We start from the raw sequence: 68,854 nt of genomic DNA, 5'->3' as shown, positions 1-68,854 counted from the left end.
GGTCAGAGAGGAGGGGTATAGGAGGAGCCTAGTCAGATTGGGTGGGGTCAGACAGCAGAGGAGGGGTTTAGGAGGAGCCTAGTCAGATTGGGTGGGGTCAGACAGCAGAGGAGGGGCTTAGGAGGAGCCTGGGCAGAATGGGTGGAGTCAGAGAGGAGGGGCTTAGGAGGAGCCTGGGCAGAATGGGTGGGGTCAGACAGCAGAGGAGGGGTTTAGGAGGAGCCAAGTCAGATTGGGTGGGGTCAAATAGGAGGGGTATAGGAGGAGCCTGGGCAGAATGGGTGGGGTCAGAGGGGTATGGGAGGAGCCTGGGCAGAATGGGTGGGGTCAGAGGGGTATAGGAGGAGCCTGAGCAGAGGGGGTGGGGTCAGACAGCAGAGGAGGGGCTTAGGAGGAGCCTAGGGGCTTAGGAGGAGCCTAGTCAGATTGGGTGGGGTCAAATAGGAGGAGCCTGGGCAGAATGGGTGTGGTCAGACAGCAGAGGAGGGGCTTAGGGGGAGCCTAGTCAGATTGGGTGGGGTCAGAGAGGAGGGGTATAGGAGGAGCCTGGGCAGGTTGGGTGGGGTCAGACAGCAGAGGAGGGGCTTAGGAGAATCCTAGTCAGATTGGGTGAGGTCAGAGAGGAGGGGCTTAGGAGGAGCCTAGTCAGATTGGGTGGGGTCAAATAGGAGGAGCCTGGGCAGAATGGGTGGGGTCAGACAGCAGAGGAGGGGCTTAGGAGGAGCCTAGTCAGATTGGGTGGGGTCAAATAGAAGGGGTATAGGAGGAGCCTGGGCAGAATGGGTGGAGTCAGAGAGGAGGGGGTATAGGAGGAGCCTGGGCAGAATGGGTGGGGTCAGACAGCAGAGGAGGCGTTCAGGAGAAGCCTAGTCAGATTGGGTGGGGTCAGAGAGGAGGGGTATAGGAGGAGCCTGGGCAGGTTGGGTGGGGTCAGACAGCAGAGGAGGGGCTTAGGAGAATCCTAGTCAGATTGGGTGAGGTCAGAGAGGGGGGGCTTAGGAGGAGCCTAGTCAGATTGGGTGGGGTCAAATAGGAGGAGCCTGGGCAGAATGGGTGGGGTCAGACAGCAGAGGAGGGGCTTAGGAGGAGCCTAGTCAGATTGGGTGGGGTCAAATAGAAGGGGTATAGGAGGAGCCTGGGCAGAATGGGTGGGGTCAGAGAGGAGGGGGTATAGGAGGAGAGCTTGGGCAGAATGGGTGGGGTCAGACAGCAGAGGAGGGGTTTAGGAGGAGCCTAGTCAGAATGGGTGGGGTCAGACAGCAGAGGAGGGGCTTAGGAGGAGCCTGGGCAGAATGGGTGGAGTCAGAGAGGAGGGGCTTAGGAGGAGCCTGGGCAGAATGGGTGGGGTCAGACAGCAGAGGAGGGGTTTATGAGGAGCCAAGTCAGATTGGGTGGGGTCAAATAGGAGGGGTATAGGAGGAGCCTGGGCAGAATGGGTGGGGTCAGAGGGGTATGGGAGGAGCTTGGGCAGAATGGGTGGGGTCAGAGGGGTATAGGAGGAGCCTGAGCAGAGGGGGTGCGGTCAGACAGCAGAGGAGGGGCTTAGGAGGAGCCTAGTCAGATTGGGTGGGGTCAAATAGGAGGAGCCTGGGCAGAATGGGTGGGGTCAGACAGCAGAGGAGGGGCTTAGGAGGAGCCTAGTCAGATTGGCTGGGGTCAGAGAGGAGGGGTATAGGAGGAGCCTGGGCAGAATGGGTGGGGTCAGACAGCTGAGGAGGGGCTTAGGAGGAGCCTAGGGGCTTAGGAGGATCCTAGTCAGATTGGGTGGGGAGGAGCCTGGGCAGAATGGGTGGGGTCAGACAGCAGAGGAGGGGCTTAGGGGGAGCCTAGTCAGATTGGGTGGGGTCAGAGAGGAGGGGTATAGGAGGAGCCTGGGCAGAATGGGTGGGGTCAGACAGCAGAGGAGGGGCTTAGGAGAAGCCTAGTCAGATCGGGTGAGGTCAGAGAGGGGGTCAGACAGCAGAGGAGGGGCTTAGGAGAAGCCTAGTCAGATTGGGTGAGGTCAGAGAGGAGGGGCTTAGGAGGAGCCTAGTCAGATTGGGTGGGGTCAAATAGGAGGAGCCTGGGCAGAATGGGTGGGGTCAGACAGCAGAGGAGGGGCTTAGGAGGAGCCTAGTCAGATTGGGTGGGGTCAAATAGAAGGGGTATAGGAGGAGCCTGGGCAGAATGGGTGGGGTCAGAGAGGAGGGGGTATAGGAGGAGCCTGGGCAGAATGGGTGGGGTCAGACAGCAGAGGAGGGGCTTAGGAGGAGCCTAGTCAGATTGGGTGGGGTCAAATAGAAGGGGTATAGGAGGAGCCTGGGCAGAATGGGTGGGGTCAGAGAGGAGGGGGTATAGGAGGAGAGCTTGGGCAGAATGGGTGGGGTCAGACAGCAGAGGAGGGGTTTAGGAGGAGCCTAGTCAGAATGGGTGGGGTCAGACAGCAGAGGAGGGGCTTAGGAGGAGCCTGGGCAGAATGGGTGGAGTCAGAGAGGAGGGGCTTAGGAGGAGCCTGGGCAGAATGGGTGGGGTCAGACAGCAGAGGAGGGGTTTATGAGGAGCCAAGTCAGATTGGGTGGGGTCAAATAGGAGGGGTATAGGAGGAGCCTGGGCAGAATGGGTGGGGTCAGAGGGGTATGGGAGGAGCTTGGGCAGAATGGGTGGGGTCAGAGGGGTATAGGAGGAGCCTGAGCAGAGGGGGTGCGGTCAGACAGCAGAGGAGGGGCTTAGGAGGAGCCTAGTCAGATTGGGTGGGGTCAAATAGGAGGAGCCTGGGCAGAATGGGTGGGGTCAGACAGCAGAGGAGGGGCTTAGGAGGAGCCTAGTCAGATTGGCTGGGGTCAGAGAGGAGGGGTATAGGAGGAGCCTGGGCAGAATGGGTGGGGTCAGACAGCTGAGGAGGGGCTTAGGAGGAGCCTAGGGGCTTAGGAGGAGCCTAGTCAGATTGGGTGGGGAGGAGCCTGGGCAGAATGGGTGGGGTCAGACAGCAGAGGAGGGGCTTAGGGGGAGCCTAGTCAGATTGGGTGGGGTCAGAGAGGAGGGGTATAGGAGGAGCCTGGGCAGAATGGGTGGGGTCAGACAGCAGAGGAGGGGCTTAGGAGAAGCCTAGTCAGATCGGGTGAGGTCAGAGAGGGGGTCAGACAGCAGAGGTGGGGCTTAGGAGAAGCCTAGTCAGATTGGGTGAGGTCAGAGAGGAGGGGTATAGGAGGAGCCTGGGCAGAATGGGTGGGGTCAGACAGCTGAGGAGGGGCTTAGGAGGAGCCTAGTCAGATTGGCTGGGGTCAGAGAGGAGGGGTATAGGAGGAGCCTGGGCAGAATGGGTGGGGTCAGATAGCTGAGGAGGGGCTTAGGAGGAGCCTAGGGGCTTAGGAGGAGCCTAGTCAGATTGGGTGGGGTCAGAGAGGAGGGGTATAGGAGGAGCCTGGGCAGGTTGGGTGGGGTCAGACAGCAGAGGAGGGGCTTAGGAGGAGCCTAGTCAGATTGTGAGAGGTCAGAGAGGAGGGGTATAGGAGGAGCCTGGGCAGAGGGGGTATAGGAGGAGCCTAGTCAGATTGGGTGGAGTCAGAGAGGATGGGCTTAGGAGGAGCCTGGGCAGAATGGGTGGAGTCAGAGAGGAGGGGGTATAGGAGGAGCCTGGGCAGAATGGGTGGGGTCAGACAGCAGAGGAGGGGTTTAGGAGGAGCCAAGTCAGATTGGGTGGGGTCAAATAGGAGGGGTATAGGAGGAGCCTGGGCAGAATGGGTGGGGTCAGAGGGGTATGGGAGGAGCTTGGGCAGAATGGGTGGGGTCAGAGGGGTATAGGAGGAGCCTGAGCAGAGGGGGTGCGGTCAGACAGCAGAGGAGGGGCTTAGGAGGAGCCTAGTCAGATTGGGTGGGGTCAAATAGGAGGAGCCTGGGCAGAATGGGTGGGGTCAGACAGCAGAGGAGGGGCTTAGGAGGAGCCTAGTCAGATTGGCTGGGGTCAGAGAGGAGGGGTATAGGAGGAGCCTGGGCAGAATGGGTGGGGTCAGACAGCTGAGGAGGGGCTTAGGAGGAGCCTAGGGGCTTAGGAGGATCCTAGTCAGATTGGGTGGGGAGGAGCCTGGGCAGAATGGGTGGGGTCAGACAGCAGAGGAGGGGCTTAGGGGGAGCCTAGTCAGATTGGGTGGGGTCAGAGAGGAGGGGTATAGGAGGAGCCTGGGCAGAATGGGTGGGGTCAGACAGCAGAGGAGGGGCTTAGGAGAAGCCTAGTCAGATCGGGTGAGGTCAGAGAGGGGGTCAGACAGCAGAGGAGGGGCTTAGGAGAAGCCTAGTCAGATTGGGTGAGGTCAGAGAGGAGGGGCTTAGGAGGAGCCTAGTCAGATTGGGTGGGGTCAAATAGGAGGAGCCTGGGCAGAATGGGTGGGGTCAGACAGCAGAGGAGGGGCTTAGGAGGAGCCTAGTCAGATTGGGTGGGGTCAAATAGAAGGGGTATAGGAGGAGCCTGGGCAGAATGGGTGGTGTCAGAGAGGAGGGGGTATAGGAGGAGAGCTTGGGCAGAATGGGTGGGGTCAGACAGCAGAGGAGGGGTTTAGGAGGAGCCTAGTCAGAATGGGTGGGGTCAGACAGCAGAGGAGGGGCTTAGGAGGAGCCTGGGCAGAATGGGTGGAGTCAGAGAGGAGGGGCTTAGGAGGAGCCTTGGCAGAATGGGTGGGGTCAGACAGCAGAGGAGGGGTTTAGGAGGAGCCAAGTCAGATTGGGTGGGGTCAAATAGGAGGGGTATAGGAGGAGCCTGGGCAGAATGGGTGGGGTCAGAGGGGTATGGGAGGAGCTTGGGCAGAATGGGTGGGGTCAGAGGGGTATAGGAGGAGCCTGAGCAGAGGGGGTGCGGTCAGACAGCAGAGGAGGGGCTTAGGAGGAGCCTAGTCAGATTGGGTGGGGTCAAATAGGAGGACCCTGGGCAGAATGGGTGGGGTCAGACAGCAGAGGAGGGGCTTAGGAGGAGCCTAGTCAGATTGGCTTGGGTCAGAGAGGAGGGGTATAGGAGGAGCCTGGCAGAATGGGTGGGGTCAGACAGCTGAGGAGGGGCTTAGGAGGAGCCTAGGGGCTTAGGAGGAGCCTAGTCAGATTGGGTGGGGTCAGAGAGGAGGGGTATAGGAGGAGCCTGGGCAGGTTGGGTGGGGTCAGACAGCAGAGGAGGGGCTTAGGAGGAGCCTAGGGGCTTAGGAGGAGCCTAGTCAGATTGGTTGGGGTCAGAGAGGAGGGGTATAGGAGCAGCCTGGGCAGGTTGGGTGGGGTCAGACAGCAGAGGAGGGGCTTAGGAGGAGCGTAGCCAGATTGGGTGGGGTCAAATAGGAGGAGCCTGGGCAGAATGGGTGGGGTCAGACAGCAGAGGAGGGGCTTAGGGGGAGCCTAGTCAGATTGGGTGGGGTCAGAGAGGAGGGGTATAGGAGGAGCCTGGGCAGAATGGGTGGGGTCAGACAGCAGAGGAGGGGCTTAGGAGGAGCCTAGGGGCTTAGGAGGAGCCTAGTCAGATTGGGTGGGGTCAGAGAGGAGGGGTATAGGAGCAGCCTGGGCAGGTTGGGTGGGGTCAGACAGCAGAGGAGGGGCTTAGGAGGAGCGTAGTCAGATTGGGTGGGGTCAAATAGGAGGAGCCTGGGCAGGTTGGGTGGGGTCAGACAGCAGAGGAGGGGCTTAGGAGAAGCCTAGTCAGATTGGGTGAGGTCAGAGAGGAGGGGTATAGGAGGAGCCTGGGCAGAGGGGGTATAGGAGGAGCCTAGTCAGATTGGGTGAGGTCAGAGAGGAGGGGCTTAGGAGGAGCCTAGTCAGATTGGGTGGGGTCAAATAGGAGGAGCCTGTGCAGAATGGGTGGGGTCAGACAGCAGAGGAGGGGCTTAGGAGGAGCCTAGTCAGATTGGGTGGGGTCAAATAGAAGGGGTATAGGAGGAGCCTGGGCAGAATGGGTGGGGTCAGAGAGGAGGGGGTATAGGAGGAGCCTGGGCAGAATGGGTGGGGTCAGACAGCAGAGGAGGGGCTTAGGAGGAGCTTAGTCAGATTGGGTGGGGTCAAATAGAAGGGGTATAGGAGGAGCCTGGGCAGAATGGGTGGGGTCAGAGAGGAGGGGGTATAGGAGGAGAGCTTGGGCAGAATGGGTGGGGTCAGACAGCAGAGGAGGGGTTTAGGAGGAGCCTAGTCAGAATGGGTGGGGTCAGACAGCAGAGGAGGGGCTTAGGAGGAGCCTGGGCAGAATGGGTGGAGTCAGAGAGGAGGGGCTTAGGAGGAGCCTGGGCAGAATGGGTGGGGTCAGACAGCAGAGGAGGGGTTTATGAGGAGCCAAGTCAGATTGGGTGGGGTCAAATAGGAGGGGTATAGGAGGAGCCTGGGCAGAATGGGTGGGGTCAGAGGGGTATGGGAGGAGCTTGGGCAGAATGGGTGGGGTCAGAGGGGTATAGGAGGAGCCTGAGCAGAGGGGGTGCGGTCAGACAGCAGAGGAGGGGCTTAGGAGGAGCCTAGTCAGATTGGGTGGGGTCAAATAGGAGGAGCCTGGGCAGAATGGGTGGGGTCAGACAGCAGAGGAGGGGCTTAGGAGGAGCCTAGTCAGATTGGCTGGGGTCAGAGAGGAGGGGTATAGGAGGAGCCTGGGCAGAATGGGTGGGGTCAGACAGCTGAGGAGGGGCTTAGGAGGAGCCTAGGGGCTTAGGAGGAGCCTAGTCAGATTGGGTGGGGAGGAGCCTGGGCAGAATGGGTGGGGTCAGACAGCAGAGGAGGGGCTTAGGGGGAGCCTAGTCAGATTGGGTGGGGTCAGAGAGGAGGGGTATAGGAGGAGCCTGGGCAGAATGGGTGGGGTCAGACAGCAGAGGAGGGGCTTAGGAGAAGCCTAGTCAGATCGGGTGAGGTCAGAGAGGGGGTCAGACAGCAGAGGAGGGGCTTAGGAGAAGCCTAGTCAGATTGGGTGAGGTCAGAGAGGAGGGGTATAGGAGGAGCCTGGGCAGAATGGGTGGGGTCAGACAGCTGAGGAGGGGCTTAGGAGGAGCCTAGTCAGATTGGCTGGGGTCAGAGAGGAGGGGTATAGGAGGAGCCTGGGCAGAATGGGTGGGGTCAGACAGCTGAGGAGGGGCTTAGGAGGAGCCTAGGGGCTTAGGAGGAGCCTAGTCAGATTGGGTGGGGTCAGAGAGGAGGGGTATAGGAGGAGCCTGGGCAGGTTGGGTGGGGTCAGACAGCAGAGGAGGGGCTTAGGAGGAGCCTAGTCAGATTGTGAGAGGTCAGAGAGGAGGGGTATAGGAGGAGCCTGGGCAGAGGGGGTATAGGAGGAGCCTAGTCAGATTGGGTGGAGTCAGAGAGGATGGGCTTAGGAGGAGCCTGGGCAGAATGGGTGGAGTCAGAGAGGAGGGGGTATAGGAGGAGCCTGGGCAGAATGGGTGGGGTCAGACAGCAGAGGAGGGGTTTAGGAGGAGCCAAGTCAGATTGGGTGGGGTCAAATAGGAGGGGTATAGGAGGAGTCTGGGCAGAATGGGTGGGGTCAGAGAGGAAGGGTATAGGAGGAGCCTGGGCAGAATGGATGGGGTCAGAGATGAGGGCCTTAGGAGGAGCCTAGTCAGATTGGGTGGGGTCAAATAGGAGGGGTATAGGAGGAGTCTGGGCAGAATGGGTGGGGTCAGAGAGAAAGGGTATAGGAGGAGCCTGGGCAGAATGGGTGGGGTCAGACAGCAGAGGAGGGGCTTAGGAGAAGCCTAGTCAGATTGGGTGAGGCCAGAGAGGAGGGGCGTAGGAGGAGCTTAGTCAGATTGGGTGAGGTCAGAGAGGAGGGGTATAGGAGGAGCATGGGCAGAATGGGTGGGGTCAGAGAGGAGGGGCCTGGGCAGAATGGGTGGGGTCAGACAGCAGAGGAGGGGCTTAGGAGGAGCCTAGTCAGATTGGGTGGGGTCAAATAGGAGGGGTATAGGAGGAGCCTGGGCAGAATGGGTGGGGTCAGAGAGGAGGGGGTATAGAAGGAGCCTGAGCAGAGGGGGTGAGGTCAGAGAGGAGGGGTATAGGAGGAGCCTAGTCAGATTGGGTGGGGTCAGACAGCAGAGGAGGGGTTTAGGAGGAGCCTAGTCAGATTGGGTGGGGTCAGACAGCAGAGGAGGGGCTTAGGAGGAGCCTGGGCAGAATGGGTGGAGTCAGAGAGGAGGGGCTTAGGAGGAGCCTGGGCAGAATGGGTGGGGTCAGACAGCAGAGGAGGGGTTTAGGAGGAGCCAAGTCAGATTGGGTGGGGTCAAATAGGAGGGGTATAGGAGGAGCCTGGGCAGAATGGGTGGGGTCAGAGGGGTATGGGAGGAGCCTGGGCAGAATGGGTGGGGTCAGAGGGGTATAGGAGGAGCCTGAGCAGAGGGGGTGGGGTCAGACAGCAGAGGAGGGGCTTAGGAGGAGCCTAGGGGCTTAGGAGGAGCCTAGTCAGATTGGGTGGGGTCAAATAGGAGGAGCCTGGGCAGAATGGGTGTGGTCAGACAGCAGAGGAGGGGCTTAGGGGGAGCCTAGTCAGATTGGGTGGGGTCAGAGAGGAGGGGTATAGGAGGAGCCTGGGCAGAATGGGTGGGGTCAGACAGCAGAGGAGGGGCTTAGGAGGAGCCTAGGGGCTTAGGAGGAGCCTGGGCAGGTTGGGTGGGGTCAGACAGCAGAGGAGGGGCTTAGGAGAAGCCTAGTCAGATTGGGTGAGGCCAGAGAGGAGGGGTATAGGAGGAGCCTGGGCAGAGGGGGTATAGGAGGAGCCTAGTCAGATTGGGTGAGGTCAGAGAGGAGGGGCTTAGGAGGAGCCTAGTCAGATTGGGTGGGGTCAAATAGGAGGGGTATAGGAGGAGCCTGGGCAGAATGGGTGGGGTCAGAGAGGAAGGGTATAGGAGGAGCCTGGGCAGAATGGGTGGGGTCAGAGAGGAGGGGTATAGGAGGAGCCTGGGCAGAATGGGTGTGGTCAGAGAGGAGGGCCTTAGGAGGAGCCTAGTCAGATTGGGTGGGGTCAAATAGGAGTGGTATAGGAGGAGTCTGGGCAGAATGGGTAGGGTCAGAGAGGAAGGGTATAGGAGGAGCCTGGGCAGAATGGGTGGGGTCAGACAGCAGAGGAGGGGCTTAGGAGAAGCCTAGTCAGATTGGGTGAGGCCAGAGAGGAGGGGCGTAGGAGGAGCTTAGTCAGATTGGGTGAGGTCAGAGAGGAGGGGCTTAGGAGGAGCCTAGTCAGATTGGGTGGGGTCAAATAGGAGGAGCCTGGGCAGAATGGGTGGGGTCAGACAGCAGAGGAGGGGCTTAGGAGGAGCCTAGTCAGATTGGGTTGGGTCAAATAGGAGGGGTATAGGAGGAGCCTGGGCAGAATGGGTGGGGTCAGAGAGGAGGGGGTATAGGAGGAGCCTGAGCAGAGGGGGTGAGGTCAGAGAGATGAGGGGTATAGGAGGAGCCTAGTCAGATTGGGTGGGGTCAGACAGCAGAGGAGGGGTTTAGGAGGAGCCTAGTCAGATTGGGTGGGGTCAGACAGCAGAGGAGGGGCTTAGGAGGAGCCTGGGCAGAATGGGTGGAGCCAGAGAGGAGGGGCTTAGGAGGAGCCTGGGCAGAATGGGTGGGGTCAGACAGCAGAGGAGGGGTTTAGGAGGAGCCAAGTCAGATTGGGTGGGGTCAAATAGGAGGGGTTTATAGGATGAGCCTGGGCAGAATGGGTGGGGTCAGAGGGGTATGGGAGGAGCCTGGGCAGAATGGGTGGGGTCAGAGGGGTATAGGAGGAGCCTGAGCAGAGGGGGTGGGGTCAGACAGCAGAGGAGGGGCTTAGGAGGAGCCTAGGGGCTTAGGAGGAGCCTAGTCAGATTGGGTGGGGTCAAATAGGAGGAGCCTGGGCAGAATGGGTGTGGTCAGACAGCAGAGGAGGGGCTTAGGGGGAGCCTAGTCAGATTGGGTGGGGTCAGAGAGGAGGGGTATAGGAGGAGCCTGGGCAGAATCGGTGGGGTCAGACAGCAGAGGAGGGGCTTAAGAGGAGCCTAGGGGCTTAGGAGGAGCCTGGGCAGGTTGGGTGGGGTCAGGCAGCAGAGGAGGGGCTTAGGAGAAGCCTAGTCAGATTGGGTGAGGCCAGAGAGGAGGGGTATAGGAGGAGCCTGGGCAGAGGGGGTATAGGAGGAGCCTAGTCAGATTGGGTGAGGTCAGAGAGGAGGGGCTTAGGAGGAGCCTGAGCAGAGGGGGTGAGGTCAGAGAGGAGGGGTATAGGAGGAGCCTAGTCAGATTGGGTGGGGTCAGACAGCAGAGGAGGGGCTTAGGAGGAGTCTAGGGGCTTAGGAGGAGCCTAGTCAGATTGGGTGGGGTCAGACAGCGGAGGAGGGGCTTAGGAGGAGCCTAGTCAGATTGGGTGGGGTCAAATAGGAGGAGCCTGGGCAGAATGGGTGAATTCAGAGAGGAGGGGTATAGGAGGAGCCTGGGCAGAGGGGGTATAGGAGGAGCCTAGTCAGATTGGGTGGGGTCAAATAGGAGGAGCCTGGGCAGAATGGGTGTGGTCAGACAGCAGAGGAGGGGCTTAGGGGGAGCCTAGTCAGATTGGGTGGGGTCAAATAGGAGGGGTATAGGAGGAGCCTGGGCATAATGGGTGGGGTCAGAGAAGAAGGGTATAGGAGGAGCCTGGGCAGAATGGGTGGGGTCAGAGAGGAAGGCCTTAGGAGGAGCCTGGGCAGAACGGGTGGGGTCAAATAGGAGGAGCCTGGGCAGAATGGGTGAGGTCGGAGGGGTATGGGAGGAGCCTGGGCAGAGGGGGTATAGGAGGAGCCTAGTCAGATTGGGTGGGGTCAAATAGGAGGAGCCTGGGCAGAATGGGTGGGGTCAGACAGCAGAGGAGGGGCTTAGGAGGAGCCTAGTCAGATTGGGTGGGGTCAGAGAGGAGGGGTATAGGAGGAGCCTGGGCAGAATGGGTGGGGTCAGACAGCAGAGGAGGGGCTTAGGAGGAGCCTAGGGGCTTAGGAGGAGCCTAGTCAGATTGGGTGGGGTTAGAGAGGAGGGGTATAGGAGGAGCCTGGGGAGGTTGGGTGGGGTCAGACAGCAGAGGAGGGGTTTAGGAGGAGCCAAGTCAGATTGGGTGGGGTCAAATAGGAGGGGTATAGGAGGAGTCTGGGCAGAATGGGTGGGGTCAGAGAGGAAGGGTATAGGAGGAGCCTGGGCAGAATGGGTGGGGTCAGAGAGGAGGGCCTTAGGAGGAGCCTAGTCAGATTGGGTGGGGTCAAATAGGAGGGGTATAGGAGGAGTCTGGGCAGAATGGGTGGGGTCAGAGAGGAAGGGTATAGGAGGAGCCTGGGCAGAATGGGTGGGGTCAGACAGCAGAGGAGGGGCTTGGGAGAAGCCTAGTCAGATTGGGTGAGGCCAGAGAGGAGGGGCGTAGGAGGAGCTTAGTCAGATTGGGTGAGGTCAGAGAGGAGGGGCTTAGGACGAGCCTAGTCAGATTGGGTGGGGTCAAATAGGAGGAGCCTGGGCATAATGGGTGGGGTCAGACAGCAGAGGAGGGGCTTAGGAGGAGCCTAGTCAGATTGGGTGGGGTCAAATAGGAGGGGTATAGGAGAAGCCTGGGCAGAATGGGTGGGGTCAGAGAGGAGGGGGTATAGGAGGAGCCTGAGCAGAGGGGGTGAGGTTCCGTGACGGTTCCGTGACAATTTGAACCCGTGTTTTCAAGTTTGTCGGAAATACATAAAAATGGTATCAGTGAACCGCAAATGATCCATTTAGTATATCCTAGTGTTTTCGCCACGCTACAAGTAAGAGCACTCCTGTTATGAACACATTTCTGATCTACCCATGGCATCCATCTTAGATCGTGGCCGCCATTTTGTGGTTCCTTGCCCTCACATATGCAATAGCCTCTGATCATTTCATTCACTTCACTTTGATTAAGGACACGTAGCCTTAGCCGGAGATTCACCTCTTACATGACACGTGCACCTTAAACCAGATCACGCTGAAGCTGCATGACTCGACAAAGGTTGCCTCCTCTGCCCGAGGCCAGCCCACCTGAACTGGTTTTCCTGTCCATTGTACCTGATCATGATTAGGCGGCCGAAGCCGGTAGCCTTGCCCATTTACAACCTACAAACATCTCTTATCCCGCTTTTCTATCTTCTGCATCTGGCTCTGCTCCTTTCCTTCTGGGCTTTTATTAGGGGGAGGTAACGAACTTTATGATGAGGCGGTCCGGGTCTTGAATGCAATATTGACAAGGGATTGTGATGGACTGGTGGGAACCCCTCTTCGTGATGTTTGGTATCAGATATTATCGACAGTTCCTGTGTAACGCCAAATATTTATTGTTTAGAGACACAAAAGGTTTGGAATGTACCGACATGTGAAATATTTGCCTAGAGCACAATTTTTGGTATATAAGGAGCAACCCTCAATGTACAAATCGAACAGTCTCCTGAATTCTGCCCGTGTGTAGATTCTGTGACCTCTGTGTCCCTGCAGTAATAAACCTTTGGTCTTTGACGCCACCATCGAGAAGCCCGTGTTTCTGTTCATTTGTGCACCAAGGCAGGTGGGACTCCGGGGTCTTTGGGTGTTGTACCCTGACACCTCTGGACGGAACCAAAAAGTCCAGAACTCCAATTGGCGCCCAACGTGGGGCGACGTCATTCGGTACCGGTCCAAAAGCCTGAAGAGTTCGAGAAACTTCGTGTGAAGATTCCTGAGGGAGGCGCCCCACTTCATCGATCCCGGCATATCGCAAAAGTGGCCCTGAAGTTCTCTTCCACGAGGGTTCCCGTTCAGGACGGCTGCAGTGGGCCGTTGCCTTGACCGTCGCCCTGTCTTGGACCCGAAGTGGTGCAGTCCTTAGTACAGCGAAACGTGACGGGTTTCTCCTTGGTGACGTCTTCAGTGACTCAGTTAAGTATTTAGTGATAGCTAGCTGGTTACTTTTGTGAGGATTGTTAAAAATCCTTGATCGGTTCTTGGTTTGGTTTGGTTTTGTAAGATTATCTTTGGTTGTTCTAATTACGATAATCTATTTGGTTCAGTTTTGGGTATCGATACATCAGTTCGTTTTTGGTAGGCCTAAGTTCTTGGTTCAAGTGCACAATTTGTTCCGTGTTTGTTTGTTTTGTGTTCCGGACTGAAAATGGTAAGTCGGAAAATGTTGTCTTGTTTTAGTTGCAACAGTGACTCACAATTAGAGGATTCCTGTCTGGTTCCTCCGATTGGGACTCCCCTATATGACCTATATTGTAAGTATGGTGTGGGTCCTATAACTTATAATGAGATATGGGTCCGTTATTGTAAGAAGGATGGTGTCCTTAGTTGGCCACTGCATGGTAGTTTTGAACAAGAGATTCTCGACAATTTAGAAGCGAAATTGTTTAGGAAGAAAGCCCGGCCGGCAATGTTTGACTCTTTTCGTTATTGGCGGAAAGAATCCAAACAGAGAGAAATGAAAAGGTTGAAAAAAGAGCAAAAAGAACTAGAAGAGTTAACTCTAGAGCAAGCGACTAAACAGTTGCAGGCTGACGAGTGTGAGAAAGCCATAGATGTAGCCATTAGAGAGCGTAACTTAGCGATTGACAAGTGCTATCCTGCCTTGCCATCGAAAATGGCTAAGATATTGGAGGATACCGAAAACGACCCTCTGCTATCTTATCTGTTACGGTCGCCTCCACCGTACGCACAAGGTGCTGCGGCTCCACTTATACCGAATGTTCAATTGCCGGTTGCTGGACAACCTGGTGTCCTTGTTCCTCAGAATCAAGTTCCTATACCTCCTGTGGTGAATGTAAATGTTCCTACAGCTCCTCCTCTTCCCGCACTGCCCGCTCCTATACCTACCACTGTACCTATTGGTCCTCAAACTATTTTCCTCGATACTCCTACTGTTTCGTCATCTATTCCTACCTCTACTGCATTCTCTATGTCTGCGAGTGTACTAACTCCACTTTCTGTTCGTCGAAGAATCACTGATTCTGTTACTAATATGCTGTCGCCTATATATAAAACCTTGATTAAGACTCCTACTCCTGACTCTGTTCAGAGACGGAGTCAGCTTCCAAGTACTGAGGAACGGGGAGTTTTAGACTCCACGGCTCTCAGATGGATTACAAAAGTTAGAAGATATAGTACGAGAGATGTGTTAGAGACATTTATGCAATGGGGAGAGCCAACGCAGCGATACGTCTTCGACGAGATGTGCTCGTTGTTGCGTGAGGAAATAGAAGAAGACGATGTCGAATCAGATTTGGAAGATTTAATTAAAGTTCAAAAAGAGTTTGCTGCTGGAATGATAGTGGGCGATAATATAAAGGAAGCGATGGAACTCATTTTGAGTTTTAGGATTGATCCATCTCTTCGTTCCCCGAGAGATTTAGAGAAAGGTAGAATGAAGCCAAGTCGCCAATATCCTATGAGGGAAGTTCCTCCAATTTGGCGCGAAGCAGTACAACGTGATGATAATGCGGGTATTGCAGCTGCTCCAGCACAGTTCCAAAGAGTATGGATACATATTCCGTGGAAGCGAGCAGAAGTGTTAGCAGTGAAACAGGCCTTGCCAGATCCACGTAAGAATCCAGCCGGATATTACAAGGAATTAACACAGACAGTTGAGGCTTGTATAATGAACTTAGCCGACATTGATATGTTATTTGGCAATGTAGTTCCACAACCAGTGTGGGCTAAAATACGTAGAGAGGATCATCAGGCTGCTTTAGGTGGTGATTGGGCAGCTATCACTGCAGCAGATGCTCAACAAACAGGTGGTGCGAAACCCGAACCCCTAATTGCTAATCTTCCTGGCAGAATAATAGATTTAATGAAGACTCTGATGCCAGCATTGCGTGTTAATTGGGATAAATTATCCGCATGCAAGCAGAAGAAAGACGAAAGTGTCTCCGACTTCTTCACGAGGTTCGAAGAGACTTTTGTAGACCATAGTGGTCAGGATATGAGCACTGAAGGAGGACAGAGATTGTTTGTCGATAAATTTGTGCATAATTTGTTACCCGAATTATGCAATAAATTGAAAGACTCAGAAAGTGCGTGGGCTGTATCTACGACAGCGCAAATACTTGCGACTGCACAGTACTATGAAAATAGGGATAAAGAGGAAAAGGAGAAATCAGAGAAGAAAACGAAAGATTTAAAGACTAAAGTTCTTTTACAGCAGGCGTATCCGCCTCGCACGAATCAGACTAATATGCAACAGAATTCGTATCAAAAGACAGATTATAATCCGACCAGGCCTCAATACCAGTGGAATCAGTGTGCGTACTGTAAGAAAGAGGGTCACTATAAAAATGATTGTCAGATTTTAGCGCAAAATAATGCGGCAGCAGCTCAGAGAGGTCGTGGTGGTTTTGCACAGAATTCTAGAGGTCGGGGACGAGGTGCTATGCCTCCACAAACGAATGATCGTCCTTCTAATCACTTTGATCAACGAAATGTACAGTCAGCTCAACAGAATAGATCTCAGCAATATCTTGTTGAGGATTATTGTGAAGTTGAAGAGGGATTTCAACAAAATGGGTACTAGGACAGCCATGGACGGAGAGAGGGAGTAGTATCAGTTCCAGTGGATCAGAGTGGGCCTTATGTCGCAGTAGCAACATCAGGTGTAGTCGAACCGTTTCTGTTGGATACTGGTGCCGCAAAAAGTTCTATCATGCATGCGAAACTCCCTGGCGCACCTTTGTCTGGCTCAACAAATGTTTCCGTAGGTTTTTCAGGCGCCCCTGTGTACAACCCGATATCTGGTCCTTTGTCTATTTCTGTTGGACCGTGTCAATTGAAAGCACCCTTAATTTTGACGACAGGTTGTAATGAAAATCTGCTTGGTTTAGATTTGTTAAAACGACTATATGCGACATTGTACTGTTCTCCGGAAGGAGTACAGCTTACTTTGGGTAAAAGACTCACCTCTCCGATGTACTTGTCAATGGACGCACTCCCGCCGGAGCTACGTTCACTCCCTGATTCTCTTTGGGCGACTGGTCCCAATGATGTAGGTCTACTAGAGATTCCACCGTATGTAGTAACTTTGAAAGCGAATGTGAAATTTCCAAGAATTCCTCAATATAAAATATCGAATGAAGGTGAGCGTGCACTCTTATTGATTGTGCAAGATTTGATTACAAAAGGTGTGGTTGAAGAAACGCGAGGAAATGTTTGTAATAGTCCTGTATTGCCGATTTTGAAACGAACTGATCCTACAAAGCCTCCAGTCTATAGGTTTGTCATAGACCTTAGAGAAGTTAATAAGATTGTAATTCCGCAGTTTCCTGTAGTGCCAGACATTACTGCCTTGCTAACATTGATTCCCGCTACAGCCAATTGGTTCTCAGTCATCGACTTGAAGAATGCCTTTTTCAGCATTCCGATAGCCGAGGAAAGCAGAGATATTTTTGGCTTCTGTTTAGGAGGTCGCAGTTTCAGATTTAAACGCGCTCCACAAGGCTACTGTGAAAGTCCATCTATTTACAGTCAAGCTTTAAAAAGCCAGTTAGATTCTTTTGTCCTTCCTCCAGGTTCTGCCCTAGTACAGTACGTAGACGATCTTTTGGTGGCTGCCGATGACAAGGAAACTTGCAAGGCAGCTACAATTTCACTATTGCATCATTTGTCTAATTTGAATCATAAGGTGTCACCTTCCAAAATGCAATATTGCTGCCAAGAAGTAACCTACTTAGGTCATCTCTTGTCAAAGGAGGGAAGGAAGTTGACCCCAGAAAGAATAAAAGCAATTACGCAGATGAGTGTTCCACGCACACAGAGGGAAGTACGTGCCTTTCTAGGTATTACCTCTTACTGCAGGCAATGGATCCCAAATTTTTCACTTTTAGCAAAGCCATTGGTAGCTTTGACTGGGAAAAATGTTCCGAGTCCGGTGCCATGGTCTGATGAATGTCAAAAGAGTTTTGCTGAATTACGAAAAGCTTTGTGTTCAGCTCCTGTATTGGGCACACCTGATTACAGTAAGCCATTCACGCTCTACGTTCACGAAAGAGAAGGTTGCGCGTTGAGTGTCTTGACACAGAAGTTTGGTGATAAACAACGCCCTTGTGCGTATTTCTCATCAACATTAGATCCGGTAGCTAGAGCATTGCCTAGTTGTTTGAGGGCTACAGCGGCAGCTGCAGCTTCCATTCGACAATCTGCTGGTTTGGTGATGAACAATATGCTAGTGGTCATGGTTCCTCATGCAGTGGACACACTCATGAACCGAACGAAGACACAACACCTTACTAGTGCGAGATTATCTGGTTACGAGCTGACGTTATTAGCGAGTCATATTCAGATCAAAAGATGCAATGTATTGAACCCAGCAACATTGTTGCCGACTGATCAAGAGTCGAGTGATTCTGAGCCACATGACTGTTATTTCAAAACGGAGGAAGAGACAAAAGGTCGTATCGACTTGAGAGATACTCCTCTATCCGACCCAGATGGTACGCTGTATGTGGACGGGTCATGTTTTAAATTGGAGAATGGTGATGTGACTGCTGCCTACGCGGTAACGACTTTGAAGACGATTGTGGAGACTGCAAGAGTGAGTCAGAATTCTGCCCAAGCTGCAGAGTTAATAGCTCTTACGAGAGCGTGTGTTTTAGCTGAGGGAAAGAGAGTGAATGTGTTTACAGATAGTCAGTACGCATTTGGCGTGGCCCATAGTTTTGGCCGGTTGTGGAGAGAAAGGGGTTTCATTACGTCCCATGGGACTAAGATTCAACATGGTCAGCTAGTTAACGACTTGTTAGAATCTCTAACCTTACCGACTGAAGTTGCGATTGTGAAGTGCAGTGCTCATAAAGCAATCACGGATGATGTTGGTCGGGGAAATGCCTTTGCTGATGAAACCGCTAAACAGACAGCTAGAGACATGATGAGTAGAATGTATGTTGCTACGTCTGCAAGATGGATTGCTGAGTCTGGAATGTGTGAGGACACAATGGAAAGTGTGAAAGAGATTCAGAAAGAAGCGACTGAGGAAGAGAAACGCGTATGGAGAGAAAGTACGGGCAAATTGGACTCGAATGGATGTTGGATCGATTTGACAGAACAGCAGCGTTGGATGTTGCCTGATGCGTATGTGCTTGCAGTAGTGACGATGGCGCATGGAGTGGCGCACATAAGTTCTAAAGGGATATGTAAGATGTTAGCTCCGGTTTGGAAGAATGAGGGAATCAGTAAGTGTGCAGAGAGAGTGGTGAAAAATTGTATGGTGTGCTTGATGCATAATCCTGGCAAGGGAACTCCAACTCCAGCTGGTCATTTTGCTCCTCCTTCCTGTCCCTTTGAAGTAATACAGTTAGACTTCATTCACATGGAACGCTGCAACAATTTAAAATACGTCCTGGTGGTAGTTTGTGCTTTTTCCAGGTGGATAGAAGCATACCCACTAAAGGACAACACTGCTTTATCAACTGCCAAAATTCTTCTCAAAGAATTTTTCCCTAGGTATGGAATGCCACGGATTGTATGGTCAGATAACGGAAGTGAGTTTATAGGGAAAGTTATGCAGAGTGTGTGTGCTGGTCTAGGATTGAAACAAAAATTTCATAGTGCGAACCATCCCCAGTCTGCTGGTTTAGTCGAGGGTTACAATGGCACCCTCAAGCTTAAAATAGCCAAAATTCAAGCATCCACAGGTTTGGCTTGGCCAGACGCACTTCCTTTGGCCTTGTTATCAACGAGAGCAACAGTGCATTCTAGAATAGGGCTTTCTCCATATGAGATTGTATTTGGCCGCCCGGCAAATGTCTGGGGTGTGCCAAGGCCTAAACAATTCTGCTCCATTGAATATCCTATGTTGATAGACTACCTTTATGACTTGACTGCTAAATTAAGTCTTATTCATCAACAGGTTTTTGATGCTTTGCCAAAGCCTCCGGAGAGTCCAGGGCATCAACTGAAACCGGGTGACTTCATAGTGGTCCGGAACTTCGCGAGGACAAAGAATCTTCAGCCTCGCTACATCGGCCCCTTCCAAATCCTGCTGGCAACGAGGACAGCTGTACGTGTTGCTGGCCGGAAGAACTGGATCCACGCTTCTCACGTAAAGCGTGTTCCACTGCCGCTGCCCTACGACGACTGGGTGAAGAAGGGAATTGGTGCCTCCGAATCTGAAATAACTCCAAAATTTGTCACTTTCAGCGATGCCGATTTGATTTCTGACACTTTGAAACGTGACTCTCCTCTTGAAAAGACTACTTTGAACATTGAACATTTGTCTCCAGCATCAGAAGAAACTTTGCCATCTGCGAACGTAAACTCTGCAACAGCTGCTAGTGATACACTATTTTCCGATCAAACAGTACCAGCAAGGAAAAGATACAACCTTAGAAGCCATAAAACGAACTAATAAAGCAGGCAACTGCATATTGTGATTTTGATATTTATATACATTGGACTTTTTTGCTTTTCAGCCAGGAAGTTTGCTATTGTTTATTGTTTTTAATAAATTGCCTTGCCGTCTGGGTAGCCGTAGGGTCGTGGCTGTGTGCCTAGTTTGAATTTGCAGGGGTCTGACACAAGGTCGATCTTTCTGTTAGTACTGGGAACTCCCAGGGCTGACAGAGGCATTTTCATCTACGTACACATCATCAGTGGTCGCGAGCGGATTGTAGAAGATGGAACTTCCTGCGCTGCAACGAGAAAATGTGATTTACGTTCGCAGAAACAGACTAAATAGAATTCTTCATAGCAAATGTTTCTTGATGCAATGTGCCATTACATTTTTGATTGTTTTAGCAACATTGGTGGGTGGAATTGTCTTTAGCATAAATTTGATTTTTGTGCCAGTTTCTACAGTGCCTCCCCTTGATCCAGCTATTTCCACTGTTTCTTCTATACACTCTTTTCACTCGTTTCCGGAACATGAGCAAGCTCGACGCTCAGAATTCATTAATAATACTTTTGTACAGCTCTTGCACCAACACCAACTGGTAGTTAACACGACAGACTGTTGGGTGTGTGGCTTGATACCTCACACTATGGATAAAGGTATTCCCTATCTGGTTTTGCCTTTCAGCTACAATGGATCATTTCAGGCCCTTCAAACCATCTTTGCTTATGCCCTTGAAACCTATCCTCCACGTCCACCACGCTCCACTAAATATAACTCTGCCAACAAAGCTTTAGTCCAGGGAATTATTGACATGATCAAAGACGTCAATAATACTCCATCTTACCCTAGAGACGAATTGCGAGTATATTTAAGTTGGAATACTTCAGAGTATCGCCTTAGTTTAGGAGAAAGCAAGCGTAAAAGCTCAACTCCAATCTGGGTCGTACCTCACCGAGGTCAGGTCTGTTTGCAAGGTAATGGGAGAAATCCGAGAGCTCAGCTAGGGAGGAGTGAGTGCGTAGAGACTTATGTGTTTCCGGCTAACTCTTCCCCTGCCTTCCTTACTGCCAGGGGTACCTACTTCATCTGTCGAGACAGAGCTTATACATGGTTGCCTACTGACTTTTCAGGTTCATGTTATATTGCTCGATTGTTGCCTCCGACATACACTGCTTCACCGGATTACCACAGAATAAGAGTAGCTAGAGGTGTTTTCAGTAAGGAAGATACCGCTGGTCAGGAAGCTGGAGACTTCTTCAAAGGCTTCCTTCCGTTCTGGGGGCCTATGGCCAATAGTAGAAACATACGTCAGCTAACACGGGTAGTTGAATCTACTATTACCGAAACTGCTGGTGCCCTTAGCAATCTGACAGCTGAGCTTCAGGCGGATAGGCTCATGACATTGCAGAACCGTATGGTTCTAGATGTTATACTTGCAGATCGAGGTGGGGTATGCAGAATGATCCAATCGAGCTGCTGTGTCTTTATTCCTAATAATGCTCCAACAGTTTACGAGGCGATCTCTAAGTTGCACAAGATTTCGGACTCCATACATGTAGATGAGGGAAACTGGTCCTTTATGGAGTGGGTTTGGACTCTGATCTCAGCGTGGGGATGGAAGGTTCTGGTGGTCATTGGTGTCATCTTAATATTCCTATTCTCATGTTGTCTGATTATCCAGTGTGGTCCTGCTCTGTGTAGTCTTTGTGCTACAACCTGTTTTAGGAAACCACCTGCATTTGGAGAAAAGACACGAGAAAGGATGATGATACAACAACATGTCACCGACCTGATGAGCATAGAACTAGATTCAGACATAGATTGAGTAATTGCCTATGTAAGGGCAAAAGGAGGGTCTGAGGTTCCGTGACGGTTCCGTGACAATTTGAACCCGTGTTTTCAAGTTTGTCGGAAATACATAAAAATGGTATCAGTGAACCGCAAATGATCCATTTAGTATATCCTAGTGTTTTCGCCACGCTACAAGTAAGAGCACTCCTGTTATGAACACATTTCTGATCTACCCATGGCATCCATCTTAGATCGTGGCCGCCATTTTGTGGTTCCTTGCCCTCACATATGCAATAGCCTCTGATCATTTCATTCACTTCACTTTGATTAAGGACACGTAGCCTTAGCCGGAGATTCACCTCTTACATGACACGTGCACCTTAAACCAGATCACGCTGAAGCTGCATGACTCGACAAAGGTTGCCTCCTCTGCCCGAGGCCAGCCCACCTGAACTGGTTTTCCTGTCCATTGTACCTGATCATGATTAGGCGGCCGAAGCCGGTAGCCTTGCCCATTTACAACCTACAAACATCTCTTATCCCGCTTTTCTATCTTCTGCATCTGGCTCTGCTCCTTTCCTTCTGGGCTTTTATTAGGGGGAGGTAACGAACTTTATGATGAGGCGGTCCGGGTCTTGAATGCAATATTGACAAGGGATTGTGATGGACTGGTGGGAACCCCTCTTCGTGATGTTTGGTATCAGATATTATCGACAGTTCCTGTGTAACGCCAAATATTTATTGTTTAGAGACACAAAAGGTTTGGAATGTACCGACATGTGAAATATTTGCCTAGAGCACAATTTTTGGTATATAAGGAGCAACCCTCAATGTACAAATCGAACAGTCTCCTGAATTCTGCCCGTGTGTAGATTCTGTGACCTCTGTGTCCCTGCAGTAATAAACCTTTGGTCTTTGACGCCACCATCGAGAAGCCCGTGTTTCTGTTCATTTGTGCACCAAGGCAGGTGGGACTCCGGGGTCTTTGGGTGTTGTACCCTGACACCTCTGGACGGAACCAAAAAGTCCAGAACTCCAATGGTGAGGTCAGAGAGGAGGGGTATAGGAGGAGCCTAGTCAGATTGGGTGGGGTCAGACAGCAGAGGAGGGGTTTAGGAGGAGCCTAGTCAGATTGGGTGGGGTCAGACAGCAGAGGAGGTGCTTAGGAGGAGCCTGGGCAGAATGGGTGGAGTCAGAGAGGAGGGGCTTAGGAGGAGCCTGGGCAGAATGGGTGGGGTCAGACAGCAGAGGAGGGGTTTAGGAGGAGCCAAGTCAGATTGGGTGGGGTCAAATAGGAGGGGTATAGGAGGAGCCTGGGCAGAATGGGTGGGGTCAGAGGGGTATGGGAGGAGCCTGGGCAGAATGGGTGGGGTCAGAGGGGTATAGGAGGAGCCTGAGCAGAGGGGGTGGGGGTCAGACAGCAGAGGAGGGGCTTAGGAGCAGCCTAGGGGCTTAGGAGGAGCCTAGTCAGATTGGGTGGGGTCAAATAGGAGGAGCCTGGGCAGAATGGGTGTGATCAGACAGCAGAGGAGGGGCTTAGGGGGAGCCTAGTCAGATTGGGTGGGGTCAGAGAGGAGGGGTATAGGAGGAGCCTGGGCAAAATGGGTGGGGTCAGACAGCAGAGGAGGGGCTTAGGAGAAGCCTAGTCAGATTGGGTGAGGCCAGAGAGGAGGGGTATAGGAGGAGCCTGGGCAGAGGGGGTATAGGAGGAGACTAGTAAGATTGGGTGAGGTCAGAGAGGAGGGGCTTAGGAGGAGCCTAGTCAGATTGGGTGGGGTCAAATAGGAGGGGTATAGGAGGAGCCTGGGCAGAATGGGTGGGGTCAGAGAGGAAGGGTATAGGAGGAGCCTGGGCAGAATGGGTGGGGTCAGAGAGGAGGGGTATAGGAGGAGCCTGGGCAGAGGGGGTATAGGAGGAGCCTAGTCAGATTGGGTGGAGTCAGAGAGGAGGGGCTTAGGAGGAGACTGGGCAGAATGGGTGGAGTCAGAGAGGAGGGGGTATAGGAGGAGCCTGGGCAGAATGGGTGGGGTCAGACAGCAGAGGAGGCGTTCAGGAGAAGCCTAGTCAGATTGGGTGGGGTCAGAGAGGAGGGGTATAGGAGGAGCCTGGGCAGGTTGGGTGGGGTCAGACAGCAGAGGAGGGGTTTAGGAGAATCCTAGTCAGATTGGGTGAGGTCAGAGAGGAGGGGCTTAGGAGGAGCCTAGTCAGATTGGGTGGGGTCAAATAGGAGGAGCCTGGGCAGAATGGGTGGGGTCAGACAGCAGAGGAGGGGCTTAGGAGGAGCCTAGTCAGATTGGGTGGGGTCAAATAGAAGGGGTATAGGAGGAGCCTGGGCAGAATGGGTGGGGTCGGAGAGGAGGGGGTATAGGAGGAGAGCTTGGGCAGAATGGGTGGGGTCAGACAGCAGAGGAGGGGTTTAGGAGGAGCCTAGTCAGAATGGGTGGGGTCAGACAGCAGAGGAGGGGCTTAGGAGGAGCCTGGGCAGAATGGGTGGAGTCAGAGAGGAGGGGCTTAGGAGGAGCCTGGGCAGAATGGGTGGGGTCAGACAGCAGAGGAGGGGTTTATGAGGAGCCAAGTCAGATTGGGTGGGGTAAAATAGGAGGGGTATAGGAGGAGCCTGGGCAGAATGGGTGGGGTCAGAGGGGTATGGGAGGAGCTTGGGCAGAATGGGTGGGGTCAGAGGGGTATAGGAGGAGCCTGAGCAGAGGGGGTGCGGTCAGACAGCAGAGGAGGGGCTTAGGAGGAGCCTAGTCAGATTGGGTGGGGTCAAATAGGAGGAGCCTGGGCAGAATGGGTGGGGTCAGACAGCAGAGGAGGGGCTTAGGAGGAGCCTAGTCAGATTGGCTGGGGTCAGAGAGGAGGGGTATAGGAGGAGCCTGGGCAGAATGGGTGGGGTCAGACAGCTGAGGAGGGGCTTAGGAGGAGCCTAGGGGCTTAGGAGGAGCCTAGTCAGATTGGGTGGGGAGGAGCCTGGGCAGAATGGGTGGGGTCAGACAGCAGAGGAGGGGCTTAGGGGGAGCCTAGTCAGATTGGGTGGGGTCAGAGAGGAGGGGTATAGGAGGAGCCTGGGCAGAATGGGTGGGGTCAGACAGCAGAGGAGGGGCTTAGGAGAAGCCTAGTCAGATCGGGTGAGGTCAGAGAGGGGGTCAGACAGCAGAGGAGGGGCTTAGGAGAAGCCTAGTCAGATTGGGTGAGGTCAGAGAGGAGGGGCTTAGGAGGAGCCTAGTCAGATTGGGTGGGGTCAAATAGGAGGAGCCTGGGCAGAATGGGTGGGGTCAGACAGCAGAGGAGGGGCTTAGGAGGAGCCTAGTCAGATTGGGTGGGGTCAAATAGAAGGGGTATAGGAGGAGCCTGGGCAGAATGGGTGGTGTCAGAGAGGAGGGGGTATAGGAGGAGAGCTTGGGCAGAATGGGTGGGGTCAGACAGCAGAGGAGGGGTTTAGGAGGAGCCTAGTCAGAATGGGTGGGGTCAGACAGCAGAGGAGGGGCTTAGGAGGATCCTGGGCAGAATGGGTGGAGTCAGAGAGGAGGGGCTTAGGAGGAGCCTTGGCAGAATGGGTGGGGTCAGACAGCAGAGGAGGGGTTTAGGAGGAGCCAAGTCAGATTGGGTGGGGTCAAATAGGAGGGGTATAGGAGGAGCCTGGGCAGAATGGGTGGGGTCAGAGGGGTATGGGAGGAGCTTGGGCAGAATGGGTGGGGTCAGAGGGGTATAGGAGGAGCCTGAGCAGAGGGGGTGCGGTCAGACAGCAGAGGAGGGGCTTAGGAGGAGCCTAGTCAGATTGGGTGGGGTCAAATAGGAGGACCCTGGGCAGAATGGGTGGGGTCAGACAGCAGAGGAGGGGCTTAGAAGGAGCCTAGTCAGATTGGCTTGGGTCAGAGAGGAGGGATATAGGAGGAGCCTGGCAGAATGGGTGGGGTCAGACAGCTGAGGAGGGGCTTAGGAGGAGCCTAGGGGCTTAGGAGGAGCCTAGTCAGATTGGGTGGGGTCAGAGAGGAGGGGTATAGGAGGAGCCTGGGCAGGTTGGGTGGGGTCAGACAGCAGAGGAGGGGCTTAGGAGGAGCCTAGGGGCTTAGGAGGAGCCTAGTCAGATTGGTTGGGGTCAGAGAGGAGGGGTATAGGAGCAGCCTGGGCAGGTTGGGTGGGGTCAGACAGCAGAGGAGGGGCTTAGGAGGAGCGTAGCCAGATTGGGTGGGGTCAAATAGGAGGAGCCTGGGCAGAATGGGTGGGGTCAGACAGCAGAGGAGGGGCTTAGGGGGAGCCTAGTCAGATTGGGTGGGGTCAGAGAGGAGGGGTATAGGAGGAGCCTGGGCAGAATGGGTGGGGTCAGACAGCAGAGGAGGGGCTTAGGAGGAGCCTAGGGGCTTAGGAGGAGCCTAGTCAGATTGGGTGGGGTCAGAGAGGAGGGGTATAGGAGCAGCCTGGGCAGGTTGGGTGGGGTCAGACAGCAGAGGAGGGGCTTAGGAGGAGCGTAGTCAGATTGGGTGGGGTCAAATAGGAGGAGCCTGGGCAGGTTGGGTGGGGTCAGACAGCAGAGGAGGGGCTTAGGAGAAGCCTAGTCAGATTGGGTGAGGTCAGAGAGGAGGGGTATAGGAGGAGCCTGGGCAGAGGGGGTATAGGAGGAGCCTAGTCAGATTGGGTGAGGTCAGAGAGGAGGGGCTTAGGAGGAGCCTAGTCAGATTGGGTGGGGTCAAATAGGAGGAGCCTGTGCAGAATGGGTGGGGTCAGACAGCAGAGGAGGGGCTTAGGAGGAGCCTAGTCAGATTGGGTGGGGTCAAATAGAAGGGGTATAGGAGGAGCCTGGGCAGAATGGGTGGGGTCAGAGAGGAGGGGGTATAGGAGGAGAGCTTGGGCAGAATGGGTGGGGTCAGACAGCAGATGAGGGGTTTAGGAGGAGCCTAGTCAGAATGGGTGGGGTCAGACAGCAGAGGAGGGGCTTAGGAGGAGCCTGGGCAGAATGGGTGGAGTCAGAGAGGAGGGGCTTAGGAGGAGCCTGGGCAGAATGGGTGGGGTCAGACAGAAGAGGAGGGGTTTAGGAGGAGCCAAGTCAGATTGGGTGGGGTCAAATAGGAGGGGTATAGGAGGAGCCTGGGCAGAATGGGTGGGGTCAGAGGGGTATGGGAGGAGCCTGGGCAGAGTGGGTGGGGTCAGAGGGGTATAGGAGGAGCCTGAGCAGAGGGGGTGCGGTCAGACAGCAGAGGAGGGGCTTAGGAGGAGTCTAGGGGCTTAGGAGGAGCCTAGTCAGATTGGGTGGGGTCAGAGAGGAGGGGTATAGGAGGAGCCTGGGCAGAGGGGGTATAGGAGGAGCCTAGTCAGATTCGGTGGGCTCAAATAGGAGGAGCCTGGGCAGAATGGGTGGGGTCAGACAGCGGAGGAGGGGCTTAGGAGGAGCCTAGTCAGATTGGGTGGGGTCAAATAGGAGGAGCCTGGGCAGAATGGGTGAGGTCAGAGAGGAGGGGTATAGGAGGAGCCTGGGCAGAGGGGGTATAGGAGGAGCCTAGTCAGATTGGGTGGGGTCAAATAGGAGGAGCCTGGGCAGAATGGGTGTGGTCAGACAGCAGAGGAGGGGCTTAGGGGGAGCCTAGTCAGATTGGGTGGGGTCAAATAGGAGGGGTATAGGAGGAGCCTGGGCATAATGGGTGGGTCAGAGAGGAAGGGTATAGGAGGAGCCTGGGCAGAATGGGTGGGGTCAGAGAGGAAGGCCTTAGGAGGAGCCTGGGCAGAACGGGTGGGGTCAAATAGGAGGAGCCTGGGCAGAATGGGTGAGGTCGGAGGGGTATGGGAGGAGCCTGGGCAGAGGGGTTATAGGAGGAGCCTAGTCAGATTGGGTGGGGTCAAATAGGAGGAGCCTGGGCAGAATGGGTGGAGTCAGACAGCAGAGGAGGGGCCTAGGAGGAGCCTAGTCAGATTGGGTGGGGTCAGAGAGGAGGGGTATAGGAGGAGCCTGGGCAGAATGGGTAGAGTCAGACAGCAGAGGAGGGGCTTAGGAGGAGCCTAGGGGCTTAGGAGGAGCCTAGTCAGATTGGGTGGATTTAGAGAGGAGGGGTATAGGAGGAGCCTGGGGAGGTTGGGTGGGGTCAGACAGCAGAGGAGGGGTTTAGGAGGAGCCAAGTCAGATTGGGTGGGGTCAAATAGGAGGGGTATAGGAGGAGTCTGGGCAGAATGGGTGGGGTCAGAGAGGAAGGGTATAGGAGGAGCCTGGGCAGAATGGGTGGGGTCAGAGAGGAGGGCCTTAGGAGGAGCCTAGTCAGATTGGGTGGGGTCAAATAGGAGGAGTATAGGAGGAGTCTGGGCAGAATGGGTGGGGTCAGAGAGGAAGGGTATAGGAGGAGCCTGGGCAGAATGGGTGGGGTCAGACAGCAGAGGAGGGGCTTGGGAGAAGCCTAGTCAGATTGGGTGAGGCCAGAGAGGAGGGGCATAGGAGGAGCTTAGTCAGATTGGGTGAGGTCAGAGAGGAGGGGCTTAGGACGAGCCTAGTCAGATTGGGTGGGGTCAAATAGGAGGAGCCTGGGCATAATGGGTGGGGTCAGACAGCAGAGGAGGGGCTTAGGAGGAGCCTAGTCAGATTGGGTGGGGTCAAATAGGAGGGGTATAGGAGGAACCTGGGCAGAATGGGTGGGGTCAGAGAGGAGGGGGTATAGGAGGAGCCTGAGCAGAGGGGGTGAGGTCAGAGAGGAGGGGTATAGGAGGAGCCTAGTCAGATTGGGTGGGGTCAGACAGCAGAGGAGGGGTTTAGGAGGAGCCTAGTCAGATTGGGTGGGGTCAGACAGCAGAGGAGGGGCTTAGGAGGAGCCTGGGCAGAATGGGTGGAGTCAGAGAGGAGGGGCTTAGGAGGAGCCTGGGCAGAATGGGTGGGGTCAGACAGCAGAGGAGGGGTTTAGGAGGAGCCAAGTCAGATTGGGTGGGGTCAAATAGGAGGGGTATAGGAGGAGCCTGGGCAGAATGGGTGGGGTCAGAGGTGTATGGGAGGAGCCTGGGCAGAATGGGTGGGGTCAGAGGGGTTAGGAGGAGCCTGAGCAGAGGGGGTGGGGTCAGACAGCAGAGGAGGGGCTTAGGAGCAGCCTAGGGGCTTAGGAGGAGCCTAGTCAGATTGGGTGGGGTCAAATAGGAGGAGCCTGGGCAGAATGGGTGTGGTCAGACAGCAGAGGAGGGGCTTAGGGGGAGCCTAGTCAGATTGGGTGGGGTCAGAGAGGAGGGGTATAGGAGGAGCCTGGGCACAATGGGTGGGGTCAGACAGCAGAGGAGGGGCTTAGGAGAAGCCTAGTCAGATTGGGTGAGGCCAGAGAGGAGGGGTATAGGAGGAGCCTGGGCAGAGGGGGTATAGGAGGAGCCTAGTCAGATTGGGTGAGGTCAGAGAGGAGGGGCTTAGGAGGAGCCTAGTCAGATTGGGTGGGGTCAAATAGGAGGGGTATAGGAGGAGCCTGGGCAGAATGGGTGGGGTCAGAGAGGAAGGGTATAGGAGGAGCCTGGGCAGAATGGGTGGGGTCAGAGAGGAGGGGTATAGGAGGAGCCTGGGCAGAGGGGGTATAGGAGGAGCCTAGTCAGATTGGGTGGAGTCAGAGAGGAGGGGCTTAGGAGCAGACTGGGCAGAATGGGTGGAGTCAGAGAGGAGGGGGTATAGGAGGAGCCTGGGCAGAATGGGTGGGGTCAGACAGCAGAGGAGGCGTTCAGGAGAAGCCTAGTCAGATTGGGTGGGGTCAGAGAGGAGGGGTATAGGAGGAGCCTGGGCAGGTTGGGTGGGGTCAGACAGCAGAGGAGGGGCTTAGGAGAATCCTAGTCAGATTGGGTGAGGTCAGAGAGGAGGGGCTTAGGAGGAGCCTAGTCAGATTGGGTGGGGTCAAATAGGAGGAGCCTGGGCAGAATGGGTGGGGTCAGACAGCAGAGGAGGGGCTTAGGAGGAGCCTAGTCAGATTGGGTAGGGTCAAATAGAAGGGGTATAGGAGGAGCCTGGGCAGAATGGGTGGGGTCAGAGAGGAGGGGGTATAGGAGGAGAGCTTGGGCAGAATGGGTAGGGTCAGACAGCAGAGGAGGGGTTTAGGAGGAGCCTAGTCAGAATGGGTGGGGTCAGACAGCAGAGGAGGGGCTTAGGAGGAGCCTGGGCAGAATGGGTGGAGTCAGAGAGGAGGGGCTTAGGAGGAGCCTGGGCAGAATGGGTGGGGTCAGACAGCAGAGGAGGGGTTTATGAGGAGCCAAGTCAGATTGGGTGGGGTCAAATAGGAGGGGTATAGGAGGAGCCTGGGCAGAATGGGTGGGGTCAGAGGGGTATGGGAGGAGCTTGGGCAGAATGGGTGGGGTCAGAGGGGTATAGGAGGAGCCTGAGCAGAGGGGGTGTGGTCAGACAGCAGAGGAGGGGCTTAGGAGGAGCCTAGTCAGATTGGGTGGGGTCAAATAGGAGGAGCCTGGGCAGAATGGGTGGGGTCAGACAGCAGAGGAGGGGCTTAGGAGGAGCCTAGTCAGATTGGCTGGGGTCAGAGAGGAGGGGTATAGGAGGAGCCTGGGCAGAATGGGTGGGGTCAGACAGCTGAGGAGGGGCTTAGGAGGAGCCTAGGGGCTTAGGAGGAGCCTAGTCAGATTGGGTGGGGAGGAGCCTGGGCAGAATGGGTGGGGTCAGACAGCAGAGGAGGGGCTTAGGGGGAGCCTAGTCAGATTGGGTGGGGTCAGAGAGGAGGGGTATAGGAGGAGCCTGGGCAGAATGGGTGGGGTCAGACAGCAGAGGAGGGGCTTAGGAGAAGCCTAGTCAGATCGGGTGAGGTCAGAGAGGGGGTCAGACAGCAGAGGAGGGGCTTAGGAGAAGCCTAGTCAGATTGGGTGAGGTCAGAGAGGAGGGGCTTAGGAGGAGCCTAGTCAGATTGGGTGGGGTCAAATAGGAGGAGCCTGGGCAGAATGGGTGGGGTCAGACAGCAGAGGAGGGGCTTAGGAGGAGCCTAGTCAGATTGGGTGGGGTCAAATAGAAGGGGTATAGGAGGAGCCTGGGCAGAATGGGTGGTGTCAGAGAGGAGGGGGTATAGGAGGAGAGCTTGGGCAGAATGGGTGGGGTCAGACAGCAGAGGAGGGGTTTAGGAGGAGCCTAGTCAGAATGGGTGGGGTCAGACAGCAGAGGAGGGGCTTAGGAGGAGCCTGGGCAGAATGGGTGGAGTCAGAGAGGAGGGGCTTAGGAGGAGCCTTGGCAGAATGGGTGGGGTCAGACAGCAGAGGAGGGGTTTAGGAGGAGCCAAGTCAGATTGGGTGGGGTCAAATAGGAGGGGTATAGGAGGAGCCTGGGCAGAATGGGTGGGGTCAGAGGGGTATGGGAGGAGCTTGGGCAGAATGGGTGGGGTCAGAGGGGTATAGGAGGAGCCTGAGCAGAGGGGGTGCGGTCAGACAGCAGAGGAGGGGCTTAGGAGGAGCCTAGTCAGATTGGGTGGGGTCAAATAGGAGGACCCTGGGCAGAATGGGTGGGGTCAGACAGCAGAGGAGGGGCTTAGGAGGAGCCTAGTCAGATTGGCTTGGGTCAGAGAGGAGGGGTATAGGAGGAGCCTGGCAGAATGGGTGGGGTCAGACAGCTGAGGAGGGGCTTAGGAGGAGCCTAGGGGCTTAGGAGGAGCCTAGTCAGATTGGGTGGGGTCAGAGAGGAGGGGTATAGGAGGAGCCTGGGCAGGTTGGGTGGGGTCAGACAGCAGAGGAGGGGCTTAGGAGGAGCCTAGGGGCTTAGGAGGAGCCTAGTCAGATTGGTTGGGGTCAGAGAGGAGGGGTATAGGAGCAGCCTGGGCAGGTTGGGTGGGGTCAGACAGCAGAGGAGGGGCTTAGGAGGAGCATAGCCAGATTGGGTGGGGTCAAATAGGAGGAGCCTGGGCAGAATGGGTGGGGTCAGACAGCAGAGGAGGGGCTTAGGGGGAGCCTAGTCAGATTGGGTGGGGTCAGAGAGGAGGGGTATAGGAGGAGCCTGGGCAGAATGGGTGGGGTCAGACAGCAGAGGAGGGGCTTAGGAGGAGCCTAGGGGCTTAGGAGGAGCCTAGTCAGATTGGGTGGGGTCAGAGAGGAGGGGTATGGGAGCAGCCTGGGCAGGTTGGGTGGGGTCAGACAGCAGAGGAGGGGCTTAGGAGGAGCGTAGTCAGATTGGGTGGGGTCAAATAGGAGGAGCCTGGGCAGGTTGGGTGGGGTCAGACAGCAGAGGAGGGGCTTAGGAGAAGCCTAGTCAGATTGGGTGAGGTCAGAGAGGAGGGGTATAGGAGGAGCCTGGGCAGAGGGGGTATAGGAGGAGCCTAGTCAGATTGGGTGAGGTCAGAGAGGAGGGGCTTAGGAGGAGCCTAGTCAGAGTGGGTGGGGTCAAATAGGAGGAGCCTGTGCAGAATGGGTGGGGTCAGACAGCAGAGGAGGGGCTTAGGAGGAGCCTAGTCAGATTGGGTGGGGTCAAATAGAAGGGGTATAGGAGGAGCCTGGGCAGAATGGGTGGGGTCAGAGAGGAGGGGGTATAGGAGGAGAGCTTGGGCAGAATGGGTGGGGTCAGACAGCAGATGAGGGGTTTAGGAGGAGCCTAGTCAGAATGGGTGGGGTCAGACAGCAGAGGAGGGGCTTAGGAGGAGCCTGGGCAGAATGGGTGGAGTCAGAGAGGAGGGGCTTAGGAGGAGCCTGGGCAGAATGGGTGGGGTCAGACAGAAGAGGAGGGGTTTAGGAGGAGCCAAGTCAGATTGGGTGGGGTCAAATAGGAGGGGTATAGGAGGAGCCTGGGCAGAATGGGTGGGGTCAGAGGGGTATGGGAGGAGCCTGGGCAGAATGGGTGGGGTCAGAGGGGTATAGGAGGAGCCTGAGCAGAGGGGGTGCGGTCAGACAGCAGAGGAGGGGCTTAGGAGGAGCCTAGTCAGATTGGGTGGGGTTAAATAGGAGGAGCCTGGGCAGAATGGGTGGGGTCAGACAGCAGAGGAGGGGCTTAGGAGGAGCCTAGTCAGATTGGCTGGGGTCAGAGAGGAGGGGTATAGGAGGAGCCTGGGCAGAATGGGTGGGGTCAGACAGCTGAGGAGGGGCTTAGAAGGAGCCTAGGGGCTTAGGAGGAGCCTAGTCAGATTGGGTGGGGTCAGAGAGGAGGGGTATAGGAGGAGCCTGGGCAGGTTGGGTGGGGTCAGACAGCAGAGGAGGGGCTTAGGAGGAGCCTAGGGGCTTAGGAGGAGCCTAGTCAGATTGGTTGGGGTCAGAGAGGAGGGGTATAGGAGCAGCCTGGGCAGGTTGGGTGGGGTCAGACAGCAGAGGAGGGGCTTAGGAGGAGCGTAGCCAGATTGGGTGGGGTCAAATAGGAGGAGCCTGGGCAGAATGGGTGGGGTCAGACAGCAGAGGAGGGGTTTAGGAGGAGCCTAGTCAGAATGGGTGGGGTCAGACAGCAGAGGAGGGGCTTAGGAGGAGCCTGGGCAGAATGGGTGGAGTCAGAGAGGAGGGGCTTAGGAGGAGCCTGGGCAGAATGGGTGGGGTCAGACAGCAGAGGAGGGGTTTATGAGGAGCCAAGTCAGATTGGGTGGGGTAAAATAGGAGGGGTATAGGAGGAGCCTGGGCAGAATGGGTGGGGTCAGAGGGGTATGGGAGGAGCTTGGGCAGAATGGGTGGGGTCAGAGGGGTATAGGAGGAGCCTGAGCAGAGGGGGTGCGGTCAGACAGCAGAGGAGGGGCTTAGGAGGAGCCTAGTCAGATTGGGTGGGGTCAAATAGGAGGAGCCTGGGCAGAATGGGTGGGGTCAGACAGCAGAGGAGGGGCTTAGGAGGAGCCTAGTCAGATTGGCTGGGGTCAGAGAGGAGGGGTATAGGAGGAGCCTGGGCAGAATGGGTGGGGTCAGACAGCTGAGGAGGGGCTTAGGAGGAGCCTAGGGGCTTAGGAGGAGCCTAGTCAGATTGGGTGGGGAGGAGCCTGGGCAGAATGGGTGGGGTCAGACAGCAGAGGAGGGGCTTAGGGGGAGCCTAGTCAGATTGGGTGGGGTCAGAGAGGAGGGGTATAGGAGGAGCCTGGGCAGAATGGGTGGGGTCAGACAGCAGAGGAGGGGCTTAGGAGAAGCCTAGTCAGATCGGGTGAGGTCAGAGAGGGGGTCAGACAGCAGAGGAGGGGCTTAGGAGAAGCCTAGTCAGATTGGGTGAGGTCAGAGAGGAGGGGCTTAGGAGGAGCCTAGTCAGATTGGGTGGGGTCAAATAGGAGGAGCCTGGGCAGAATGGGTGGGGTCAGACAGCAGAGGAGGGGCTTAGGAGGAGCCTAGTCAGATTGGGTGGGGTCAAATAGAAGGGGTATAGGAGGAGCCTGGGCAGAATGGGTGGTGTCAGAGAGGAGGGGGTATAGGAGGAGAGCTTGGGCAGAATGGGTGGGGTCAGACAGCAGAGGAGGGGTTTAGGAGGAGCCTAGTCAGAATGGGTGGGGTCAGACAGCAGAGGAGGGGCTTAGGAGGATCCTGGGCAGAATGGGTGGAGTCAGAGAGGAGGGGCTTAGGAGGAGCCTTGGCAGAATGGGTGGGGTCAGACAGCAGAGGAGGGGTTTAGGAGGAGCCAAGTCAGATTGGGTGGGGTCAAATAGGAGGGGTATAGGAGGAGCCTGGGCAGAATGGGTGGGGTCAGAGGGGTATGGGAGGAGCTTGGGCAGAATGGGTGGGGTCAGAGGGGTATAGGAGGAGCCTGAGCAGAGGGGGTGCGGTCAGACAGCAGAGGAGGGGCTTAGGAGGAGCCTAGTCAGATTGGGTGGGGTCAAATAGGAGGACCCTGGGCAGAATGGGTGGGGTCAGACAGCAGAGGAGGGGCTTAGAAGGAGCCTAGTCAGATTGGCTTGGGTCAGAGAGGAGGGATATAGGAGGAGCCTGGCAGAATGGGTGGGGTCAGACAGCTGAGGAGGGGCTTAGGAGGAGCCTAGGGGCTTAGGAGGAGCCTAGTCAGATTGGGTGGGGTCAGAGAGGAGGGGTATAGGAGGAGCCTGGGCAGGTTGGGTGGGGTCAGACAGCAGAGGAGGGGCTTAGGAGGAGCCTAGGGGCTTAGGAGGAGCCTAGTCAGATTGGTTGGGGTCAGAGAGGAGGGGTATAGGAGCAGCCTGGGCAGGTTGGGTGGGGTCAGACAGCAGAGGAGGGGCTTAGGAGGAGCGTAGCCAGATTGGGTGGGGTCAAATAGGAGGAGCCTGGGCAGAATGGGTGGGGTCAGACAGCAGAGGAGGGGCTTAGGGGGAGCCTAGTCAGATTGGGTGGGGTCAGAGAGGAGGGGTATAGGAGGAGCCTGGGCAGAATGGGTGGGGTCAGACAGCAGAGGAGGGGCTTAGGAGGAGCCTAGGGGCTTAGGAGGAGCCTAGTCAGATTGGGTGGGGTCAGAGAGGAGGGGTATAGGAGCTGCCTGGGCAGGTTGGGTGGGGTCAGACAGCAGAGGAGGGGCTTAGGAGGAGCGTAGTCAGATTGGGTGGGGTCAAATAGGAGGAGCCTGGGCAGGTTGGGTGGGGTCAGACAGCAGAGGAGGGGCTTAGGAGAAGCCTAGTCAGATTGGGTGAGGTCAGAGAGGAGGGGTATAGGAGGAGCCTGGGCAGAGGGGGTATAGGAGGAGCCTAGTCAGATTGGGTGAGGTCAGAGAGGAGGGGCTTAGGAGGAGCCTAGTCAGATTGGGTGGGGTCAAATAGGAGGAGCCTGTGCAGAATGGGTGGGGTCAGACAGCAGAGGAGGGGCTTAGGAGGAGCCTAGTCAGATTGGGTGGGGTCAAATAGAAGGGGTATAGGAGGAGCCTGGGCAGAATGGGTGGGGTCAGAGAGGAGGGGGTATAGGAGGAGAGCTTGGGCAGAATGGGTGGGGTCAGACAGCAGATGAGGGGTTTAGGAGGAGCCTAGTCAGAATGGGTGGGGTCAGACAGCAGAGGAGGGGCTTAGGAGGAGCCTGGGCAGAATGGGTGGAGTCAGAGAGGAGGGGCTTAGGAGGAGCCTGGGCAGAATGGGTGGGGTCAGACAGAAGAGGAGGGGTTTAGGAGGAGCCAAGTCAGATTGGGTGGGGTCAAATAGGAGGGGTATAGGAGGAGCCTGGGCAGAATGGGTGGGGTCAGAGGGGTATGGGAGGAGCCTGGGCAGAATGGGTGGGGTCAGAGGGGTATAGGAGGAGCCTGAGCAGAGGGGGTGCGGTCAGACAGCAGAGGAGGGGCTTAGGAGGAGTCTAGGGGCTTAGGAGGAGCCTAGTCAGATTGGGTGGGGTCAGAGAGGAGGGGTATAGGAGGAGCCTGGGCAGAGGGGGTATAGGAGGAGCCTAGTCAGATTCGGTGGGCTCAAATAGGAGGAGCCTGGGCAGAATGGGTGGGGTCAGACAGCGGAGGAGGGGCTTAGGAGGAGCCTAGTCAGATTGGGTGGGGTCAAATAGGAGGAGCCTGGGCAGAATGGGTGAGGTCAGAGAGGAGGGGTATAGGAGGAGCCTGGGCAGAGGGGGTATAGGAGGAGCCTAGTCAGATTGGGTGGGGTCAAATAGGAGGAGCCTGGGCAGAATGGGTGTGGTCAGACAGCAGAGGAGGGGCTTAGGGGGAGCCTAGTCAGATTGGGTGGGGTCAAATAGGAGGGGTATAGGAGGAGCCTGGGCATAATGGGTGGGTCAGAGAGGAAGGGTATAGGAGGAGCCTGGGCAGAATGGGTGGGGTCAGAGAGGAAGGCCTTAGGAGGAGCCTGGGCAGAACGGGTGGGGTCAAATAGGAGGAGCCTGGGCAGAATGGGTGAGGTCGGAGGGGTATGGGAGGAGCCTGGGCAGAGGGGTTATAGGAGGAGCCTAGTCAGATTGGGTGGGGTCAAATAGGAGGAGCCTGGGCAGAATGGGTGGAGTCAGACAGCAGAGGAGGGGCCTAGGAGGAGCCTAGTCAGATTGGGTGGGGTCAGAGAGGAGGGGTATAGGAGGAGCCTGGGCAGAATGGGTAGAGTCAGACAGCAGAGGAGGGGCTTAGGAGGAGCCTAGGGGCTTAGGAGGAGCCTAGTCAGATTGGGTGGATTTAGAGAGGAGGGGTATAGGAGGAGCCTGGGGAGGTTGGGTGGGGTCAGACAGCAGAGGAGGGGTTTAGGAGGAGCCAAGTCAGATTGGGTGGGGTCAAATAGGAGGGGTATAGGAGGAGTCTGGGCAGAATGGGTGGGGTCAGAGAGGAAGGGTATAGGAGGAGCCTGGGCAGAATGGGTGGGGTCAGAGAGGAGGGCCTTAGGAGGAGCCTAGTCAGATTGGGTGGGGTCAAATAGGAGGAGTATAGGAGGAGTCTGGGCAGAATGGGTGGGGTCAGAGAGGAAGGGTATAGGAGGAGCCTGGGCAGAATGGGTGGGGTCAGACAGCAGAGGAGGGGCTTGGGAGAAGCCTAGTCAGATTGGGTGAGGCCAGAGAGGAGGGGCATAGGAGGAGCTTAGTCAGATTGGGTGAGGTCAGAGAGGAGGGGCTTAGGACGAGCCTAGTCAGATTGGGTGGGGTCAAATAGGAGGAGCCTGGGCATAATGGGTGGGGTCAGACAGCAGAGGAGGGGCTTAGGAGGAGCCTAGTCAGATTGGGTGGGGTCAAATAGGAGGGGTATAGGAGGAACCTGGGCAGAATGGGTGGGGTCAGAGAGGAGGGGGTATAGGAGGAGCCTGAGCAGAGGGGGTGAGGTCAGAGAGGAGGGGTATAGGAGGAGCCTAGTCAGATTGGGTGGGGTCAGACAGCAGAGGAGGGGTTTAGGAGGAGCCTAGTCAGATTGGGTGGGGTCAGACAGCAGAGGAGGGGCTTAGGAGGAGCCTGGGCAGAATGGGTGGAGTCAGAGAGGAGGGGCTTAGGAGGAGCCTGGGCAGAATGGGTGGGGTCAGACAGCAGAGGAGGGGTTTAGGAGGAGCCAAGTCAGATTGGGTGGGGTCAAATAGGAGGGGTATAGGAGGAGCCTGGGCAGAATGGGTGGGGTCAGAGGTGTATGGGAGGAGCCTGGGCAGAATGGGTGGGGTCAGAGGGGTTAGGAGGAGCCTGAGCAGAGGGGGTGGGGTCAGACAGCAGAGGAGGGGCTTAGGAGCAGCCTAGGGGCTTAGGAGGAGCCTAGTCAGATTGGGTGGGGTCAAATAGGAGGAGCCTGGGCAGAATGGGTGTGGTCAGACAGCAGAGGAGGGGCTTAGGGGGAGCCTAGTCAGATTGGGTGGGGTCAGAGAGGAGGGGTATAGGAGGAGCCTGGGCACAATGGGTGGGGTCAGACAGCAGAGGAGGGGCTTAGGAGAAGCCTAGTCAGATTGGGTGAGGCCAGAGAGGAGGGGTATAGGAGGAGCCTGGGCAGAGGGGGTATAGGAGGAGCATAGTCAGATTGGGTGAGGTCAGAGAGGAGGGGCTTAGGAGGAGCCTAGTCAGATTGGGTGGGGTCAAATAGGAGGGGTATAGGAGGAGCCTGGGCAGAATGGGTGGGGTCAGAGAGGAAGGGTATAGGAGGAGCCTGGGCAGAATGGGTGGGGTCAGAGAGGAGGGGTATAGGAGGAGCCTGGGCAGAGGGGGTATAGGAGGAGCCTAGTCAGATTGGGTGGAGTCAGAGAGGAGGGGCTTAGGAGCAGACTGGGCAGAATGGGTGGAGTCAGAGAGGAGGGGGTATAGGAGGAGCCTGGGCAGAATGGGTGGGGTCAGACAGCAGAGGAGGCGTTCAGGAGAAGCCTAGTCAGATTGGGTGGGGTCAGAGAGGAGGGGTATAGGAGGAGCCTGGGCAGGTTGGGTGGGGTCAGACAGCAGAGGAGGGGCTTAGGAGAATCCTAGTCAGATTGGGTGAGGTCAGAGAGGAGGGGCTTAGGAGGAGCCTAGTCAGATTGGGTGGGGTCAAATAGGAGGAGCCTGGGCAGAATGGGTGGGGTCAGACAGCAGAGGAGGGGCTTAGGAGGAGCCTAGTCAGATTGGGTAGGGTCAAATAGAAGGGGTATAGGAGGAGCCTGGGCAGAATGGGTGGGGTCAGAGAGGAGGGGGTATAGGAGGAGAGCTTGGGCAGAATGGGTAGGGTCAGACAGCAGAGGAGGGGTTTAGGAGGAGCCTAGTCAGAATGGGTGGGGTCAGACAGCAGAGGAGGGGCTTAGGAGGAGCCTGGGCAGAATGGGTGGAGTCAGAGAGGAGGGGCTTAGGAGGAGCCTGGGCAGAATGGGTGGGGTCAGACAGCAGAGGAGGGGTTTATGAGGAGCCAAGTCAGATTGGGTGGGGTCAAATAGGAGGGGTATAGGAGGAGCCTGGGCAGAATGGGTGGGGTCAGAGGGGTATGGGAGGAGCTTGGGCAGAATGGGTGGGGTCAGAGGGGTATAGGAGGAGCCTGAGCAGAGGGGGTGTGGTCAGACAGCAGAGGAGGGGCTTAGGAGGAGCCTAGTCAGATTGGGTGGGGTCAAATAGGAGGAGCCTGGGCAGAATGGGTGGGGTCAGACAGCAGAGGAGGGGCTTAGGAGGAGCCTAGTCAGATTGGCTGGGGTCAGAGAGGAGGGGTATAGGAGGAGCCTGGGCAGAATGGGTGGGGTCAGACAGCTGAGGAGGGGCTTAGGAGGAGCCTAGGGGCTTAGGAGGAGCCTAGTCAGATTGGGTGGGGAGGAGCCTGGGCAGAATGGGTGGGGTCAGACAGCAGAGGAGGGGCTTAGGGGGAGCCTAGTCAGATTGGGTGGGGTCAGAGAGGAGGGGTATAGGAGGAGCCTGGGCAGAATGGGTGGGGTCAGACAGCAGAGGAGGGGCTTAGGAGAAGCCTAGTCAGATCGGGTGAGGTCAGAGAGGGGGTCAGACAGCAGAGGAGGGGCTTAGGAGAAGCCTAGTCAGATTGGGTGAGGTCAGAGAGGAGGGGCTTAGGAGGAGCCTAGTCAGATTGGGTGGGGTCAAATAGGAGGAGCCTGGGCAGAATGGGTGGGGTCAGACAGCAGAGGAGGGGCTTAGGAGGAGCCTAGTCAGATTGGGTGGGGTCAAATAGAAGGGGTATAGGAGGAGCCTGGGCAGAATGGGTGGTGTCAGAGAGGAGGGGGTATAGGAGGAGAGCTTGGGCAGAATGGGTGGGGTCAGACAGCAGAGGAGGGGTTTAGGAGGAGCCTAGTCAGAATGGGTGGGGTCAGACAGCAGAGGAGGGGCTTAGGAGGAGCCTGGGCAGAATGGGTGGAGTCAGAGAGGAGGGGCTTAGGAGGAGCCTTGGCAGAATGGGTGGGGTCAGACAGCAGAGGAGGGGTTTAGGAGGAGCCAAGTCAGATTGGGTGGGGTCAAATAGGAGGGGTATAGGAGGAGCCTGGGCAGAATGGGTGGGGTCAGAGGGGTATGGGAGGAGCTTGGGCAGAATGGGTGGGGTCAGAGGGGTATAGGAGGAGCCTGAGCAGAGGGGGTGCGGTCAGACAGCAGAGGAGGGGCTTAGGAGGAGCCTAGTCAGATTGGGTGGGGTCAAATAGGAGGACCCTGGGCAGAATGGGTGGGGTCAGACAGCAGAGGAGGGGCTTAGGAGGAGCCTAGTCAGATTGGCTTGGGTCAGAGAGGAGGGGTATAGGAGGAGCCTGGCAGAATGGGTGGGGTCAGACAGCTGAGGAGGGGCTTAGGAGGAGCCTAGGGGCTTAGGAGGAGCCTAGTCAGATTGGGTGGGGTCAGAGAGGAGGGGTATAGGAGGAGCCTGGGCAGGTTGGGTGGGGTCAGACAGCAGAGGAGGGGCTTAGGAGGAGCCTAGGGGCTTAGGAGGAGCCTAGTCAGATTGGTTGGGGTCAGAGAGGAGGGGTATAGGAGCAGCCTGGGCAGGTTGGGTGGGGTCAGACAGCAGAGGAGGGGCTTAGGAGGAGCATAGCCAGATTGGGTGGGGTCAAATAGGAGGAGCCTGGGCAGAATGGGTGGGGTCAGACAGCAGAGGAGGGGCTTAGGGGGAGCCTAGTCAGATTGGGTGGGGTCAGAGAGGAGGGGTATAGGAGGAGCCTGGGCAGAATGGGTGGGGTCAGACAGCAGAGGAGGGGCTTAGGAGGAGCCTAGGGGCTTAGGAGGAGCCTAGTCAGATTGGGTGGGGTCAGAGAGGAGGGGTATGGGAGCAGCCTGGGCAGGTTGGGTGGGGTCAGACAGCAGAGGAGGGGCTTAGGAGGAGCGTAGTCAGATTGGGTGGGGTCAAATAGGAGGAGCCTGGGCAGGTTGGGTGGGGTCAGACAGCAGAGGAGGGGCTTAGGAGAAGCCTAGTCAGATTGGGTGAGGTCAGAGAGGAGGGGTATAGGAGGAGCCTGGGCAGAGGGGGTATAGGAGGAGCCTAGTCAGATTGGGTGAGGTCAGAGAGGAGGGGCTTAGGAGGAGCCTAGTCAGAGTGGGTGGGGTCAAATAGGAGGAGCCTGTGCAGAATGGGTGGGGTCAGACAGCAGAGGAGGGGCTTAGGAGGAGCCTAGTCAGATTGGGTGGGGTCAAATAGAAGGGGTATAGGAGGAGCCTGGGCAGAATGGGTGGGGTCAGAGAGGAGGGGGTATAGGAGGAGAGCTTGGGCAGAATGGGTGGGGTCAGACAGCAGATGAGGGGTTTAGGAGGAGCCTAGTCAGAATGGGTGGGGTCAGACAGCAGAGGAGGGGCTTAGGAGGAGCCTGGGCAGAATGGGTGGAGTCAGAGAGGAGGGGCTTAGGAGGAGCCTGGGCAGAATGGGTGGGGTCAGACAGAAGAGGAGGGGTTTAGGAGGAGCCAAGTCAGATTGGGTGGGGTCAAATAGGAGGGGTATAGGAGGAGCCTGGGCAGAATGGGTGGGGTCAGAGGGGTATGGGAGGAGCCTGGGCAGAATGGGTGGGGTCAGAGGGGTATAGGAGGAGCCTGAGCAGAGGGGGTGCGGTCAGACAGCAGAGGAGGGGCTTAGGAGGAGCCTAGTCAGATTGGGTGGGGTTAAATAGGAGGAGCCTGGGCAGAATGGGTGGGGTCAGACAGCAGAGGAGGGGCTTAGGAGGAGCCTAGTCAGATTGGCTGGGGTCAGAGAGGAGGGGTATAGGAGGAGCCTGGGCAGAATGGGTGGGGTCAGACAGCTGAGGAGGGGCTTAGAAGGAGCCTAGGGGCTTAGGAGGAGCCTAGTCAGATTGGGTGGGGTCAGAGAGGAGGGGTATAGGAGGAGCCTGGGCAGGTTGGGTGGGTCAGACAGCAGAGGAGGGGCTTAGGAGGAGCCTAGTCAGATTGTGTGAGGTCAGAGAGGAGGGGTATAGGAGGAGCCTGGGCAGAGGGGGTATAGGAGGAGCCTAGTCAGATTGGGTGGAGTCAGAGAGGATGGGCTTAGGCGGAGCCTGGGCAGAATGGGTGGAGTCAGAGAGGAGGGGGTATAGGAGGAGCCTGGGCAGAATGGGTGGGGTCAGACAGCAGAGGAGGGGTTTAGGAGGAGCCAAGTCAGATTGGGTGGGGTCAAATAGGAGGGGTATAGGAGGAGTCTGGGCAGAATGGGTGGGGTCAGAGAGGAAGGGTATAGGAGGAGCCTGGGCAGAATGGGTGGGGTCAGAGATGAGGGCCTTAGGAGGAGCCTAGTCAGATTGGGTGGGGTCAAATAGGAGGGGTATAGGAGGAGTCTGGGCAGAATGGGTGGGGGCAGAGAGGAAGGGTATAGGAGGAGCCTGGGCAGAATGGGTGGGGTCAGACAGCAGAGGAGGGGCTTAGGAGAAGCCTAGTCAGATTGGGTGAGGCCAGAGAGGAGGGGCGTAGGAGGAGCTTAGTCAGATTGGGTGAGGTCAGAGAGGAGGGGTATAGGAGGAGCCTGGGCAGAATGGGTGGGGTCAGAGAGGAGGGGCCTGGGCAGAATGGGTGGGGTCAGACAGCAGAGGAGGGGCTTAGGAGAAGCCTAGTCAGATTGGGTGAGGCCAGTGAGGAGGGGCGTAGGAGGAGCCTAGTCAGATTGGGTGGGGTCAAATAGGAGGGGTATAGGAGGAGCCTGGGCAGAATGGGTGGGGTCAGAGAGGAGGGGGTATAGAAGGAGCCTGAGCAGAGGGGGTGAGGTCAGAGAGGAGGGGTATAGGAGGAGCCTAGTCAGATTGGGTGGGGTCAGACAGCAGAGGAGGGGTTTAGGAGGAGCCTAGTCAGATTGGGTGGGGTCAGACAGCAGAGGAGGGGCTTAGGAGGAGCCTGGGCAGAATGGGTGGAGTCAGAGAGGAGGGGCTTAGGAGGAGCCTGGGCAGAATGGGTGGGGTCAGACAGCAGAGGAGGGGTTTAGGAGGAGCCAAGTCAGATTGGGTGGGGTCAAATAGGAGGGGTATAGGAGGAGCCTGGGCAGAATGGGTGGGGTCAGAGGGGTATGGGAGGAGCCTGGGCAGAATGGGTGGGGTCAGAGGGGTATAGGAGGAGCCTGAGCAGAGGGGGTGGGGTCAGACAGCAGAGGAGGGGCTTAGGAGGAGCCTAGGGGCTTAGGAGGAGCCTAGTCAGATTGGGTGGGGTCAAATAGGAGGAGCCTGGGCAGAATGGGTGTGGTCAGACAGCAGAGGAGGGGCTTAGGGGGAGCCTAGTCAGATTGGGTGGGGTCAGAGAGGAGGGGTATAGGAGGAGCCTGGGCAGAATGGGTGGGGTCAGACAGCAGAGGAGGGGCTTAGGAGGAGCCTAGGGGCTTAGGAGGAGCCTGGGCAGGTTGGGTGGGGTCAGACAGCAGAGGAGGGGCTTAGGAGAAGCCTAGTCAGATTGGGTGAGGCCAGAGAGGAGGGGTATAGGAGGAGCCTGGGCAGAGGGGGTATAGGAGGAGCCTAGTCAGATTGGGTGAGGTCAGAGAGGAGGGGCTTAGGAGGAGCCTAGTCAGATTGGGTGGGGTCAAATAGGAGGGGTATAGGAGGAGCCTGGGCAGAATGGGTGGGGTCAGAGAGGAAGGGTATAGGAGGAGCCTGGGCAGAATGGGTGGGGTCAGAGAGGAGGGGTATAGGAGGAGCCTGGGCAGAGGGGGTATAGGAGGAGCCTAGTCAGATTGGGTGGAGTCAGAGAGGAGGGGCTTAGGAGGAGACTGGGCAGAATGGGTGGAGTCAGAGAGGAGGGGGTATAGGAGGAGCCTGGGCAGAATGGGTGGGGTCAGAGGGGTATGGGAGGAGCTTGGGCAGAATGGGTGGGGTCAGAGGGGTATAGGAGGAGCCTGAGCAGAGAGGGTGCGGCCAGACAGCAGAGGAGGGGCTTAGGAGGAGCCTAGTCAGATTGGGTGGGGTCAAATAGGAGGAGCCTGGGCAGAATGGGTGGGGTCAGACAGCAGAGGAGGGGCTTAGGAGGAGCCTAGTCAGATTGGCTGGGGTCAGAGAGGAGGGGTATAGGAGGAGCCTGGGCAGAATGGGTGGGGTCAGACAGCTGAGGAGGGGCTTAGGAGGAGCCTCGGGGCTTAGGAGGAGCCTAGTCAGATTGGGTGGGGAGGAGCCTGGGCAGAATGGGTGGGGTCAGACAGCAGAGGAGGGGCTTAGGGGGAGCCTAGTCAGATTGGGTGGGGTCAGAGAGGAGGGGTATAGGAGGAGCCTGGGCAGAATGGGTGGGGTCAGACAGCAGAGGAGGGGCTTAGGAGAAGCCTAGTCAGATCGGGTGAGGTCAGAGAGGGGGTCAGACAGCAGAGGAGGGGCTTAGGAGAAGCCTAGTCAGATTGGGTGAGGTAAGAGAGGAGGGGCTTAGGAGGAGCCTAGTCAGATTGGGTGGGGTCAAATAGGAGGAGCCTGGGCAGAATGGGTGGGGTCAGACAGCAGAGGAGGGGCTTAGGAGGAGCCTAGTCAGATTGGGTGGGGTCAAATAGAAGGGGTATAGGAGGAGCCTGGGCAGAATGGGTGGGGTCATAGAGGAGGGGGTATAGGAGGAGAGCTTGGGCAGAATGCGTGGGGTCAGACAGCAGAGGAGGGGTTTAGGAGGAGCCTAGTCAGAATGGGTGGGGTCAGACAGCAGAGGAGGGGTTTAGGAGGAGCCAAGTCAGATTGGGTGGGGTCAAATAGGAGGGGTATAGGAGGAGCCTGGGCAGAATGGGTGGGGTCAGAGGGGTATGGGAGGAGCCTGGGCAGAATGGGTGGAGTCAGAGAGGAGGGGTTTAGGAGGAGCCTGGGCAGAATGGGTGGGGTCAGACAGCAGAGGAGGGGTTTAGGAGGAGCCAAGTCAGATTGGGTGGGGTCAAATAGGAGGGGTATAGGAGGAGCCTGGGCAGAATGGGTGGGGTCAGAGGGGTATGGGAGGAGCCTGGGCAGAATGGGTGGGGTCAGAGGGGTATAGGAGGAGCCTGAGCAGAGGGGGTGCGGTCAGACAGCAGAGGAGGGGCTTAGGAGGAGCCTAGTCAGATTGGGTGGGGTCAAATAGGAGGATCCTGGGCAGAATGGGTGGGGTCAGACAGCAGAGGAGGGGCTTAGGAGGAGCCTAGTCAGATTGGCTGGGGTCAGAGAGGAGGGGTATAGGAGGAGCCTGGGCAGAATGGGTGGGGTCAGACAGCTGAGGAGGGGCTTAGGAGGAGCCTAGGGGCTTAGGAGGAGCCTAGTCAGATTGGGTGGGGTCAGAGAGGAGGGGTATAGGAGGAGCCTGGGCAGGTTGGGTGGGGTCAGACAGCAGAGGAGGGGCTTAGGAGGAGCCTAGTCAGATTGTGTGAGGTCAGAGAGGAGGGGTATAGGAGGAGCCTGGGCAGAGGGGGTATAGGAGGAGCCTAGTCAGATTGGGTGGAGTCAGAGAGGAGGTACTTAGGAGGAGCCTGGGCAGAATGGGTGGAGTCAGAGATGAGGGGGTATAGGAGGAGCCTGGGCAGAATGGGTGGGGTCAGACAGCAGAGGAGGGGTTTAGGAGGAGCCAAGTCAGATTGGGTGGGGTCAAATAGGAGGGGTATGGTATAGGAGGAGTCTGGGCAGAATGGGTGGGGTCAGAGAGGAAGGGTATAGGAGGAGCCTGGGCAGAATGGGTGGGGTCAGAGAGGAGGGCCTTAGGAGGAGCCTAGTCAGATTGGGTGGGGTCAAATAGGAGGGGTATAGGAGGAGTCTGGGCAGAATGGGTGGGGTCAGAGAGGAAGGGTATAGGAGGAGCCTGGGCAGAATGGGTGGGGTCAGACAGCAGAGGAGGGGCTTAGGAGAAGCCTAGTCAGATTGGGTGAGGCCAGAGAGGAGGGGCGTAGGAGGAGCTTAGTCAGATTGGGTGAGGTCAGAGAGGAGGGGCTTAGGAGGAGCCTAGTCAGATTGGGTGGGGTCAAATAGGAGGAGCTTGGGCAGAATGGGTGGGGTCAGACAGCAGAGGAGGGGCTTAGGAGGAGCCTAGTCAGATTGGGTGGGGTCAAATAGGAGGGGTATAGGAGGAGCCTGGGCAGAATGGGTGGGGTCAGAGAGGAGGGGGTATAGGAGGAGCCTGAGCAGAGGGGGTGAGGTCAGAGAGGAGGGGTATAGGAGGAGCCTAGTCAGATTGGGTGGGGTCAGACAGCAGAGGAGGGGTTTAGGAGGAGCCTAGTCAGATTGGGTGGGGTCAGACAGCAGAGGAGGGGCTTAGGAGGAGCCTGGGCAGAATGGGTGGAGTCAGAGAGGAGGGGCTTAGGAGGAGCCTGGGCAGAATGGGTGGGGTCAGACAGCAGAGGAGGGGTTTAGGAGGAGCCAAGTCAGATTGGGTGGGGTCAAATAGGAGGGGTTTATAGGATGAGCCTGGGCAGAATGGGTGGGGTCAGAGGGGTATGGGAGGAGCCTGGGCAGAATGGGTGGGGTCAGAGGGGTATAGGAGGAGCCTGAGCAGAGGGGGTGGGGTCAGACAGCAGAGGAGGGGCATAGGAGGAGCCTAGGGGCTTAGGAGGAGCCTAGTCAGATTGGGTGGGGTCAAATAGGAGGAGCCTGGGCAGAATGGGTGTGGTCAGACAGCAGAGGAGGGGCTTAGGGGGAGCCTAGTCAGATTGGGTAGGGTCAGAGAGGAGGGGTATAGGAGGAGCCTGGGCAGAATGGGTGGGGTCAGACAGCAGAGGAGGGGCTTAGGAGGAGCCTAGGGGCTTAGGAGGAGCCTGGGCAGGTTGGGTGGGGTCAGGCAGCAGAGGAGGGGCTTAGGAGAAGCCTAGTCAGATTGGGTGAGGCCAGAGAGGAGGGGTATAGGAGGAGCCTGGGCAGAGGGGGTATAGGAGGAGCCTAGTCAGATTGGGTGAGGTCAGAGAGGAGGGGCTTAGGAGGAGCCTAGTCAGATTGGGTGGGGTCAAATAGGAGGGGTATAGGAGGAGCCTGGGCATAATGGGTGGGGTCAGAGAGGAAGGGTATAGGAGGAGCCTGGGCAGAATGGGTGGGGTCAGAGAGGAAGGCCTTAGGAGGAGCCTGGGCAGAACGGGTGGGGTCAAATAGGAGGAGCCTGGGCAGAATGGGTGAGGTTGGAGGGGTATGGGAGGAGCCTGGGCAGAGGGGGTATAGGAGGAGCCTAGTCAGATTGGGTGGGGTCAAATAGGAGGAGCCTGGGCAGAATGGGTGGGGTCAGACAGCAGAGGAGGGGCTTAGGAGGAGCCTAGTCAGATTGGGTTTTGTCAGAGAGGAGGGGTATAGGAGGAGCCTGGGCAGAATGGGTGGGGTCAGACAGCAGAGGAGGGGCTTAGGAGGAGCCTAGGGGCTTAGGAGGAGCCTAGTCAGATTGGGTGGGGTCAGAGAGGAGGGGTATAGGAGGAGCCTGGGGAGGTTGGGTGGGGTCAGACAGCAGAGGAGGGGTTTAGGAGGAGCCAAGTCAGATTGGGTGGGGTCAAATAGGAGGGGTATAGGAGGAGTCTGGGCAGAATGGGTGGGGTCAGAGAGGAAGGGTATAGGAGGAGCCTGGGCAGAATGGGTGGGGTCAGAGAGGAGGGCCTTAGGAGGAGCCTAGTCAGATTGGGTGGGGTCAAATAGGAGGGGTATAGGAGGAGTCTGGGCAGAATGGGTGGGGTCAGAGAGGAAGGGTATAGGAGGAGCCTGGGCAGAATGGGTGGGGTCAGACAGCAGAGGAGGGGCTTGGGAGAAGCCTAGTCAGATTGGGTGAGGCCAGAGAGGAGGGGCGTAGGAGGAGCTTAGTCAGATTGGGTGAGGTCAGAGAGGAGGGGCTTAGGACGAGCCTAGTCAGATTGGGTGGGGTCAAATAGGAGGAGCCTGGGCATAATGGGTGGGGTCAGACAGCAGAGGAGGGGCTTAGGAGGAGCCTAGTCAGATTGGGTGGGGTCAAATAGGAGGGGTATAGGAGGAGCCTGGGCAGAATGGGTGGGGTCAGAGAGGAGGGGGTATAGGAGGAGCCTGAGCAGAGGGGGTGAGATCAGAGAGGAGGGGTATAGGAGGAGCCTAGTCAGATTGGGTGGGGTCAGACAGCAGAGGAGGGGTTTAGGAGGAGCCTAGTCAGATTGGATGGGGTCAGACAGCAGAGGAGGGGCTTAGGAGGAGCCTGGGCAGAATGGGTGGAGTCAGAGAGGAGGGGCTTAGGAGGAGCCTGGGCAGAATGGGTGGGGTCAGACAGCAGAGGAGGGGTTTAGGAGGAGCCAAGTCAGATTGGGTGGAGTCAAATAGGAGGGGTATAGGAGGAGCCTGGGCAGAATGGGTGGGGTCAGAGGGGTATGGGAGGAGCCTGGGCAGAATGGGTGGGGTCAGAGGGGTATAGGAGGAGCCTGAGCAGAGGGGGTGGGGTCAGACAGCAGAGGAGGGGCTTAGGAGGAGCCTAGGGGCTTAGGAGGAGCCTAGTCAGATTGGGTGGGGTCAAATAGGAGGAGCCTGGGCAGAATGGGTGTGGTCAGACAGCAGAGGAGGGGCTTAGGGGGAGCCTAGTCAGATTGGGTGGGGTCAGAGAGGAGGGGTATAGGAGGAGCCTGGGCACAATGGGTGGGGTCAGACAGCAGAGGAGGGGCTTAGGAGGAGCCTAGGGTCTTAGGAGGAGCCTGGGCAGGTTGGGTGGGGTCAGACAGCAGAGGAGGGGCTTAGGAGAAGCCTAGTCAGATTGGGTGAGGCCAGAGAGGAGGGGTATAGGAGGAGCCTGGGCCGAGGGGGTATAGGAGGAGCCTAGTCAGATTGGGTGGGGTCAAATAGGAGGGGTATAGGAGGAGCCTGGGCAGAATGGGTGGGGTCAGAGAGGAAGGGTATAGGAGGAGCCTGGGCAGAATGGGTGGGGTCAGAGAGGAAGGCCTTAGGAGGAGCCTGGGCAGAACGGGTGGGGTCAAATAGGAGGAGCCTGGGCAGAATGGGTGAGGTCGGAGGGGTATGGGAGGAGCCTGGGCAGAGGGGGTATAGGAGGAGCCTAGTCAGATTGGGTGGGGTCAAATTGGAGGAGCCTGGGCAGAATGGGTGGGGTCAGACAGCAGAGGAGGGGCTTAGGAGGAGCCTAGTCAGATTGGGTGGGGTCAGAGAGGAGGGGTATAGGAGGAGCCTGGGCAGAATGGGTGGGGTCAGACAGCAGAGGAGGGGCTTAGGAGGAGCCTAGGGGCTTAGGAGGAGCCTAGTCAGATTGGCTAAGGTCAGAGAGGAGGGGTATAGGAGGAGCCTGGTCAGGTTGGGTGGGGTCAGACAGCAGAGGAGGGGCTTAGGAGGAGCCTAGTCAGATTGGGTGGGGTCAGAGAGGAGGTGTATAGGAGGAGCCTGGGCAGGTTGGGTGGGGTCAGACAGCAGAGGAGGGGCTTAGGAGGAGCCTAGTCAGATTGTGTGAGGTCAGAGAGGAGGGGTATAGGAGGAGCCTGGGCAGAGGGGGTATAGGAGGAGCCTAGTCAGATTGGGTGGGGTCAGAGAGGAGGGGTATAGGAGGAGCCTGGGCAGAGGGGGTGCGGTCAGACAGCTGAGGAGGGGCTTAGGAGGAGCCTAGGGGCTTAGGAGGAGCCTAGTCAGATTGGGTGGGGTCAGAGAGGAGGGGTATAGGAGGAGCCTGGGCAGGTTGGGTGGGGTCAGACAGCAGAGGAGGGGCTTAAGAGGAGCCTAGGGGCTTAGGAGGAGCCTAGTCAGATTGGTTGGGGTCAGAGATGAGGGGTATAGGAGCAGCCTGGGCAGGTTGGGTGGGGTCAGACAGCAGAGGAGGGGCTTAGGAGGAGCGTAGTCAGATTGGGTGGGGTCAAATAGGAGGAGCCTGGGCAGAATGGGTGGGGTCAGACAGCAGAGGAGGGGTTTAGGAGGAGCCAAGTCAGATTGGGTGGGGTCAAATAGGAGGGGTATAGGAGGAGCCTGGGCAGAATGGGTGGGGTCAGACAGCAGAGGAGGGGCTTAGGAGGAGCCTAGGGGCTTAGGAGGAGCCTAGTCAGATTGGTTGGGGTCAGAGAGGAGGGGTATAGGAGCAGCCTGGGCAGGTTGGGTGGGGTCAGACAGCAGAGGAGGGGCTTAGGAGGAGCGTAGTCAGATTGGGTGGGGTCAAATAGGAGGAGCCTGGGCAGAATGGGTGTGGTCAGACAGCAGAGGAGGGGCTTAGGAGGAGCCTAGTCAGATTGGGTGGGGTCAAATAGAAGGGGTATAGGAGGAGCCTGGGCAGAATGGGTGGGGTCAAAGAGGAGGGGGTATAGGAGGAGAGCTTGGGCAGAATGGGTGGGGTCAGACAGCAGAGGAGGGGTTTAGGAGGAGCCTAGTCAGAATGGGTGGGGTCAGACAGCAGAGGAAAGGGCTTAGGAGGAGCCTGGGCAGAATGGGTGGAGTCAGAGAGGAGGGGCTTAGGAGGAGCCTGGACAGAATGGGTGGGGTCAGACAGCAGAGGAGGGGTTTAGGAGGAGCCAAGTCAGATTGGGTGGGGTCAAATAGGAGGGGTATAGGAGGAGCCTGGGCAGAATGGGTGGAGTCAGAGGGGTATGGGAGGAGCCTGGGCAGAATGGGTGGGGTCAGAGGGGTATAGGAGGAGCCTGAGCAGAGGGGGTGCGGTCAGACAGCAGAGGAGGGGCTTAGGAGGAGCCTAGTCAGATTGGGTGGGGTGAAATAGGAGGAGCCTGGGCAGAATGGGTGGGGTCAGACAGCAGAGGAGGGGCTTAGGAGAAGCCTAGTCAGATTGGCTGGGGTCAGAGAGGAGGGGTATAGGAGGAGCCTGGGCAGAATGGGTGGGGTCAGACAGCTGAGGAGGGGCTTAGGAGGAGCCTAGGGGCTTAGGAGGAGCCTAGTCAGATTGGGTGGGGTCAGAGAGGAGGGGTATAGGAGGAGCCTTGGCAGTTTGGGTGGGGTCAGACAGCAGAGGAGGGGCTTAGGAGGAGCCTAGTCAGATTGTGTGAGGTCAGAGAGGAGGGGTATAGGAGGAGCCTGGGCAGAGGGGGTATAGGAGGAGCCTAGTGAGATTGGGTGGAGTCAGAGAGGAGGGGCTTAGGAGGAGCCTTAGTAGAATGGGTGGAGTCAGAGAGGAGGGGGTATAGAAGGAGCCTGGGCAGAATGGGTGGGGTCAGACAGCAGAGGAGGGGTTTAGGAGGAGCCAAGTCAGATTGGGTGGGGTCAAATAGGAGGGGTATAGGAGGAGTCTGGGCAGAATGGGTGGGGTCAGAGAGGAAGGGTATAGGAGGAGCCTGGGCAGAATGGGTGGGGTCAGAGAGGAGGGCCTTAGGAGGAGCCTAGTCAGATTGGGTGGGGTCAAATAGGAGGGGTATAGGAGGAGTCTGGGCAGAATGGGTGGGGTCAGAGAGGAAGGGTATAGGAGGAGCCTGGGCAGAATGGGTGGGGTCAGACAGCAGAGGAGGGGCTTAGGAGAAGCCTAGTCAGATTGGGTAAGGCCAGAGAGGAGGGGCGTAGGAGGAGCTTAGTCAGATTGGGTGAGGTCAGAGAGGAGGGGCTTAGGAAGAGCCTAGTCAGATTGGGTGGGGTCAAATAGGAGGAGCCTGGGCAGAATGGGTGGGGTCAGACAGCAGAGGAGGGGCTTAGGAGGAGCCTAGTCAGATTGGGTGGGGTCAAATAGGATGGGTATAGGAGGAGCCTGGGCAGAATGGGTGGGGTCAGAGAGGAGGGGGTATAGGAGGAGCCTGAGCAGAGGGGGTGAGGTCAGAGAGGAGGGGTATAGGAGGAGCCTAGTCAGATTGGGTGGGGTCAGAAAGCAGAGGAGGGGTTTAGGAGGAGCCTAGTCAGATTGGGTGGGGTCAGACAGCAGAGGAGGGGCTTAGGAGGAGCCTGGGCAGAATGCGTGGAGTCAGAGAGGAGGGGCTTAGGAGGAGCCTGGGCAGAATGGGTGGAGTCAGACAGCAGAGGAGGGGTTTAGGAGGAGCCAAGTCAGATTGGGTGGGGTCAAATAGGAGGGGTATAGGAGGAGCCTGGGCAGAATGGGTGGGGTCAGAGGGGTATGGGAGGAGCCTGGGAAGAATGGGTGGGGTCAGAGGGGTATAGGAGGAGCCTGAGCAGAGGGGGTGGGGTCAGACAGCAGAGGAGGGGCTTAGGAGGAGCCTAGGGGCTTAGAAGGAGCCTAGTCAGATTGGGTAGGGTCAAATAGGAGGAGCCTGGGCAGAATGGGTGTGGTCAGACAGCAGAGGAGGGGCTTAGAGGGAGCCTAGTCAGATTGGGTGGGGTCAGAGAGGAGGGGTATAGGTGGAGCCTGGGCAGAATGGGTGGGGTCAGACAGCAGAGGAGGGGCTTAGGAGGAGCCTAGGGGCTTAGGAGGAGCCTGGGCAGGTTGGGTGGGGTCAGACAGCAGAGGAGGGGCTTAGGAGAAGCCTAGTCAGATTGGGTGAGGCCAGAGAGGAGGGGTATAGGAGCATCCTGGGCAGAGGGGGTATAGGAGGAGCCTAGTCAGATTGGGTGGGGTCAAATAGGAGGGGTATAGGAGGAGCCTGGGCAGAATGGGTGGGGTCAGAGAGGAAGGGTATAGGAGGAGCCAAGGCAGAATGGGTGGGGTCAGAGAGGAAGGCCTTAGGAGGAGCCTGGGCAGAACGGGTGGGGTCAAAAAGGAGGAGCCTGGGCAGAATGGGTGAGGTCGGAGGGGTATGGGAGGAGCCTGGGCAGAGGGGGTATAGGAGGAGCCTAGTCAAATTGGGTGGGGTCAAATAGGAGGAGCCTGGGCAGAATGGGTGGGGTCAGACAGCAGAGGAGGGGCTTAGGAGGAGCCTAGTCAGATTGGGTGGGGTCAGAGAGGAGGGGTATAGGAGGAGCCTGGTCAGAATGGGTGGGGTCAGACAGCAGAGGAGGGGCTTAGGAGGAGCCTAGGGGCTTAGGAGGAGCCTAGTCAGATTGGGTGGGGTCAGAGAGGAGGGGTATTGGAGGAGCCTGGGCAGGTTGGGTGGGGTCAGACAGCAGAGGAGGGGCTTAGGAGGAGCCTAGTCAGATTGGGTGGGGTCAGAGAGGAGGGGTATAGGAGGAGCCTGGGCAGGTTGGGTGGGGTCAGACAGCAGAGGAGGGGCTTAGGAGGAGCCTTGTCAGATTGTGTGAGGTCAGAGAGGAGGGGTATAGGAGGAGCCTGGGCAGAGGGGGTATAGGAGGAGCCTAGTCAGATTGGGTGGAGTCAGAGAGGAGGGGCTTAGGAGGAGCCTGGGCAGAATGGTTGGAGTCAGAGAGGAGGGGGTATAGGAGGAGCCTGGGCAGAACGGGTGGGGTCAGACAGCAGAGGAGGCGTTCAGGAGGAGCCTAGTCAGATTGGGTGGGGTCAGAGAGGAGGGGTATAGGAGGAGCCTGGGCAGGTTGGGTGGGGTCAGACAGCAGAGGAGGGGCTTAGGAGAAGCCTAGTCAGATTGGGTGAGGTCAGAGAGGAGGGGCTGAGGAGGAGCCTAGTCAGATTTGGTGGGGTCAAATAGGAGGAGCCTGGGCAGAATGGGTGGGGTCAGACAGCAGAGGAGGGGCTTAGGAGGAGCCTAGTCAGATTGGGTGGGGTCAAATAGAAGGGGTATAGGAGGAGCCTGGGCAGAATGGGTGGGGTCAGAGAGGAGGGGGTATAGGAGGAGAGCTTGGGCAGAATGGGTGGGGTCAGACAGCAGAGGAGGGGTTTAGGAGGAGCCAAGTCAGATTGGGTGGGGTCAAATAGGAGGGGTATAGGAGGAGCCTGGGCAGAATGGGTGGGGTCAGAGGGGTATGGGAGGAGCTTGGGCAGAATGGGTGAGGTCAGAGGGGTATAGGAGGAGCCTGAGCAGAGGGGGTGCGGTCAGACAGCAGAGGAGGGGCTTAGGAGGAGCCTAGTCAGATTGGGTGGGGTCAAATGGGAGGAGCCTGGGCAGAATGGGTGGGGTCAGACAGCAGAGGAGGGGCTTAGGAGGAGCCTAGTCAGATTGGCTGGGGTCAGAGAGGAGGGGTATAGGAGGAGCCTGCTCAGAATGGGTGGGGTCAGACAGCTGAGGAGGGGCTTAGGAGGAGCCTAGGGGCTTAGGAGGAGCCTAGTCAGATTGGGTGGGGTCAGAGAGGAGGGGTATAGGAGGAGCCTGGGCAGGTTGGGTGGGGTCAGACAGCAGAGAAGGGGCTTAGGAGGAGCTTAGGGGCTTAGGAGGAGCCTAGTCAGATTGGTTGGGGTCAGAGAGGAGGGGTATAGGAGCAGCCTGGGCAGGTTGGGTGGGGTCAGACAGCAGAGGAGGGGCTTAGGAGGAGCGTAGTCAGATTGGGTGTGGTCAAATAGGAGGAGCCTGGGCAGAATGGGTGGGGTCAGACAGCTGAGGAGGGGCTTAGGGGGAGTCTAGTCAGATTGGGTGGGGTCAGAGAGGAGGGGTATAGGAGGAGCCTGGGCAGAATGGGTGGGGTCAGACAGCAGAGGAGGGGCTTAAGAGGAGCCTAGGGGCTTAGGAGGAGCCTAGTCAGATTGGTTGGGGTCAGAGAGGAGGGGTATAGGAGCAGCCTGGGCAGGTTGGGTGGGGTCAGACAGCAGAGGAGGGGCTTAGGAGGAGCGTAGTCAGATTGGGTGGGGTCAAATAGGAGGAGCCTGGGCAGAATGGGCGGGGTCAGACAGCAGAGGAGGGGCTTAGGAGGAGCGTAGTCAGATTGGGTGTGGTCAAATAGGAGGAGCCTGGGCAGAATGGGTGGGGTCAGACAGCAGAGGAGGGGCTTAGGGGGAGTCTAGTCAGATTGGGTGGGGTCAAATAGGAGGGGTATAGGAGGAGTCTGGGCAGAATGGGTGGGGTCAGAGAGGAAGGGTATAGGAGGAGCCTGAGCAGAGGGGGTGGGGTCAGACAGCAGAGGAGGGGCTTAGGAGGAGCCTAGGGGCTTAGGAGGAGCCTAGTCAGATTGGGTGGGGTCAAATAGGAGGAGCCTGGGCAGAATGGGTGTGGTCAGACAGCAGAGGAGGGGCTTAGGGGGAGCCTAGTCAGATTGGGTGGGGTCAGAGAGGAGGGGTATAGGTGGAGCCTGGGCAGAATGGGTGGGGTCAGGCAGCAGAGGAGGGGCTTAGGAGGAGCCTAGGGGCTTAGGAGGAGCCTGGGCAGGTTGGGTGGGGTCAGACAGCAGAGGAGGGGCTTAGGAGAAGCCTAGTCAGATTGGGTGAGGCCAGAGAGGAGGGGTATAGGAGCATCCTGGGCAGAGGGGGTATAGGAGGAGCCTAGTCAGATTGGGTGGGGTCAAATAGGAGGGGTATAGGAGGAGCCTGGGCAGAATGGGTGGGGTCAGAGAGGAAGGGTATAGGAGGAGCCGAGGCAGAATGGGTGGGGTCAGAGAGGAAGGCCTTAGGAGGAGCCTGGGCAGAACGGGTGGGGTCAAAAAGGAGGAGCCTGGGCAGAATGGGTGAGGTCGGAGGGGTATGGGAGGAGCCTGGGCAGAGGGGGTATAGGAGGAGCCTAGTCAGATTGGGTGGGGTCAAATAGGAGGAGCCTGGGCAGAATGGGTGGGATCAGACAGCAGAGGAGGGGCTTAGGAGGAGCCTAGTCAGATTGGGTGGGGTCAGAGAGGAGGGGTATAGGAGGAGCCTGGTTAGAATGGGTGGGGTCAGACAGCAGAGGAGGGGCTTAGGAGGAGCCTAGGGGCTTAGGAGGAGCCTAGTCAGATTGGGTGGGGTCAGAGAGGAGGGGTATAGGAGGAGCCTGGGCAGGTTGGGTGGGGTCAGACAGCAGAGGAGGGGCTTAGGAGGAGCCTAGTCAGATTGGGTGGGGTCAGAGAGGAGGGGTATAGGAGGAGCCTGGGCAGGTTGGGTGGAGTCAGACAGCAGAGGAGGGGCTTAGGAGGAGCCTAGTCAGATTGTGTGAGGTCAGAGAGGAGGGGTATAGGAGGAGCCTGGGCAGAGGGGGTATAGGAGGAGCCTAGTCAGATTGGGTGGAGTCAGAGAGGAGGGGCTTAGGAGGAGCCTGGGCAGAATGGTTGGAGTCAGAGAGGAGGGGGTATAGGAGGAGCCTGGGCAGAATGGGTGGGGTCAGACAGCAGAGGAGGCGTTCAGGAGGAGCCTAGTCAGATTGGGTGGGGTCAAATAGGAGGAGCCTGGGCAGAATGGGTGGGGTCAGACAGCAGAGGAGGGGCTTAGGAGAAGCCTAGTCAGATTGGGTGAGGTCAGAGAGGAGGGGCTGAGGAGGAGCCTAGTCAGATTGGGTGGGGTCAAATAGGAGGAGCCTGGGCAGAATGGGTGGGGTCAGACAGCAGAGGAGGGGCTTAGGAGGAGCCTAGTCAGATTGGGTGGGGTCAAATAGAAGGGGTATAGGAGGAGCCTGGGCAGAATGGGTGGGGTCAGAGAGGAGGGGGTATAGGAGGAGAGCTTGGGCAGAATGGGTGGGGTCAGACAGCAGAGGAGGGGTTTAGGAGGAGCCAAGTCAGATTGGGTGGGGTCAAATAGGAGGGGTATAGGAGGAGCCTGGGCAGGTTGGGTGGGGTCAGAGGGGTATGGGAGGAGCTTGGGCAGAATGGGTGGGGTCAGAGGGGTATAGGAGGAGCCTGAGCAGAGGGGGTGCGGTCAGACAGCAGAGGAGGGGCTTAGGAGGAGCCTAGTCAGATTGGGTGGGGTCAAATGGGAGGAGCCTGGGCAGGTTGGGTGGGGTCAGACAGCAGAGGAGGGGCTTAGGAGAAGCCTAGTCAGATTGGGTGAGGCCAGAGAGGAGGGGTATAGGAGCATCCTGGGCAGAGGGGGTATAGGAGGAGCCTAGTCAGATTGGGTGGGGTCAAATAGGAGGGGTATAGGAGGAGCCTGGGCAGAATGGGTGGGGTCAGAGAGGAAGGGTATAGGAGGAGCCGAGGCAGAATGGGTGGGGTCAGAGAGGAAGGCCTTAGGAGGAGCCTGGGCAGAACGGGTGGGGTCAAAAAGGAGGAGCCTGGGCAGAATGGGTGAGGTCGGAGGGGTATGGGAGGAGCCTGGGCAGAGGGGGTATAGGAGGAGCCTAGTCAGATTGGGTGGGGTCAAATAGGAGGAGCCTGGGCAGAATGGGTGGGGTCAGACAGCAGAGGAGGGGCTTAGGAGGAGCCTAGTCAGATTGGGTGGGGTCAGAGAGGAGGGGTATAGGAGGAGCCTGGTTAGAATGGGTGGGGTCAGACAGCAGAGGAGGGGCTTAGGAGGAGCCTAGGGGCTTAGGAGGAGCCTAGTCAGATTGGGTGGGGTCAAATAGGAGGAGCCTGGGCAGAATGGGTGTGGTCAGAGAGGAAGGGTATAGGAGGAGCCTGAGCAGAGGGGGTGGGGTCAGACAGCAGAGGAGGGGCTTAGGAGGAGCCTAGGGGCTTAGGAGGAGCCTAGTCAGATTGGGTGGGGTCAAATAGGAGGAGCCTGGGCAGAATGGGTGGGGTCAGAGAGGAGGGTCTTAGGAGGAGCCTGGGCAGAATGGGTGGAGTCAGAGAGGAGGGGTATAGGAGCAGCCTAGTCAGATTGGGTGGGGTCAGACAGCAGAGGAGGGGCTTAGGAGGAGCCTAGTCAGATTGGGTGGGGTCAAATAGGAGGAGCCTGGGCACCCATTCTGCCCAGGCTCCTCCTAAGCCCTCCTCCTAAGCCCTCCTATACCCCCTCCTCTCTGACTCCACCCATTCTGCCCAGGCTCCTCCTAAGACCCTCCTCTCTGACCCCACCCATTCTGCCCAGGCTCCTCCTATACCCCTCCTCTGCTGTCTGACCCCACCCATTCTGCCCAGGCTCCTCCTATTTGACCCCACCTAATCTGACTAGGCTCCTCCTAAACCCCTCCTCTGCTGTCTGACCCCACCCAATCTGACTAGGCTCCTCCTATACCCCTCCTCTCTGACCTCACCCCCTCTGCTCAGGCTCCTCCTATACTCCCTCCTCTCTGACCCCACCCATTCTGCCCAGGCTCCTCCTATACCCCTCCTATTTGACCCCACCCATTCTGCCCAGGCTCCTCCTATACCCCTCCTATTTGACCCCACCCAATCTGACTAGGCTCCTCCTAAGCCCCTCCTCTGCTGTCTGACCCCACCCAATCTGACTAGGCTCCTCCTATACCCCTCCTCTCTGACCTCACCCCCTCTGCTCAGGCTCCTCCTATACCCCCTCCTCTCTGACTCCACCCATTCTGCCCAGGCTCCTCCCATACCCCTCTGATCCCACCCATTCTGCCCAGGCTCCTCCTATACCCCTCCTATTTGACCAGGCTCCTCCTAAACCCCTCCTCTGCTGTCTGACTCCACCCATTCTGCCCAGGCTCCTCCTCAGCCCCTCCTCTCTGACCCCACCCAATCTGACTAGGCTCCTCCTAAGCCCCTCCTCTGCTGTCTGACCCCACCCATTCTGCCCAAGCTCCTCCTATTTGACCCCACCCGATCTGACTAGGCTCCTCCTAAGCTCCTCCTAATCCCCTCCTCTGCTGTCTGACCCCACCCATTCTGACTAGGCTCCTCCTATTTGACCCCACCCAATCTGACTAGGCTCCTCCTAAGCTCCTAGGCTCCTCCTAATCCCCTCCTCTGCTGTCTGACCCCACCCATCCTAAGCTCCTAGGCTCCTCCTAATCCCCTCCTCTGCTGTCTGACCCCACCCATTCTGCCCAGGCTCCTCCTATTTGACCCCACCCAATCTGACTAGGCTCCTCCTAAGCTCCTCCTAATCCCCTCCTGTCTGACCCCACCCATTCTGCCCAGGCTCCTCCTATTTGACCCCGCCCAATCTGACTAGGCTCCTCCTAAGCCCCGACGCTCCTCCTAATACCCTCCTCTGCTGTCTGACCCCACCCATTCTGCCCAGGCTCCTCCTATTTGACCCCACCCAATCTGACTAGGCTCCTCCAATACCCCCTCTGCCCAGGCTCCTCCTATACCCCTCCTCTCTGACCTCACCCAATGTGACTAGGCTTCTCCTAAGCTCCTCCTCTGCTGTCTGACCCCACCCAACCTGCCCAGGCTCCTCCTATACCCCTCCTCTCTGACCCCACCCAATCTGACTAGGCTCCTCCTAAGCCCCTAGACTCCTCCTAAGCCTCTCCTCTGCTGTCTGACCCCACCCATTCTGCCCAGGCTCCTCCTCCTCTCTGACCTCACCCCCTCTGCTCAGGCTCCTCCTATACCCCTTCCTCTCTGACCCCACCCAACATGCCCAGGGTCCTCCTCCTACAGACAACACCCGTTCTCTTTCTTTCACCTTTCTTTCCACACCTATTTTACTTACCGACCAATCTGCAATCCCTCTTTCGCTAGGCATGATTCCACTCTTACACAACCACACAGACACATTTTACTTACCAATTTACTTACCTGGTGCCGAACTCGGGATTTGAACCCTGGTTGCCTGGATGGAAGGCAGGAACTTACCCACTGGACCACACTGGTTTCCATGTTAGACCATCAAGGAGCTATAGCTCAAAGGTAAGGCTTGTACCTTTGGTGGGGACAGCCGTCACAGGCCAGGGTTCAAATCCTGCCAGTGCTGTAGAAGTATCCCAAGGTGGGAAATTTTCAAACAGGGATTTTCTTTTCTTTTTTTTTGCTAAGTGTTTTTCTGGTTTCCATGTAAGTAGCCTATCAAATTGTCTGTATGTCATGGTCATCCATTTAATGTGCAATGGTAGCCACAGGAAAGGACACCAAGGCCTGTATGTTGCTTATAGTTACTACTGCAATCCTCCAGACCACCAAGGAGTTATAGCTCAAAGGTAAGGCTTGTACCTTTGGTGTGGACAGCCCTCACAGGCCAGGGTTCGAATCCTGCCAGTGCTGTAGAAGTATCCCAAGGTGGGAAATTTTCAAACAGTGATTTTCTTTATTTTTTTTTGCTAAGTGTTTTTCTGGTTTCCATGTAAGTAGCCTATCAAATTGTCCTTATGTCATGGTCATCCATTTAATGTGCAATGGAAGCCACAGGAAAGGACACCAAGGCCTGTATGTTGCTTATAGGTACTACTGCAATCCTCTAGACCACCAAGGAGCTATAGCTCAAAGGTAAGGCTTGTACCTTTGGGGGGGGACAGCCCTCACAGGCCAGGGTTCGAATCCTGCCAGTGCTGTAGAAGTATCCCAAGGTGGGAAATTTTCAAACAGTGATTTTTTTTTTTGCTAGTGTTTTTTTGGCAGATGTCTCCCAACATTTCATATGTTTTCTCTCATGACCTTCTACCAACCGCCCTATTTCTCAAGTAGGTGCTAGGAACAAGGCCTTATCTTCCTTTATCAATGTCTTCATTCTTTGTCCTTTAAGTTTGGTGAATTGCAGAGTGCAATTGTGGTATTGGGGTTATAACTGAGCACAAGAATGCGAGGATGGTGCTACACTTATTGTAAAATAGGTTGGTTGATGGTGATGTTTCATTTTAGTGTGAGCCACTCGCTCAAATCAGGGGTTTGGTGCCAGTGAGCTTGGATAGAAATAAAGGTCAAGTATGAGCTCTGGCTAATGAAATGATGGGTTGAGTTTGAGGCTAGCTAGAGTCCATTTATTAGGTGCAATAAGAAGTTGGAAAGATTGTTTCCTTTAAGAGACAGACAAGAGCAGAGTCAAGCCTTTGCTCTAGTAGATCTGCATCATGCCTGCTGCAGGATGTGATGGAGTGGACCTCCACAGCAGTGCGCTGTGCAGGGCTGGGCTGCACTGGGCTGGGCCTGCCCTGGCATCTTGGATTTATTCACCCACCTCCTTCCTTTGAAGAACGCTCACGAACGGCCACGAACGTCCTTGTTCTGTATACAGGCGGACAGCAGGCAATTTAGCACCCTGCTAAATGATGGTGATGTCCCCATGTGCTTCCTTCGAGTGGCAAAATCCTTCGTCTAAGGCAGGTGGGCTTTTTTAAAATTTGGTTGAAGACCATATGTTGGAGGCAGTATCACGGCACAAGCCGCCGACCGTCTCAGAAGAAAGTATGCATGGGAGGACATTATTTGCATAGGAGAGCCCTCTTCTCAGTCCCATTCTTAAGCTGCAGTGGCCATGAAGTGTTACTAGCGGGCAGCAGTATGAACAAAAGAGCACACTGAGGCTTTTCTTCTGCTTGCTGACATGATTCTTGTTCATTTTTGTCTTGCAGGGCCTAAGGAGTGAAGGACTACGATGACTGAGGGGATGAGGAATGGCTGGCCTGTATTTGTGGTGAAGGGGGAACATTTGGAAGGTAAACAGCAAGATGAAAGCGTCAAAGCATATATGTTTGCTGAGTGATTGAGTCTGTGTGTCACTTGTCTCTTTGTAGGGACATGTGAGAAAGGAACAGCAGCACCATAGACTTCAGGTGGAAGAGCAAGCAAGGATGAATATTTCCCTCAAATCCAAATACTTACAGCACCTCAAAGATGACAAGTGCGATATGATGTTCTGCAATTGCAAGGATTTGCCATGTGTGGTGCATAAATATGCATGGTTAGTGAGGTTTTTCCCAGAATGTGAGTATCGTTAGGCTGGCAAATGTCAGGCACTCCTTTGGGGGTATGAGGCCAAGAAAAAATTTGGGAAGTTTGCTACAGTCATCTGTAGGATCGAAAGACACTGGGGAATCGTTACAGAGGGAGCCAGGCTGCACAAAACGTGGTAACAGTTGGACAGAAATCTTTAGCAGGACGTTTGACTACCCCCAATGTGGGACCAGGACCGCAGTACCTCTCTGTCTCTGAAACATATTTTGACCTCTGGGCACCACCATCTCAATGCCCCTCAAATGTTCCCTCCTGGAACCCCAGCTTTGGTAGTGCATCAACCAGGTTTCAATCATTTGAGTGACCACAAAAACCCTTGCTATGTGCCTTCCATTTACATTCAGTCAGTAACCCAGCTGCTTCGTTCGCTATTGAATCTCAAGTGACAGTTGGATGCACATTGCAGGGGTATACAGGCATTTACCGTACTGTACAGCCCCTCTCAGTACAGTCAGACTACACTTCTTAAAATCATAAATACATGTTTTGTCCAACAGTAAGGCCGGGCCTTTCCTCTATAGTTCATAGCCAACGTAAGGAGGAAAAAATAAGCTGAAGAGCATGCCAAAATTCTCTACAGACACTGCCAATCCTCACACTGCCTATTTGCATGCCGAGGTTATTCACTATGACCCACCAAACCAATTGGCAACAGTAGTCTCTCTCTGCCTCATTCGTATGCTCCGATGCCACCTTTATTTAGCAAATGTTAGTGCTCTAGGATTTCATAGCACGATTTGCTATAGTCTCTTTTTTCAACAGAAATGTCCTAAAGGTACCTATACCAATCTGCTGGGTGGGGAGGAGGGGGGCTGCTGCTGCTGGCAGTAACATTTTGGGGCACCCCACCTGCAAAAATACATTCACATGCTCCTTGTTGTACCTTTCAATACCATAACTGCAGCAGAATCGTATGGTGACCCCTGTTGGTAACAGAAACTGTCAAACAGCTTTTTGCCCCCCCCCTCCCCTGTTGCCCCTAACCATTTGGGGTACACCCCATGAGGGAGGATCAGAGCAATAAAAAATAATGGTAGCCCCCCCAAAAAGTACCTGGAAGGCATGCCATTCTGTGCACCTCATCGCTCTTCACGTTGCGCCTAAGCACCTTTTAATACTGCTCCCCGACTGCCCCCTCCCAACAGAAATCAGAAAGTATAGGGGGGTGCATTAAAAAAGTTTTTGCAGTTCCCCACCATAAGTCAGGATCCTCCTCCATCTATGACCCCTTCCTAGGCCCTCAGACCCCACCCATTCTGCCCAGGCTCCTCCTATTTGACCACACCCAATCTGACTAGGCTCCTCCTTAACCCCTCCTCTGCTCTCTGACCCCACCCAATCTGACTAGGCTCCTCCTAAACCCCTCCTCTGCTGTCTGACTCCACCCATTCTGCCCAGGCTCCTCCTCAGCCCCTCCTCTCTGACCTCACCCAATCTGACTAGGCTCCTCCTATACCCATTCTGCCCAGGCTCCTCCTATACCCCCTCCTCTCTGACCCCACCCAATCTGACTAGGCTCCTCCTAAGCCCCTCCTCTGCTGTCTGACCCACCCATTCTGCCCAGGCTCCTCCTATTTGACCCCACCCAATCTGACTAGGTTCCTCCTAAGCCCCTCCTCTGCTGTCTGGCCCCACCCAACCTGCCCAGGCTCCTCCTATACCCCTCCTCTCTGACCCCACCCAATCTGACTAGGCTCCTCCTAAGCCCCTCCTCTGATGTCTGACCCCACCCATTCTGCCCAGGCTCCTCCTATTTGACCCCACCCAATCTGACTTGGCTCCTCCTAAACCCCTCCTCTGCTGTCTGACCCCACCCATTCTGCCCAGGCTCCTCCTATACCCCCTCCTCTCTGACCCCACCCAATCTGACTAGGCTCCTATACCCCCTCTGCCCAGGCTCCTCCTATACCCCTCCTCTCTGACCTCACCCAATCTGACTAGGCTCCTCCTATACCCATTCTGCCCAGGCTCCTCCTATACCCCCTCCTCTCTGACTCCACCCATTCTGACTAGGCTCCTCCTAAGCCCCTCCTCTGCTGTCTGACCCCACCCATTCTGCCCAGGCTCCTCCTATACCCCCTCCTCTCTGACTCCACCCATTCTGCCCAGGCTCCTCCTATTTGACCCCACCCAATCTGACTAGGCTCCTCCTATACCCCCTCTGCCCAGGCTCCTCCTATACCCCTCCTCTCTGACCTCACCCATTCTGCCCAGGCTCCTCCTATTTGACCCCACCCAATCTGACTAGGCTCCTCCTAAGCCCCTCCTCTGCTGTCTGACCCCACCCATTCTGCCCAGGCTCCTCCTATACCCCCTCCTCTCTGACTCCACCCATTCTGCCCAGGCTCCTCCTATTTGACCCCACCCAATCTGACTAGGCTCCTCCCATACCCCCTCTGCCCAGGCTCCTCCTATTTGACCCCACCCAATCTGACTAGGCTCCTCCTAAGCCCCTCCTCTGCTGTCTGACCCCACCCATTCTGCCCAGGCTCCTCCTATACCCCCTCCTCTCTGACTCCACCCATTCTGCCCAGGCTCCTCCTATTTGACCCCACCCAATCTGACTAGGCTCCTCCCATACCCCCTCTGCCCAGGCTCCTCCTATTTGACCCCACCCAATCTGACTAGGCTCCTCCTAAGCCCCTCCTCTGCTGTCTGACCCCACCCATTCTGCCCAGGCTCCGCCTAAGCCCCTCCTCTCTGACCCCACCCATTCTGCCCAGGCTCCTCCTCTGCTGTCTGACCCCACCCATTTTGCCCAGGCTCCTCCTATTTGACCCCACCCAATCTGACTAGGCTCCTCCTAAGCCCCTCCTCTGCTGTCTGACCCCACCCATTCTGCCCAGGCTCCGCCTAAGCCCCTCCTCTCTGACCCCACCCATTCTGCCCAGGCTCCTCCTCTGCTGTCTGACCCCACCCATTCTGCCCAGGCTCCTCCTATACCCCCTCCTCTCTGACTCCACCCATTCTGCCCAGGCTCCTCCTATTTGATCCCACCTTATCTGACTAGGCTCCTCCTATATCCCCTCTGCCCAGGCTCCTCCTATACCCCTCCTCTCTGACCCCACCCATTCTGCCTAGGCTCCTCCTATACCCCTCCTATTTGACCCCACCCAATCTGACTTGGCTCCTCCTAAGCCCCTCCTCTGCTGTCTGACCCCACCCATTCTGCCCAGGCTCCTCCTATTTGACCCCACCCAATCTGACTAGGCTCCTCCTAAGCCCCTCCTCTGCTGTCTGACCCCACCCATTCTGCCCAGGCTCCTCCTATACCCCACCTCTCTGACCCCACCCAATCTGACTAGGCTCCTCCTAAGCCCCTCCTCTGCTGTCTGACCCCACCCATTCTGCCCAGGCTCCTCCTATGCCCCCTCCTCTCTGACTCCACCCATTCTGCCCAGGCTCCTCCTATTTGACCCCACCCAATCTGACTAGGCTCCTCCTATACCCCCTCTGCCCAGGCTCCTCCTATACCCCTCCTCTCTGACCTCATCCATTCTGCCCAGGCTCCTCCTATTTGACCCCACCCAATCTGACTAGGCTCCTCCTAAGCCCCTCCTCTGCTGTCTGACCCCACCCATTCTGCCCAGGCTCCTCCTAAGCCCCTCCTCTCTGACCCCACCAATTCTGCCCAGGCTCCTCCTAAGCCTCTCATCTGCTGTCTGACCCCACCCATTCTGCCCAGGCTCCTCCTATACCCCTCCTCTCTGACCCCACCCAATCTGACTAGGCTCCTCCTAAGCCCCTCCTCTGCTGTCTGACCCCACCCATTCTGCCCAGGCTCCTCCTATACCCCCTCCTCTCTGACTCCACCCATTCTGCCCAGGCTCCTCCTATTTGACCCCACCCAATCTGACTAGGCTCCTCCTAAGCCCCTCCTCTGCTGTCTGACCCCACCCATTCTGCCCAGGCTCCTCCTATTTTATCCCACCCAATCTGACTAGGCTCCTCCTATACCCCCTCTGCCCAGGCTCCTCCTATACCCCTCCTCTCTGACCCCACCCATTCTGCCTAGGCTCCTCCTATACCCCTCCTATTTGACCCCACCCAATCTGACTTGGCTCCTCCTAAGCCCCTCCTCTGCTGTCTGACCCCACCCATTCTGCCCAGGCTCCTCCTATTTGACCCCACCCAATCTGACTAGGCTCCTCCTAAGCCCCTCCTCTGCTGTCTGACCCCACCCATTCTGCCCAGGCTCCTCCTATACCCCACCTCTCTGACCCCACCCAATCTGACTAGGCTCCTCCTAAGCCCCTCCTCTGCTGTCTGACCCCACCCATTCTGCCCAGGCTCCTCCTATACCCCCTCCTCTCTGACCTCACCCATTCTGCCCAGGCTCCTCCTATTTGACCCCACCCAATCTGACTAGGCTCCTCCTATACCCCCTCTGCCCCCTCTGCCCAGGCTCCTCCTATACCCCTCCTCTCTGACCTCATCCATTCTGCCCAGGCTCCTCCTATTTGACCCCACCCAATCTGACTAGGCTCCTCCTAAGCCCCTCCTCTGCTGTCTGACCCCACCCATTCTGCCCAGGCTCCTCCTAAGCCCCTCCTCTCTGACCCCACCAATTCTGCCCAGGCTCCTCCTAAGCCCCTCCTCTGCTGTCTGACCCCACCCATTCTGCCCAGGCTCCTCCTATACCCCTCCTCTCTGACTCCACCCATTCTGCCCAGGCTCCTCCTATTTGACCCCACCCAATCTGACTAGGCTCCTCCTATACCCCCTCTGCCCAGGCTCCTCCTATTTGACCCCACCCATTCTGCCCAGGCTCCTCCTATACCCCTCCTCTCTGACCTCATCCATTCTGCCCAGGCTCCTCCTATTTGACCCCACCCAATCTGACTAGGCTCCTCCTAAGCCCCTCCTCTGCTGTCTGACCCCACCCATTCTGCCCAGGCTCCTCCTAAGCCCCTCCTCTCTGACCCCACCAATTCTGCCCAGGCTCCTCCTAAGCCCCTCCTCTGCTGTCTGACCCCACCCATTCTGCCCAGGCTCCTCCTATACCCCTCCTCTCTGACTCCACCCATTCTGCCCAGGCTCCTCCTATTTGACCCCACCCAATCTGACTAGGCTCCTCCTATACCCCCTCTGCCCAGGCTCCTCCTATTTGACCCCACCCAATCTGACTAGGCTCCTCCTAAGCCCCTCCTCTGCTGTCTGACCCCACCCATTCTGTCCAGGCTCCTCCTAAGCCCCTCCTCTGCTGTCTGACCCCACCCATTCTGCCCAGGCTCCTCCTAAGCCCCTCCTCTGCTGTCTGACCCCACCCATTCTGACCCCACCCATTCTGCCCAGGCTCCTCCTATACCCCCTCCTCTCTGACTCCACTCATTCTGCCCAGGCTCCTCCCATACCCCTCTGACCCCACCCATTCTGCCCAGGCTCCTCCTATTTGACCCCACCCAATCTGACTAGGCTCCTCCTAAGCCCCTCCTCTGCTGTCTGACCCCACCCATTCTGCCCAGGCTCCTCCTATACCCCCTCCTCTCTGACTCCACCCATTCTGCCCAGGCTCCTCCTATTTGACCCCACCCAATCTGACTAGGCTCCTCCTATACCCCCTCTGCCCAGGCTCCTCCTAAGCCCCGCCTCTGCTGTCTGACCCCACCCATTCTGCCCAGGCTCCTCCTATTTGACCCCACCCAATCTGACTAGGCTCCTCCTAAGCCCCTCCTCTGCTGTCTGACCCCACCCATTCTGCCCAGGCTCCTCCTATACCCCCTCCTCTCTGACTCCACCCAGGCTCCTCCCATACCCCTCTGACCCCACCCATTCTGCCCAGGCTCCTCCTATTTGACCACACCCAATCTCACTAGGCTCCTCCTAAGCCCCTCCTCTGCTGTCTGACCCCACCCATTCTGCCTAGGCTCCTCCTATACCCCACCTCTCTGACCCCACCCAATCTGACTAGGCTCCTCCTAAGCCCCTCCTCTGCTGTCTGACCCCACCCATTCTGCCCAGGCTCCTCCTATACCCCCTCCTCTCTGACTCCACCCATTCTGCCCAGGCTCCTCCTATTTGACCCCACCCAATCTGACTAGGCTCCTCCTATACCCCCTCTGCCCAGGCTCCTCCTATACCCCTCCTCTCTGACCTCATCCATTCTGCCCAGGCTCCTCCTATTTGACCCCACCCAATCTGACTAGGCTCCTCCTAAGCCCATCCTCTGCTGTCTGACCCCACCCATTCTGCCCAGGCTCCTCCTAAGCCCCTCCTCTCTGACCCCACCAATTCTGCCCAGGCTCCTCCTAAGCCCCTCATCTGCTGTCTGACCCCACCCATTCTGCCCAGGCTCCTCCTATACCCCTCCTCTCTGACCCCACCCAATCTGACTAGGCTCCTCCTAAGCCCCTCCTCTGCTGTCTGACCCCACCCATTCTGCCCAGGCTCCTCCTATACCCCCTCCTCTCTGACTCCACCCATTCTGCCCAGGCTCCTCCTATTTGACCCCACCCAATCTGACTAGGCTCCTCCTAAGCCCCTCCTCTGCTGTCTGACCCCACCCATTCTGTCCAGGCTCCGCCTAAGCCCCTCCTCTCTGACCCCACCCATTCTGCCCAGGCTCCTCCTAAGCCCCTCTTCTGCTGTCTGACCCCACCCATTCTGCCCAGGCTCCTCCTAAGCCCCTCCTCTGCTGTCTGACCCCACCCATTCTGCCCAGGCTCCTCCTATACCCCCTCTGCCCAGGCTCCTCCTATACCCCCTCCTCTCTGACTCCACCCATTCTGCCCAGGCTCCTCCCATACCCCTCTGACCCCACCCATTCTGCCCAGGCTCCTCCTATTTGACCCCACCCAATCTGACTAGGCTCCTCCTAAGCCCCTCCTCTGCTGTCTGACCCCACCCATTCTGCCCAGGCTCCTCCTATACCCCCTCCTCTCTGACTCCACCCATTCTGCCCAGGCTCCTCCTATACCCCTCCTATTTGATCCCACCCAATCTGACTAGGCTCCTCCTATACCCCCTCTGCCCAGGCTCCTCCTATACCCCTCCTCTCTGAGCCCACCCATTCTGCCCAGGCTCCTCCTATACCCCCTCTGCCCAGGCTCCTCCTATACCCCTCCTCTCTGACCCCACCCATTCTGCCCAGGCTCCTCCTATACCCCTCCTATTTGACCCCACCCAATCTGACTTGGCTCCTCCTAAGCCCCTCCTCTGCTGTCTGACCCCACCCATTCTGCCCAGGCTCCTCCTATTTGACCCCACCCAATCTGACTAGGCTCCTCCTAAGCCCCTCCTCTGCTGTCTGACCCCACCCATTCTGCCCAGGCTCCTCCTATACCCCACCTCTCTGACCCCACCCAATCTGACTAGGCTCCTCCTAAGCCCCTCATCTGCTGTCTGGCCCCACCCAACCTGCCCAGGCTCCTCCTATACCCCTCCTATTTGACCCCACCCAATCTGACTAGGCTCCTCCTAAGCCCCTCCTCTGCTGTCTGGCCCCACCCAACCTGCCCAGGCTCCTCCTATACCCCTCCTATTTGACCCCACCCAATCTGACTTGGCTCCTCCTAAGCCCCTCCTCTGCTGTCTGACCCCACCCATTCTGCCCAGGCTCCTCCTATTTGACCCCACCCAATCTGACTAGGCTCCTCCTATACCTCCTCTGCCCAGGCTCCTCCTATACCCCTCCTCTCTGACCTCATCCATTCTGCCCAGGCTCCTCCTATACCCCTCCTCTCTGACCCCACCCAATCTGACTAGGCTCCTCCTAAGCCCCTCCTCTGCTGTCTGACCCCACCCATTCTGCCCAGGCTCCTCCTAAGCCCCTCCTCTGCTGTCTGACCCCACCCATTCTGACCCCACCCATTCTGCCCAGGCTCCTCCTATACCCCCTCCTCTCTGACTCCACTCATTCTGCCCAGGCTCCTCCCATACCCCTCTGACCCCACCCATTCTGCCCAGGCTCCTCCTATTTGACCCCACCCAATCTGACTAGGCTCCTCCTAAGCCCCTCCTCTGCTGTCTGACCCCACCCATTCTGCCCAGGCTCCTCCTATACCCCCTCCTCTCTGACTCCACCCATTCTGCCCAGGCTCCTCCTATTTGACCCCACCCAATCTGACTAGGCTCCTCCTATACCCCCTCTGCCCAGGCTCCTCCTAAGCCCCGCCTCTGCTGTCTGACCCCACCCATTCTGCCCAGGCTCCTCCTATTTGACCCCACCCAATCTGACTAGGCTCCTCCTAAGCCCCTCCTCTGCTGTCTGACCCCACCCATTCTGCCCAGGCTCCTCCTATACCCCCTCCTCTCTGACTCCACCCAGGCTCCTCCCATACCCCTCTGACCCCACCCATTCTGCCCAGGCTCCTCCTATTTGACCACACCCAATCTCACTAGGCTCCTCCTAAGCCCCTCCTCTGCTGTCTGACCCCACCCATTCTGCCTAGGCTCCTCCTATACCCCACCTCTCTGACCCCACCCAATCTGACTAGGCTCCTCCTAAGCCCCTCCT

Source organism: Lissotriton vulgaris, chromosome 10 (genome assembly GCF_964263255.1).
Source record: "Lissotriton vulgaris chromosome 10, aLisVul1.2, whole genome shotgun sequence".
In the NCBI taxonomy this organism is placed as follows: domain Eukaryota; kingdom Metazoa; phylum Chordata; class Amphibia; order Caudata; family Salamandridae; genus Lissotriton; species Lissotriton vulgaris.
Note: the sequence above shows the minus strand (reverse complement) of the source record.